At 39.6% G+C, this 72,089-nt stretch overlaps 2 protein-coding genes across 2 annotated transcripts in view; one reads left to right on the top strand and one right to left on the bottom strand.

Annotated features, from left to right (window-relative positions):
• The window catches only part of LOC117294579 (drebrin-like protein A), a 12,413-nt gene extending 5,627 nt beyond the window's left edge, over positions 1–6,786 (top strand). The window contains exons 7-11 of the mRNA XM_033777049.1: positions 901–955; positions 1,318–1,392; positions 1,824–2,202; positions 4,064–4,189; positions 4,837–6,786. Coding sequence (XP_033632940.1) covers positions 901–955; positions 1,318–1,392; positions 1,824–2,202; positions 4,064–4,189; positions 4,837–4,973 — 772 coding nt within the window. The 3' untranslated portion in view covers positions 4,974–6,786. The remainder of the gene's footprint in view (positions 1–900; positions 956–1,317; positions 1,393–1,823; positions 2,203–4,063; positions 4,190–4,836) is intronic.
• Positions 6,787–36,659: 29,873 nt separating this feature from the next.
• On the bottom strand, positions 36,660–58,644 carry LOC117294826 (homeobox protein EMX1-like). Its single transcript, XM_033777362.1, has 3 exons — positions 57,799–58,644; positions 49,513–49,694; positions 36,660–39,313 (listed from the first exon to the last, which is right to left on the bottom strand). The coding sequence occupies exons 1-3, from the start codon at positions 58,298–58,300 to the stop codon at positions 39,176–39,178; spliced, it is 822 nt and encodes a 273-aa protein (XP_033633253.1). The 5' UTR covers positions 58,301–58,644; the 3' UTR covers positions 36,660–39,175.
• Between the last annotated feature and the right edge of the window lie 13,445 nt (positions 58,645–72,089).

Genomic DNA, 72,089 nt, shown 5'->3' with positions numbered 1-72,089 from the left:
TCAAAACGCACATAGATTGACCAATGAACAATCTCGTTTTGACCTCAATGCGGGGGCGCCGTACTGAAATGACGTCATGTGCATAAGGTCTATTCTCCCTGCATTTAAACAAGTCTTTGATTTAGCCGGCAGTACGTCCGTAGTGCAGTACGTCCGTAGTGCAGTACGTCCGTAGTGCAGTACGTCCGTAGTGCATGCAGTGTGTCGTCTCTGTACATACAAGTGTACATGCCTGTACATGCATACAGTACTGTGTGTTTTGTGGGTGGGGCAAGCTTTTATGAATATGGATATATCGGCAGCCAATCACAACGTGCTGTCTATTTGGACTTTGGACTCTGTACATGTACATGTATATGCATGAGATATACATGTATAGATGCCTATGCATTGGAGGGGGCTGTGCACTGTGTATGCAGCCACACGTGATAGTTGATACTCATGTCGGCTTGAAGCCTTTGCACACTGTATCTGCGGTCACCGCTTTCAACATCAAGCCTCAATTTCTAGAGCCGGTTCGTCGCAGGATCGGCTCCACAGAGCCTTTTATAGTTGGGACTCGGTCTTTTAAAATCGGAACCGACAAAAGCGGGTACCCGGTTCCACAGAAGAGTGGAACCGCCGGTCCGGTTTTCAATTTGGAACCGGGTAGAACCGGGTAACCGAAGGAACCGCCCAAGCTTATTGGGGTGGGTTGTATGCTCCCCAGGGAGTTGAGAAAGTTAGAGGAATGGTTTTAATAGGGATGATAAATGTTGTGAAGCCTCTTTACTTCAGCTACTGCAATATATATCATGTATAAGAACCAATTGTGATTAACATTCTAAAGACTTGTGTGGTTAGAATAAGTGTACTCTTCATATAGATAAAGATTCTAATGATTTGAACTACATTATCCAGGCAACAAGAGAGAAAAACACTGGAGCAACAAAGACAAGATGAACAGTTAAGATGGGTGAGTCATCTCTAAATAGATTACACACAAGCCCCTCAGAAAAAAAGGACATTACAAACATGATTGTCAGTATCTTCTGTTTCGCTGTGTACAGGTGAAACGAAGTATAGCACAGTAGGCACACACTACACAATCAAATGTCCGGATGGATATATCACGTCAGCCGCTCAACTGCCAGCTAAAATTGAGGGTGCTCTGAAGTTGTTGTTGGCGCAACAAACTATCTGCTGTAGACCAATCAAGACAAATTTGCGTATTTACATGTGAAGTGGTTAAACCATTTAACCTCAGGTCTTGAAGTTGATTGGAATTTTGCAAGGTTTTTCTTTCCCCCAGTGATAATGTGTTTTCTTTGATTGCAGGAGAATAAGCAGAAGCAACAAGAAGCGGATCCTTCTTCCAGAACTCGTCCCGGAGGTGTTAGTAGTCGCACCAAGGTACACAATAGGGATTTGTTTTGTATGAGTTGGCAGTTTGTCATGGCAGAGTGGTCTAGTACACTGGACTGAAGCTCTGGTGTGTCTGGTCAGCAGAGTGTGGGTTCATGTCTCTGTTGTGACACTTGTGTCCTTAAGCAAGATACTTAACCACTGTTGCTTCATCCTTTTGCTGTAGGTCCTTTGTGTTGTGTAATGCATATTAAAGAACCCAGTTACGAGAAGTGATTTGCCCTGGTGTGTCTGGCAGTTGCTGCTGAATGCGCAGCGGCACATAAATTTTGTCTGATTATTCATAGTTTTTTTTTAAAACCTGTCTTAGATTTGGAATGTTTCTCTCTCTTCAAGCGCCTTGAGTACCCTATCGTTAGATAAAGGTACCTTGTCCATTTGTGCGCTATATAAGACTATATCATATTCATTTGTTGTAGGAGGCTGCGGAGATGGTGGCACAAAGAGGAGAGAATCCCCGTGCAACATTTGAGCAGAGAGGCTCTGAACCTCCACCCCCTGCTAGCCGTCCCAAACCACGAGCAATGCCCGCCGTACCTGCACCAGGCCCTGAGCCAGAACCTGAGACTCGGTACGAACCAGAACCAGAACCACAGTATGAGCCTGAGCCAGAACCAGAACCGGAACCGGCTTATCAGCCAGAACCTGAAGAACAGTATGAGCCTGAGCAAGAACCACAGTATGAGCCTGAGCCAGAACCACAGTATGAGCCTGAGCCAGAGCCAGAACCGGTACCGGGACCGGCTTATCAGCCAGAACCGGAACAACAATATGAGCCAGAACCAGAACCACAGCAAGGTGATTGTCAATGACTTCGTTTTTCATAACGATACACATCAGGCATGATATTCTTTCAACTTTAGTCTGATTTCCGATTTGTTTTACCCTTTGAAAAAATACAACAATTGTGATTGAATAGCCTTGTTATCAATCAGATGGTCCTTCTTTTTTCCATGAGCCAGTCATCATGCCTGAAAATTTTCAATTTTTAAGGGACTTGGATATTCTAATTATGTCTGTTTCAATACAAACATAACTGCTAATGAAATACAATGAAGTTCAACAGAATAGTGTACAGTTTATCTTTATAACCATTTCTTTTCAAGGCCTGATACTTCACATAGGCAACAAAGGCAGTTGACTCCATGCCTTCTGGTCGTTGCCTTAGTGCCCTTGAAATGCTCCAGTAGAAATTCTCATTTTCAACATATAGGTACCCTTTACCAGAAAATGCCACGGTGCTCTTACTCATACAGGCCTGTGTTTCTGTATCAATTGGAGTAATCAGCATCTACAGAATACTTCTTGGGTACTTCCCTGCTGAGATTTAATTCATTTCTAAATGTGTGATCTAGGTTCGATCTTAACGTTCGATCCTAGTCAAAATGAGAAACATTTCTTTTTGTGTGAAAACTGTTTGTTGAGAACATTGTATTTGAATCCATCCATTGTGTTAATATTATTGCTGTTATTGTTGAAAGAAATATGCATTTATTTTGTATGAAATCATAATTGAACCTTTTTTATGCTTTGTTTCCCATGTGATAACCTACCTTGTTTGACTCCACATTGTTGTAACAAGTTGCCTCATACTATTTCATTGTTTGATGTTATGTATTGCATATATAGAGGCTCATGCATTACCTGCTATATAAATGTCTTATTATTATGCTTGAATATCTCGTATTATTATTATTGTGATTGCTATTTCATTTTATCACAGCATGCAAAAAGAAAGATCATATTTTCCGGTAACTCCTCAGCCTTAGATCTTGGTGTTTCTTAGGATCCTCACTGTTCCCAAGAGCACTGCCTTCTGTAACAGATCTACCCTCACATTTGGCCCTATTTGTTGTTTTATTATTGTTATAACCTTTTCCAATGAAAGATTATTGTCTGTTTCTTTAGAAGTTTAATTAAATAGAGTAGGCCTACATTTATAACCAAAAGATGTACCGTACTTTGAAATGGGGACTGTCATGATGATCATGGCAAGCCCATGGGTTGCACACAGAGTTTCAAACCCTAACCCAGTTACTGTAAGCGGACGCACTGGTCGCCTAAACACAATGTAATAAATACTACATAAATGGGAGACTTTGGAACTCTAGGTGGCAGCAGATTTACCAGATAAATTTACAGTGTTGACAAATAAATTCTGAGCATGCTCACAGTAACAAGAACAATGGATTTCAACTGGTTAGTCTGCTGCTGCCTAGCATCCAAAAAGTCCCCATAAGCCATTTCGAGGTATGGTGGACACAATAGGAGACTTTCCAACGCTAGGTGGCAGCAGACATACCGGGTGAATTTCCATTGGTTACGTAGTTCTGAACATGCGCATAATTCTGAGAACAATGGATTTACCCGGTAAGTCTGCTGCCCTCTATCGTCCCAGAAAGTATCCCATTCTATGACACCATTTTGTTTGGTAATGTTCTCTGTATACAAACTGTGCACTTCCACCATACCTCAAAAAGGCTAATACTGTGATGTGTTGACCAGTGTGCACGCGTGCAGTAACTGGGTTAGAGTTCCTAATTCCATATACAGCCACATGCCGGCCTGCTATGATCCTAACGACAGTATTCCCTTTAACTTGATCTCAGTATTAACATTTTGCTCTTATTTACTCACCCATGACTTGGCTACTATGCAGAAGTTCCACCTACAGACAGCTGGGGTGGTGAGGAAGCAGCCGTTGATGAAGGAGGCGCTTATGACGATGGTCCTCCACCAGCTGGAGATGAACAGAGAGCAAGGGCTGTCTATGACTACCAAGCAGGTAAGTCCCTTTCCATTTCGTACCTCCTGTGAGCTCATTGTTTTCTGAGCTCACTTTCTGTGAGGTCATTGTTTTCTGAGCTCACTGACATTGAACTGAGCTCACCTTCTGTGAGCTCATTGTTTGCTGAGCTCATTGTTTGCTGAGCTCATTGTTTTCTGAGCACATTGTTTGCTGAGCTCACCTTCTGTGAGGTCATTGTTTTCTGAGCTCACTGTCATTGAGCTGACCTTCCATGAGGTTATTTTTTTGTTGAGCTCATCGTATTGAGCTCATTGTTTTCTGAGCTCAACATATGTGAGGTCATTCATTGTTTTCTGAGCTCACTCTCATTCAGCTCATCGTTTTTTTCTGATTTTCTGAACTCGCCTTCTGTGATGTCATTGGTTTTTGAGCTAACTATCATTGAGCTCATCATTTTGCTGGGTTCAATGTCATTGAGCTCATTGTTTTCTGACTTTGAGGTCATCGTTTTCTGAACTCATCCCCCACTCATTGAGCTCAACACCTTCTGAGAGGTAAAGGTATTTGTTTTTTGAGCTCACATTCATTTGAGCGATTTGTTCTCTGAGCTAATGGGAGCAGACTCAAGAACTTTAAAGACAAGACAAATTCAAAATGTGTCTTTATGGTTTTCTCATTTACAGCTGATGACACAGAGATAACCTTTGACCCCGATGACATAATCACCGACATCGAACAGCTGGATCCTGGTTGGTGGAGGGGGACAGCACCAGATGGTACGAACGGGATGTTCCCGGCTAACTATGTAGAACTCATATAAAGAAGAAGGGTACCATACATCTGCATGTGCCTTGCTGCTTAAGTGAGATACACTCAATCAACCTTTAAGAAATCAAACTAAATGTAAAATCAAGAAAGATGAAAAAATGATATTGAGATATATGCAAATGTTTAATCATGAGATACTTACATAAATTGGTTAGACCTAAATTATGCCAAAGCCTGTAATTGTATTATCCTTGCTCTGAAAGCATGACAAAAAACGGGGCAGTTCTAAAATTGTCCAATTTTGTTAGGATGGCCAAAAAAGGCTTTGTTGTTTTATACAAACTCGTAGAAAATCATTCCAAATTTGCCTAAAAAGCGTCATTTTTGTTCTAAGTATTAATCAAGTTAACTCACTATAGACAAGAGGTAATTTTATCTTAAAGAGAGAGGGCATTATTAAATTTTGGGAGGGGCTTTGGTGTGCAGAAAACAATGGGTTTTACAATATTGTTTTTATAAAATAACCTTGCAAGAAACTTTGATATAGTTTATTCGGTAATGATTTAGTCCAAGATGTGACAATAAAAATTATGAATGATGAACTTCCTATAGCTATTTTCTACAAATGACGCCAACATTGGTAGTGTATTACACATTTGTACTTTCTCTGTCCTGTGGCACACATAAATTACATGAGGCAGAAATTAAAATGGCAAAAACATGTTTACTTTTTTGTGTGGGGTCTCCACATATTGACGGTAATCTCATACTAACATAAGATTCTGTCGTTAGAATTTACTTTGAAAAGGTAATCTATGCCCAGCCTCTCTACGAGGTGCAGCGCGGCAAATCGAGTCATTGAGCAAGGCATTCCGAGAGATAATGGCGTGCAAGATTGTATGCCACTGTGAACGTGGTTGACGTATGCCGTCTTTGCAGTCTGAAGTAGCGAACTTTGTGCAGGCTGCAAATGCGCGTGCGTGTGACCCATGCCATGACTTGCCCCCATTGCCCCGGGTCACATTGCCTCCGTGCCCTGTGAAATGTTCCAGTACAATTCACTCTTCAAGGTGCCCTTTACAAAAGAAAAATACACCTTGTTTTTTTTATGAACATAGGTTTCGCAAATTACTCACTTTCTATGTTGATTATTTACAAACTTGTCTATTAGCGGTTTATTGAATAAAATTGTGTAAGTTTACTCTAATCCTCAGCCTAGAATATCTCTTTTATTTTATTTTATTTTATTTTATATTATTTTATATTATGTTTCCATATACTTCTAGGTATGTAGGTACTCTTCCTCTGCCCTCGTATGGTATTTGCTAAGAAGGTACAGCCTACAAAGCTACATAATAGACTTTTAAATTATTGATATACTCTTTGTCAAAATACCTTTTTTTATTTTATATTCATTATAGGTCATTATTCCCTATTCCGTACTTGTTGCTAACATAGAGATAGAGACCCACGGTGAGTCATTTATGTTCCCACAAAGAATTATAATTATTTTATGGTTCACGTTAAAAACATAGAAACTTGACATCCACTGGCCAAATTATAAGTATACACAGACAATATAAAAACTATTAAGTTGCAAAGGGTGAAATAATCGAGAACCTGTCCCAGTATTGTGATTGAGGGCGCTGTTTGACTGACCAGTAGTGTTTTTTCTTCTTCTGCAGCGTTTAAAACTGCCCGGTGATCTTTGTAAATTCACATTTCCTTTTATACTTGATTTTCTCCGACATCTAATGGGATTATTGTCGTGAACCTTTTTGTAGTGGAGTCTGAGATCTTTTTGTAAAAGCAAAATAACGTTTTGTTAAGCAATAAATAAATGCGCATGATAAGTTTCATGGATACTTCCTTTGTGCTATCTATTTTGCCTTTAAAGACGTAAAGACTTCGCCACATCAATTATGTTTTCGATTCTCTCTTGCAATTTATGGCGTTATTACAATGATTGTAATATTATAAACGTTACAAATTCTGATGCAAATGCAAGGGCAGTAAGCAATTTCTGCTACCCCGCCCCGCCCCCCCCCATTTTTATTCAAGAATCAATGCAGATATTTCTAATTGTTTGAGCTCGAGTGACTTCATTTTGTACATACTATATTTAGTAAACCCCTAGGTACAACTATGTGTAGACTCTTTTGAAACGAGTGTATGCTCTGAGCAGAGCCGGTGTTGTCTTGACGTTTCGAGCAGTATACCCTGCTCGTCTTCATCAGAAGAGTATTCAGGCGAAGATTATTTCGGTTACCCGTTGATACCAGCCCTGTCTCTATTTCCTAAAAGCTGTCGCTTCACACTCGTCTGAGGAACTGTTTTGTCATGTCATGTCATGATTAATCTGTGTTTCAGATTATATGCATCATGTCATACAGTTTACCTAATCGAGGCACTTTAGTTTGTTTAAGGTGTCATTAAGGGCGCCACAAGTTGACTGCGGGTTCCTGGGTCTTGGATCTCGGTCTCCATCGACGGTGTCACGGGCTGTATTAAAGTGACGGGGGAAACTCACCGAAAGTACGGGCGGGTTTTAATGTAAACTGAACCCAGGTTTGCACTCTTGGAGTGTTTATTGGACTCTGCTGACATTTTCAGCTTGTGTGGTTTGGGAAGTAATTGTTATACGCTTATCATAACATACAAATAATTGTGCACATAATGATGTGATGGGTCGTACTTTGGTAGCCGCTGATGTTCATCCTATTTAGGTTCTTGTTGATTTAACCCCATCCTTTTATACGAGTATTAGGAGACGTCAAACATAAGTCACAAGTCGATCAGATCAAAGTTTTTTTTTCTTCCCCAGAATGATTGTTCCCTGCTGTTGAGAATCTGTAGGCGATATTCATAAAGATATGCACAAAACGTTGCCGCAAAATGGCGCGCACGAGCAAAAAGATTTTGCTTTGATTTAAAATGTGTAACTAAAATATGACCACCGCAGCCAATAGCCGAAATGCGGCTAGAATACATAAAAAGTTGCGTTCCAACATTTTGTATAACAAAAGCCTTAACATTTTAACAAACAAACAAAACTAATTAAAAACCAATAACTCAATAAGTTGTAAGCATTTCATTAGGGGGTTATAATGATGAGTTGGAATACTCTTTTCATGGTTTTTGTTTTCACATCACGGGGTCGGAATTATTAGATTGTTTGTTTGTTCAGTTGAAATGCATGTTCAGACCCCTGCCTCTTCTTGTGTTGTTTTGTCGTAAGCCCCCCAAAATGTTGCCTACCAAACTAGGGTTACAAACAAATAAAACTCCGCCATGTCACACATACAAGTTGTGACTGGTTTCCTACTCACTTTGTTGCTCACCTTTGCTTAGCCGAAAACTGCTGGACAATGTTTTCTGCTTAAGGAGCTCAATGAAAAAGGCCTTAATGTAGTCACCATCTTTTTGCATCGAACCAATCAAGTCAGATTAAGCGAAGACTTAAAGAAGATGCAAGAATACCCACCGCCCCAAACATGTTGACGACGCGTATGAGCTTACTGCTTTAAGTGTCTATCTTATTGAATTCCATTTTCAAATAATTCGGCTGTGGATAAAAAGTCTCTCTTTTTACCGCTCTTTTTGTATAATTTCCTGCTCTGAAAGGGTGAACCCGCACACGAATTGTGTGACTGATTATGTCATCAAGGGTAAAAGACGGGAAGATGGCGCGGAAATTACTGAGGCGGGCACCGGCGATCGCCCCTAGCGGCCGGGGGGCCCGGGTAGCGAGGGGACTGAAGAGGATTTTAATCTCGACACGGTGAGGGTGGAAATTGATCGCTCAAAGTCGTGTTGATAACAAATCAATTAAAAGGTCCTTGGAAAGGTTCAACCACAATAATGAGAGAGTGGTGGTATCTCTTTGAGAAGTCAATTCACAAATCACCAAATAATATGATGCAAATATAGAAACAATTTAGTTTATTTACATAAGAGCATTCTCATTAGCTCTAATATTGTTTTGCAATGGGAGATCCAAGAGCACTTAGGTTTTTTTTTCATTTAGAGACAGGGTCTTATTTGATAATGACACTGAAAAGGTTCTGTAATTGTTTTATCCGAAAGCCTATACCCGTTCTATAAAGAAGTTAGTAGTGTAAGCAGTCCGCGAAACTCTTTCGTGTGAAGTACCCAGTTGTAACCCTTTGGTCAGAAATCAACAATGAAAATACGAAACAAATTTTAAACCTCAAATGACATTCGATTACCATGAGAGCTTTTTGTTGTTTTTTTACTCAGCAAGTGAACACTGTATTCAACTGGAACTTTCACTTTTAGTTGTATCTTTATTGATGATTGGGCGTATAAGCCAGCAATACGTTGAAACAAACCAATCTGTGACCTTGTTTTAAGTATATGTCGAGACTTAACTTTTATGAATTTGTTTTTCTTATGTAGTAGTAAGATTACGCGGCAACTTTGTAATTAACGTAACTGTCAAGAGAAAAGTAATAACCATTGAAACTTTCCTGGTAACGAGCACTGGAGAGGTATTGATATTATGAATTGTTAGAAACGTCACCTTTAGAAATGTATTTTAGTTTTAGAGAAAGGGGTTGCTTAAGAAATACAAAAATGAACCTGCGAAAGGCTTCAGGCATGAAGCTTTTCTCAGGTATATACCAAAAGTATTCTGCCCTTTATATGATGCAGTGCTTTGTTCACTCAAATACAACGTATTCTAATAGCACATTGGTTTTCTTCTAGTACAGTGGGATACTTTATATTGTTCACTCACATCAAATGTTGGCATCATGAAATAAGAGTCTCTATAAAAAAACAAATATGATGAAACATTATTCAGCTTCATTTGATCAAATTTAAGCCAAACGATTTGAGTTATTGCCCAAGACAAATTAAAAAGACATAGCATCAATCATTATGCAATGAGTGTGGTTTATTCAAAAGTACTCTTAACCCTTTTTGGTATTTAGTCAAAAATTAAAACACTTTATTCTTGACCTTCACCAAATTATGTGCAATCTAAAATGAATTACCCTTTTTATTCTCTCATCGAGATGAAAACCCTGATGATTTCGTTGGGTAATCTGAATTCCTATGTGATCATCAATCAAGGTGGTAACAAACACAAAGCGCTTTGGGAATTAGCCACCGGAGTGACGCAATCTAGCGAGCATGGCCGGCACATCTAGAAAGGATGCTCATTAAAGATCAATTTAGAACCCCGCACATGCGTGGTTGCTGTCTCTCCCCCCCCCCCCCCCCCACTCGATTGGAAGATCAGCTGAACTTGTCCCGATGAGTTTCTACTTTAGCGGTTGACACATCCGATACTTGACTCGATCCATCTCACTTTCTCATCGCTTAGAGCCCCCCTCTTGCTGGGCCGTGTGCGTGCGTCTAGCAGCGGGATCATCTAGCCGCGGTGGGTGGGGCGGCCGAGGAGGAATCGAAGGGGGAATCCAGCTCTGGGGATGCGCTGATCGTTCCCAGATAGCTTGTTTATGAGTTGCAATTAACCAAACGGAAGACAGCTTCAATGATAAGCGGCTCTCAGATGGAAATAGAGAGAAGGGGGACGGGCGGCGGCAGAGGTTGCGAAATGAAGAGAGCGTTTAAGAGTCTTATAAATTGGCGGGTCGATTTGCTCTTCACACCGGGGCTTGAACACTTCGACCATGACGTTGGAGAGGGGATGGCAGAGACACTATAGCCCTCCGTCCCTCCGGGCTATCCGGGAGTCTTTGAAGCTTTTTTTCATTTTCATTCAGTAACAAATGAGTGATTGATTGGTTATATAGTTCGTAAAAGGCTCTTTGGGTACCGGTCGCCAGGCGTATTTTTGAAGTGGGGCAAGAGCTTCTTATTGCTTTGCCCGAAAGCTCCTCTAAAATCAGACTATTGGATTCAGCAGACAGGGCTTATTACAAGCAGTAAGACCAGGGATATAAACCTACATCAGTTATGTGCAGACTCTCTCGAGCTAAAGAAGGAGTTGCAATGAGGGGACGATAATGGTTTTTAGTTTGAAGAAGAGATGGCGTAATTATGTGTTCTCTAAAATACTCCAATCAAATTATGTTTATGATGGTAGAGCTGGCAATGAACATATAGGCATGAAAACCTCCTCAGGCATTTGAATCACACGATTCTATGCGACAACTTTTTTTTCTTTATTTATTTGCGATTTCGATGACGAATATTGATCCAAATTTTTCTCATGTTTGGTTACACACAGTGATGATATACTGGTCTTTGCCAATTACCCAAAGTATACCCTGCCTTTAAGAAGCAAACCTTCAAGTTGTAGAAAAAAGTCACTGATAACTTCCATTGAACTATCTGTTCATCAACTCATTTTCAGTCAGTAGCAACAAAATATAAAATTGTCAAGAAGTGGACAGAAAGATTCAACGAGTAACCGCTAGCATTTCAGAGGGGGGGATTCGAACTTGAGTACCGGGGGAGTTGAGTGACGGACTACGGGAACGTGCAATTCGTGATAAAACCCGATTCTGAGCGTCAGTCCGGCGTCGAGTCGCTTCCGCCTGCTTATTTGTGTAGCCATGCTTAGATACAACGCAGATCATCAATCGCGAATTTATTATGGTAAAACACGCGACTGTATCGTTTACCGCCCCATTATTGCGCGAGCATTAAAACGAATGACCGATTAAAAACAGTTTAGAAGAAGAGCGGCCGATGTTGGGGAGTAATAATAATAGTTCATGAAAAAAAAAGCTCTTGAAAGTTCAGTGATAGGAGTCAGGAGAACCGGTTTCCCACAATGTCGTTGGAATTGCGCTATTATTTCTAACAAAATTGTTTGGTAGGCTTGATGAAAAAACTGCCAAGACATTGCTGGGAGATGCCGTTTAAGATTATTTACTCAACCATTATTGACGACCGAACAGAAGAGGTAGCCCCCCCCCCCCAAAAAAAAAAAAAAAAAAAAAAAAGAGGAAAAAAAAGAGAAAGTTTTATCGGGTATTGATTAAGTCAAGGGAGAATAGTAGACAACACCCCCATCCTATTATGCAATGTAACTAAATACCGTCCTCTAAAAAGTCACAGAGTTTCTATGTATCTTGGTTCATTATTTACCCCCGCTGAACATGACTACAGTGGCACGATGACAACTTGACATACATGGGTTGCGTCGGTGTTAGAGGTCGGCTACTCTCCCGGCGCCAAGGGCGTCCAGGCTACCCCCCGAGACACAACCGCGAGGGGGTGAAGTCAAAAATAAAAGCTCATACAACCCGTCAGTCTCGGTCGCTCCACGGCTCATTTAAGCGGGGTTCGCCTGGTAAATGCCCAGGAGGTTTGCGGTGCACCCTCAAGCAAAAACAAGTACTTATAACAAAAAAACAAGTACTAAGTCAGTTGTTTTTAGCAAAGAGGTTGGTAAATAAACTTGTGAGGGTTTTTTTGATGGAAGAGAAAAAAGATTGATGTCCATTGAAAATGTGTTAACGTGTATACATAGTGAAGACACTGTGCTTTAAATAATGACACTTAAACAAATAATCAACCATTAATGATACATGCTGTCTGGGAAAATCACAATCCTCTGGGTTTCGAAATTGTATTTTCAAAATATGGATTTTAGAAATCGTGGCCCTGACTCAAATTAATTTAGACATTGTGCCAATGTGCAACGACCAGGCAGGTATTATACTCTGACCTGAAACAAAATGTTCAAAACATTTCGAAAATTAGCCGGCTACCAACCAATAATACCACGTGCGTTGCTGGATGAAATGCTGTTACATCTGGCTTAAAGGCACTGGACACTATTGGTAGTAACTCAAAATAGTTGTTGGCATTAAAACGTATTCGTTAGCGAGCAATGGAGAGCTGTTGATAGTATAAGACATTGTGAGGAACGGCTCCCTGTGAGATAACAGGTATATTGTTTTAGACAGATACATGTTTCACTCAAATATTGAAAGACTTCAGGCCTGAAGCCTTTTTTCGGCATCCGAAAGCACGCACATTTTGTGAAACAAGGGTATATTTTCTTTCATTATTTTTCTTGCAACTTTGATGCAAATTGAGTCAAACTTTCCAAAGATTTGTTACTTAATGCATGAGTTACACCAAGTGAGGATACTGGTCTTTGACATTAAACAAAGGTGACCAGTGCCTTTAAACGATTTCAGACCCGAAGCCCATGTTCTGCATCTGAAAGCACACGCTTAATTGTGCAAAAAGAGTATTTATTTTCTTTCATTATTTTCTTGCAACTTTGATGACCAATTGCGTCAAACTGTTTACAGATTTGTTAATATTATGCCATGTTGGGATACACCGAATGAGGCTGGTCTGTGACATTTACCAAAGGTGTTCAGTGCCTTTAATCAGAGTACAAATGGTGTGATCAAAGCAAACAGCCAAACCAATCGTACAGGATTGATTAGGAATTCCAGAAATAAAAAACTTTCCAAAAACGATTGTCAGTTTGTTGATTACTGTTTGGTTCATCTGGGTGACAAACGACGACTCTTTTATGGTCAATTTAAATACCTATTAAAACAACTTGGACCTTAAAAACATCACCCAAGATAGTCCTTTGTAAAACGAAGAGGATTGTGTTTGTTTTTGTTTAGATTTCTTTCGCCTACACTTCCAGTTTTGTAAAAACATGCCTGGACAGTCTTGACCTTTTCTACTAATGGTTAATTTCCTCATTCATTTTAAAGTAAGTTAATTAATACGCTCATGAGGGCATAAATTCCGCGGGATGGATTCCACCATGATATCATATTGGCGCCAAAAGACATGATGGATTGACAGACAATATTAATATATATTTTAGCGCCTTTTAAACGAATAAATCAAGTATACTTTTGTAGGAAGCGGTTTTGGGGTCGAGTGTTGACTTGGACTTTTATAAACACAATTTATTTATTATCACCTCCCCCACAGTATCCTTCGGTCCAGTTTTAACTGCCCTTATGCGTGTGAGAAGGCATTGCACGCAATGTCGGAAGCCTTTCTCAGGCATCTGAAAGCACACAACTCCATGTAAATAAGGGTTTGTTTCCTTTCAATATTTTCTTGCAATTTCCATGACCAATTGAGCCCAAATTTTTGATAAGTTTGTTATTTTACGCATTGTAGGTTACACCAAGTGAAGGTACTGGTCTGTGACAACTACTGAAAGTTTTGAACAGCTACCTGAGCATATTCGATTAACGGGAATGCTTTTTAAACTTGTTTATGATGTGTATCGTTTAATTTGATATGTGTACTCTTCGATGTTTTCGTATTGATCAAAACCAATTGGGCTTCAACCTAAAAAACAACAACCTGGAATTACGTTGACGGCGTGCGACAAGAAGACTTTTTGACGTCATCGTAGTGAAATCGTATGCTGATCTTTTTGAAAAACATCGGAGAAAGGGTTTTCAATTATAGACTTTAATAATATTTTTGAATACAGAATCCTCTTGAGGGCGGTGTGTAGGATTTTCTATGGAAGTTTTTCGAGCTGCTTATCTATCGCGACATTCCTCGCTCTAGATCTTCCTTCGTGCAGTACGCATGCCCTTAAAATCACTACAGTAGGCATGCGTGAAATAAGCTAGCTCACACTGATTATTTAAGTTTCTACAAGTCGTGCAAAGTAGGCCTCTTTAAAGAAGATGTTCTGGAACTTAGATCAAGACGCTTACAACATTACTACGCCTAAGAAGAAGGTTTCAAACCTCCGACTTGGACAGTAACTTAGTATAATGCTTAAACAATGTGTTAAGTAAAACGATAAGTGTACACCATTTGTGTTGTACCCGTTAGTCTTGTATCCTGACTCTCTCTAATAAGTTTACATCACGAAGCTGTGATGCTGGTTATCTTTAAAATTAGGAGAAGTATGTCACTTCATACGAGTCTCTTTATGTGAAACTCTAGATACTTAAACGATGATGTAACTAACTACTAACTGATATTTCATGGTGTATATAACACTTGGTAATGCAAACAAATGCTGCTACGTCATTTGGTACTCGCTTTGAACAAAGATAAGGTACACTGCCGAAATTGCGGCGTTAAAATTTGGGACTTGCCCTAACTTGGGACTTGCCTTTGGGTTTTAATAACTCCTAGTCCGTCTTCAGTTACGACTATCTTTGTGAAATCGACCCAGGTTTAACAAACTCTTGACACCGACCCCGACAAGAATAAGACTCTAAGACAACTTGTGCCTCGCTCTTCATGAAATTTAGGCTATTATCATATTATGCCATAGGTAGCAGGCCAATCAAGTTTACTGAACCCCATAGGAATATCTGGCCATCTAACCTACATCTGACATATAAATCACTACCACCACAAAGACATAATACTTACCGATTGTATCATCATCTCCTCAAAGGAAGATGTCAATAATTTTTAAATCATTATTTTCCTTGACAAGCTGGTGAGGAGTTCATGTCATATTCATGTTACTGAACTCCCCAAAAAGAAAAAAATATCGCGTCGCCGCACAACGCTGCACCCGCTATTTTATGTCAACATTTATATTAGGCGTGTAATTTGACAGAACATTTGGGTCGATTTGTATATGGCTTGATTATTTTTAGTGGGGATCGCCCAAACAATAAATCCAAACGTCAACTGTCCGGGGTACTACCGTCGGGTAATATGGACAAGGCTTGTGAGAGAGGGACATATTTTGTGTGTACTTCTTGTTGAGGTGTGTAATCAAAGGCTGTTGGACGTGATTAATGTAGTAAAGTAGAGCCTCTGTACGAGAGAGCCATTAATAAGAAATGGCCGGTACCACCTACCACACAAGGAGCATCTCACTTTATACACAACAACACCGTTGAGGTTCCCGACCACACAAAGAGCTCACTTCGCACTCTAGTCGGGATTTCAACGCTGTGAGTTGGTCTTTTCTTACCCCAGTGGTTTGGTGGTAAACAAGACGAAACAAATATACTGGGCTCTTGTACTTTATCAATAGTCTTTCTTAACTAAGTCTTTCTTAACTGTAGATATTGATGCAAGTTTTATAGAGAAAAGTTAAGACCTCCCCAATTTTAATTTGTGAGTAGAAAGGCAATATTTTTGTTTTTAACTCAAAGAACATTTTAGTCTCGCGATTGTGAATGAAGAATACATTCTTGTCAAATAGTTCGCCTTTAAACTTTAGATAAATCTATTCTGATCTAAAATCCAGAGACGATTTGAGTCAGTTGAGATCGTCTAAAGTTGTTGTCGTTTTTATTTTGTGCGTGCTTTTTTTTTGCTCCCCTCTAGCACCTCGGGCAGAATAACCCGCTCACCTTTACCCAAACTGCTAAACTTTCAGATTAGATAAAAAACAAAGCCACTGAAAAACAAATCTGTCCAGTTGTAAACGGGTAATTATACGAAGGTGTATCCCATACCTTTAATGAAATATGCATGAGACCAGCTAAGTGCAGTGGCATTGGCGATGTGTTTATGCTGTCAAGCTCTGGGCCTGAGAGGAGAAGAAAGAAGAGAGGATAAGACATGAGAGCAGATGCTTATACGTGAAGGTGTTTACTGTTCCAAGTGTCGTCACCTCAGTATATTAAAGTATTGTTTGACACTGTTAGGTATTCTGAGACACCATTTACCGCCATTGACCCAACTGCCGGTGAGTGGTCCCCTCTCGGTTGGCCCAGATTGCTTGTTGTTTTAGGACTGTAAACTCTACGTGCACACATTGTACATTTTTTATGAAGCCATGTGTCAATGGATGATTTGAAAAATAAAGGGACAAGACAAGTTTGGGTATAAAAGCTGGCTGAGGTTAATTTCCTTAACAGAGTGGTGAGGGTCAGGTTTATACGCTGAAAACCTGTATTCTTCAAAAACAAAAATGCGCTCATTTAAAAAGAAAACGCTGCTCATTCTTAAAATTGCGCTTATTCTGAGAGAGGAGGCCGGTGAAGGCACGGAAAGGATGCCGTCCTTTCCACCACAAACCCCCGGGCAACATGGCTGTAACTTGCAGGACCATTTTTGTGTGGTACTGTGTGAACATATAAAAGGCAGGCAACGAAGGCGATTGCCCCATGCCCTTGGTCATTGTCTCGGTGCCCTTGAAACAGTAGAAATTTGAAATTTCCTTTACAAGGGGAAAATGCCTTGGTGCCATTGCCCTTTCAAAAACGGAGCATACAGGCCTGACAGGTGTATATTCACTTATTATGATCTCTTTTGTAAACAAAATATGTACGAAACAAATGCCCCCTTTCGTTTGGATTTGACTCGAGATGACGAATACATCTTGCAGTTCAAGTGAACTTTAAATAGCATTAATTTGTCAACACGCCGACCCTACACGTAAATAAAGTGCATAGATAAAATAGTTGCAAGTCGCCAGTGAAATCCAGCCTGGGTCGGGTTGTATTTCGAATCAATCATTTCCATTTGTCCAGCAGCATGGATTAAAACAAAAAAAAATATGGTTTTTATTTCCGAAGGAAGTCTTTTGGATATACACAAAATTAAATTTGATCTATAGTGTAAGTTGTCCACCGATGATAATATCCCAAAATACTAACAATACGTCATAGCTATGAAACTGATCGAAGTCTACCTGATTTCTTTTTTACGTATAAATTTTTGATTTGAAAACATCTTTTTTTACTGAGACCTGTAGGGATAGTTGGAGCACCCGAAAATTTTCCATTTTTATTCCACGGAGAAGGGATCTGTTTCGAGTCAAAGAGTCTTAAAGGTTGAAAGAGGGTTGTGTGTTAATTATGTGAAATCGGAGGGGCCTAGGACGCCCTCTTTCGGCCGTCTTAAAGGAGATTTGAAAAATCTGAATTTGCAAAGCTCCCTCGAGTAATTGTATTCAAGAATAATTATGCAGATTAATTGTTTGTTGTTTGATTAATTAGATGATCTTTCCCACAAGGGTACACTCGGCAAGACTCCTATCATAAACACCAACGTTGGCAACAGCCAATCTCTCTCATCATAAACATTGGTGTAATGTGTATGGTTATGAATTGCATAAACCAAGAATTGGTGAATCAATAACTACAAACTACAGTGAAATCAGTGTTTATCTAGGTAGGATTCGAACCCCCAACCTTGTAATAGCAAGATTGATCGCATCCACCAACGTACCTTTGTACCTTCCGGAAAGGTACTATTCAGTTGCCCTGAAATGTTTTTTGCGATTTGTTTATTTTATTTTTATTTATTCGCCATTCGCACTTGACAAAATACAATGCAGAGCAAGGCAATAATCAAAATCAACATACAATAGAGTCAGCATCAAATGTCAGGAAAAAAAGTTAATCTTATACCTATTAACTTCGTTTCCTATTCTACTGGCTTATACAAAAACAGTGAGAGTAATTAAAAATATACTATTTTATATACAAGAGATAAATGCGGAATAAGTACAGACCTAAATGTTAAATCCAGATCCTGAAATAAAACCGACGGCTGTTCAACCGTGAGTGGATTCCATGAGTCGTACTGTCAAATCACTAACAAAGACTCGTTCTGACAATTTAAAGAAACTCAGAGTTTCTGGTCAGTTTTACGCATCAGATTAAATTGAGACTAATTTTCTGACACCACACACACAAAAACGGTGAAAATGCAAATCACCCGGTCGAATAAACTGTTTCCCCACCCACGCCATTCAAGTATAGACATTGGACATTGTGACCTCGCCTAATTGCAGTATTCGTCAAAAACGCCGGCAGTGTGATAGGCTCCGTTAAACAATTATCGATAAGCCAGGGAGAACTCCTTCAAAAAAGAGAGTGTTCCTGTGGATTCTGACTAATTTGCCGCAATCATTAAGAAACGGGAGTGAACAAGTGAGAGGGGTAGCTCCACTCCACTGCATCTTAAGTCTTCCGCTGTTCAGCGCTTCGTTTAGTTTGCTGAACAAATTGATTAGAAATCACATCTACTACTCCACACACTCAAACACGAATCCGGCGGATGTTTCATGTCACTAATTTATTGTTTAATCACATGCAGCGAACATGAAAGATGTGCCGTTTTCGGAACATTATAGGGGTGCAGTTTGTGTCAATGATGATTATACTTACTGTTATAGTGAATGTTATTTTGGATATTATTTAAGTTGTCATGACTTATATAAGCCCTATATAAATGTAATTGAAAGCGTCCATTTGATTGCTGTGAGTTGCTTATCAGTAATCAACAGTGACATAGTTTCTCAGTTCTTGTCTCGGGAGAAGCTTAGCTTGAGGGGCTATCGGAGCGGGTAGTAATGCCGTACACGTACGGGCTGACGCTGCTGCCCCCAAGCAACAATATCCTTCACCTTGGCCGCCACTTCCAATTAATATATTTAAATTGATGTTATTATGAAATTAGTGAGCCACCTTCACTTATTGCCCCGCCAAACATAATTACCAGCGAATTAGCTGACTTGGGTCCTCAGCTACCCCTGTGAGACCGAGGAGGCAGTGTTGTTAATGAAAGCAAAGGATCGGGCGGTTCGTTCCCCCTGCAACCCGGCGGGCGATATCGTTGCCCACTGCCCGTTCACCCATCCACCGTGTAATAACACGTTTGCTCAATTACATTCTGTAATTCAGTTCCACGTTGACATTTGTGATTTTCTTCTTCTTCTTCTTCCTTCACCCTCTTCTTCATTTCCTCCCCCTCTTCGTCATTACAACTGGACTCCAAGCAAGCGGGGATAACTTCATTGGGCATGCAGCGGCTTTTCAACGGCCCCAATCTAGGCTCTCAAGCATGGTCCCGGGCAGCCACTGTGGCAGAAATGCTGAAAATCATCCCGTCCCAATATGCTCATGTCCTCCCTCGTTCCTTTATGTGATTCTCATTCGCAAGTCAATCAGCGGAGTCAATCAATAACGAGCGGAGAGCCCCGTGTCATCATCAGGTTTCTCAAATCAAAGCCGATACAAACTATAAAAAGCAAAGTTCCTTGATGCCAACCCTATATATATACGTGCCACAAATAAAGCTATATTTTTTTCTCGGAAGGTTTTTGTGAAGTGTTTCCCGCCCATTTCTTGACTTAAAGCGATTGTAAAACAAACGCATTGGCTTTTACGTCAGTCTTAGAATCCATAAGCTTTGTGTGTTCAGTGTGCGAGCAGCGTAAACGAAGCGTTGAGCTGCATCGAGAGAACCATGCAGCCTTGCAACCAGCCGGGGCAAACACTCCCCAAGCCCCCCGTGGAAAACCACTCCAAGATTTCCCTGGGTAAACATTTGTACAGAGCGCGGAGTCTGTGACACCGCATCACATCCCGCCAAAATCATTGCTCAAGAACAAAAATGTGAGTGTATAAAGACAGAAGTGAAGTATGTGCACTTTCCCCCTGAGGATCTCCCTTCGGTGTAGATGCTTATACTCTTCTTCACTTCTCTTCTATCACTGGCTCACTTTCATCTCCCTCAGTCTAGTTTTTCTCTCTCTCATCCAACGAGAGACTCGGGCACTCGGGGTTGCCGGCGGGTAGAACAGCTATCAGTGAACGGGTCGGCTCCAAGAGCGCGGCGCTAATCGCTCGTTTACCCGGCCTAGGCGATGCTAATTGAGCTGCCATTGTACCTTGCTCCCACCTGGGCCAGGTGACGGCCCTATCGAACACCTATTAATACATTAGAACTGTCATCGTATGCGGGTGCAGGGTCGCGCCAATTGGAAATCAAGAGACTCTCCTGACGAAATTGTAGACATGAGCTTGGCAAAATGACGACAAGCCGCGGGTTGGTTTGTCGAAGAAGGCGCCCATAGCCCCCTGGGGATTTAAACTTGCACGGAGAGAGTAGAAATAGAGGAGACACAAGTAGGAATTATAGAGCAGTTAAATATCAACAATGAATGCTTACTCACAGTTGGTGAATTTATTCAAATCTCGGTTTCAATAATGGGTCTTATCAATCTGTCATCGCCTTGCTTATGTTTATATGAATAATGATTGTTACTGAGTACCATTAATTTGGTCACAAAGTGGGGTTAGAGATATATCGCCTTCTAGCCTCGCTCTGGTTACAATAGAATGGTCTCTTAGTAGGAGGGTTGACTGTCGACTGTGCGAATGCAATCGCCACATGACGCATGCTAGCATTTTTTTTTAACCATTCAAATATTCATGGCAATACTTACTTTGGGTTGGAGTTCTACATCAGCTTTTGATATTATAAAGTATTTTGAGAAACTTTTCACTTCGAAGTGTTGTGTTTATGGAAAAAATATCACTTTTTATCCCTCAAAATTTGAGTGAGTCCAAAGTGTAACCGTCAGTAACTTGTCTCATAAAGTGTACTCCCATGGGATTATTCTTCCTAATATTCGCGCAGGATTTTCGGCGATGTCCAAAAAAACGCAACCTCCTTCTGAAATCATGTTATTTATTTATTTATTTATTGTTTATCCTGGGAAATCCGTTCAGTAAGAAAAACTCAGATCCCAGCCAATAACAATCTACAGAAGTGCACTTAAGATAAAAGATTAAAAATTTACACAGAAAAACATTGCACATTCATTAGTTTTGTTACAGCCTCAAAGTTCGTTATCAATTAACATGAGATTGACATTCACTGTTGGAAAGTAAAAGTACAAATAAAAGTAAAAGTATAAGTTGAAATTTTGATAAAAAGATTGAAACTTTTCTTACTATGGATCAAGGCCCAAAGTGCACGGAAGTAGGTCCACTAAACCACAGCCTTGTTCCCTTAACCCTTAATCATAATAAGAGATCAATCGAGAGCGATTTATTCTGTTTCGCCGCAATCTTGTACTAGACCAACCTCTTCACTCATTATGACACTGTAATAATTCCATTTCCCCAACACTTTGTGGCGCCCTGCTCCCAGCCTTTTATCCGAAAAGTTTAATTAGAAAGTCAGATAAACAAGAGTTGAACTTCAGTATCAGAATCTGACTTGATTCTCGTTCTGGGTCTAGCTATAGTTGACCCCAAAATGGGTTAGATAGTATTCGTCTGAAAACGTGGATTTAAAACCCCATACAAATATTCAGCCGGAAAAAAGAGGGTACGATTTAAAATGAATGTGATGTGGTTGAGATGTTGTGGTTGAAATTATTGTTCAAGGTATCTTGCCATTTGTGATATTCTAATGTTTTCATAGTAGTGGGCATATAATTTTAAAGTCTACAATCTCAAGATAGGGCCTAATTTCTAAGTAAATAAGCATACAAAAATTACGCTTACCAAAATAAGGTTACCAGCCGAACTACCACTACCACGTCCAAGTACAAGTTGTGACTGGTATCCTGCTCATTTCTAATGAGCACCAAATTCTAAGCAATTTTCTGCTTGAGTAAAGTAGCTCAATAAAATCTGGCCGTGTTCAGTTACATTAGCAGTATTAGTCTTTAACTTTGCACCAAGACTGTTTAATAACCACGTCAGCCTTTCCTATCGATATCGCGAAAGTTCCAATAACTTAATTTTCCATTGGGGGAATACAAAATGATTACAGGGGTGAACCTACCACAAAGTATTACGATTTTTTAAAATTATTTCTAAGCCCGGTCTTACTTCTTTTGGTCTTTCTTTCTTTATTTTGTTTACCAATAATCTAACACCCAATTGGTGAGTGGATTTAGCAGTGGCCAAGCTAGCAGGCTGTATGTAGCCTGGAGGCACTATCCTAGACTAATGGACAGCCAGGCAAGCCAATCTCGAGGAGAGAGGAGCAGAAAATGTATCCTGAACCAGGAGTCTAGATTCAGTAGCGAGTCCAGTCGACTAGACGAAGCAGCCGTAGCGGCCTTGTATTACACGCCAAGCGTCGTGCCGTATAAGTATCGCTGTGACTATCGTTATCGACAAGCCGTCCACGGCGAGCGCTGCACCTTGTTTCTACTGTAACTGAAGCCGGCAGGAGGAGACCGGCATATCGGATTTTTCGAGGGCAATTTCCATTCCCCACAACTTTTGACGGACGTGAGTCGATATGGAAAGCTGTGTCTGTGGTTTTGTCTTTTCGCTGATTTTTTCCCTCTCTCCTCTCCCCCACTTCTCCAAGAGTCTTTCTGGCGCACGAGTTGTGGTAATTATTTATCGGTGGTTTTGACCGGAGTCCCGTGGTATATGACAGACACCTGGGTTTTTTATCTTCCTACTTTACAAATTTAATCAGTCGGCAATTAATCCTTTCCTCCATCCAACCCCCCTCGTATCTATTTGCAGATTCAGTGGAAGAGCCCACACATATTAAACGCCTGCAAATCAATTAGAACTGCCCCCGTAACCCTCTCATACTTTCTTGAAAAATGCTCAGATTTAATGACAAGAACCAGTTAAACCCGTGAGCACGGAAGCAAATGAAGAACGTTTAGTTGTTATACTGGAAACCAAAAATCTAAACAAAATTTAAGAGAGTAACGAGTAAATTGATTGGTATGCATTTCACCTTCTCTATCATATTGACCATTTTGTCACCCCTTCGCTGCCACGCTCCTCATAGATCCTATATTGAAACTGTTGGCATTTTCGAAACCTCGACTTTGACTCCGGCTCTGGCTTGGGCTCCGTTATCATTTTGGAGCAGTGTACTTTTTGCACGGTGTTTTTAACATCAACCGAAGCCCGTACGTTCAAGGCGCAACTCAAAATCAAAGTTTCATTCGAAAATGAGAGCTAACTCTCTTATGACCAAACGAAAAATAAAAAAGAGATGTCAAAACAAAATCGAGCTTGCAGCACCATGCTGTAGATCTACTGCTAAAGTCGCCATTTTGAACAGCATTTGAACTAGGCCCAATCAACTTATAACTAAGGACGCTGAAATCACATTGACGTTTGACTTGTTATCAAGATTTTCTTTTGGTACAAAATTCATTTTCAATGGAAGATTGATACCATTATCAACTAACCCAATAAATAGTTTCATTAAAATTTTGACAAAATTTCCCCTAAACCCTTATCATAAAAAAAACTTGTTACCACAATGTTTCAAAAATTCAAAAGCTCTTGGTTTGAACCGGGGGAAAATGTCGGGCACCTTGATTGAAAACCGTTCAGTTTCAAAAGAAAAACATCGACTTAATCTTTTGTGAAAAAAAAATACCACCGAAATGGCTGGCGTTTTTCTAAGGCAATGTATGCGTAATGTGACGCTGAGTGTAAATGAATGATCACTAAACCCGGTCCACCCTTCCATTGAGCTTGCAAAACCGCTGAGCCTGTTATTTTCTCTCCGAGTCTCTTTCAACCCATAGCTCCCAGCGCCAAATCAATCTTTTAATTGCAGCAAAAGGGATCGCCCAACAGTCCATTTGACTTCAATAATAATTGAGGCATACTTTGATTAATATTGTAGTCGTGGGGGCCGGGGTTGGTCTTTATTGTACAGCTAAACGTGTAGATAAGCCTGGCGCTGCAGGGAGGTGACAACTTTTATTTGCGTGTCACGGACTGATATGGAGAGCCGCTGGCCGGATGGTTGCCGTCACCAAAGCCCACAAGCCCGCTATGGTGTGTTGGTTGTGCGGTGTGGTGCAGCAACGGAACTCATATGTTTCTTCTACGGCCAGCCTCACCACATTGTGCAATTGAAATATAATATCAAGCAATTCAATTTATCTTTCCGGCCTCTTTCTCTTTTGCCTTTTTTTAATTTCAAATCTATTCTTGCTTTTGAAAAAAAACGAACGCTTATAGTGTCGGCTTCCTTTTTCCTTTTCTTGATGAATATAATACTTGGCGATATTAGCATATCTAGTAGGGATGGACTAATAATGTTATTGTATACTAATTTTCATCCGTCCATTTACATAAATCAACGTTGTGAAGAACGGCCCTATAAGGCATTTGGGTATACGATAACAAATATCGTATGTGTTTGAAAGTGAGACTGGCAGGGGTGGTCTGGAGTCCTGTCCATGTATACTGAGTATAGCACCATAAACATTGGTTTGCGATGAGGGATGCTGATCATTATGGTATGTAAGCATTGTTTTGTTTTGATTGTACCACAAGCCATCCCAATCAAGAGTCTATATCTTTTAGAAGAATCGGTTCTTTGTTGTTGTTGTTGTTGTTGTTGTTGTTGTTGTTGTTGTTGCTGCTGTTGTTGCTGCTGCTGTTGTTGTTGTTGCTGTCGATGATGGTACTGTTACTACTGTTGCTGTTGTTGTTATTGCTGCGGTTGTTGGTTGTCATTTGTTGAGCTGTATGTCTCTTGTTGTTTAACACTTCAGCTTTCCTTAATCTACTGGTCAAACTAAAAGACAAATCAGAAAATTGTGTTGAGATTTCGACTACATAAAACAGCCGTCCAAATGAGTCATCTTTTTTACTTCACGGATGGGCAAATCACGAACTATCCAATGGTGCATTATCAGCAGCAGCAGACAGAGAGGGAGAGAAAGAGGGAAGGGAGAAAGGGGCAAGAAAAAACCCTCAGTGACGTGTCATAATTGGAGTTGTTTAGAAGGCAGTTTTATCATTGTGATGACAATAATTGCAGGTTTTGTGTCAACACGGGCCACTATGCAGAGGCAGGGTGCGTAACAGATTTGACTTGTACCAGAGGAATGGCTGACTGCAAACTCTATACATGTATACGTGATGGTCGGCCCAACCATGCAGATATTCATTTTAATTTAAGTTGATTGAATGATTATTAAAAAAAAGGGCCAGGTGCATTGCAATTTCACATTTTTTTCTGTGTGAAGTTGACGGTTTCTGATGAATTATTATAGAGGGAGGGTCTGTATCTGACCCCCTTACCCCCCTCCGGAATTATAATACAAATAATTCATGAGTTTAGGGGTGCCTATCTTACATATTGAAATGATTACCATAATCACTTTTACTGATGCCCCCAGCGTAGTTTAAGGACAGATCTGATACTTGTATAGTGCATGGTGATTTCTCAGCTGCTTACGGCAGAATGCGTTATGTGCTCGGCAAGTGAAATCGACCCCATCAGGTACATTTTGGTATAATTGTCTTTGTGATGATGAACGGAAATTGGGGCGAAAATACTATTGAACCCTTGCAATTTATTTTTTAAACAGTAATTTGTGTGAACTTTAAAAACTGTATTTTCAAATTTGTGTGTGAAACCATCCAAAACAGAAGAGATCAGACTTGATCTTTGTTTCATAAACCCTATTTCTCCAGATACAGTTTTCAATCAAACACGTGGGTGATGTCTATATCCCATCTCGTGTTGGCACCAACATGGAATCCAACACCTTTTACTAACTGGCACAAATAGCTATTAAGTGGACACCCACTTAAGAGAAATCTCAGCCGAATAATCAGTTTCTCTCATAAACCCGTTGTTCCCCAAACCGAAACTTATTTAGAAGATAATTTACAAATCATTGTGACATTGGTTGTAAACATGGCGGTTTAGAAGTGCGTATTCCATAACAATCACCAGGGACTTCTGTGTTATTGTCTCGCTAGCCATGAGTGCTCCCCACTCGTTTCTTCCACCATCGAGATGGGAGATATTGGTCAAATTTATCGCTCGTCAAGATGCATAAAGACGGCCATTTGTACTTCCTTTTGTCGACATGTTACACACAGATTACCTCGTAATTTTGTGGAGTAAATTGAAAGTGTCAGTGAAATGTTTCGGTTTGGAGAGGGGGTAGATGATTGTTAATGGATTGCAGGGTGAAACGTGCTCCCGATGGCCCGGGCAAACAGATATCAACATATCATGAATTGATATTTCTAGAATTAGTGACTTAATGGGTGTTTAATCCCTGGGGTGTGGACTCACGCAGAGACCCTTCAGTACGTTGGCTCTACTCGGGACGAACTCATAACTTATGTAATTTATAGGCAAAACATTTTCATTGGTGTTAAAAGAGAAACAAGTATAACTTCGAAGCAACATCCTTAGAGAACTTATTATTACTAAAGACACTGGACTCCTTTGGGAAGTTGTCAAAGACCTGTCTTCTCACTTGGTGTATCTCAACATACGCATAAAATATCAAACCTGTGAAAATTTGACTCAATTTGTCGTCGAAGATGCGAGAGAATAATGGAAGAAAAACACCCTTGTCGCACAAGTTGTGTGATTGGTTTCGTGACCTCAGCTGAGGTCTCTTTTTTAGTTAAAATATTATTTATTGAGAAATTACTTCTTTCGCAAAAACTACGATATTTCAGAAGGAGCCGTTTGTCACAAAAAAACACTATAAAAAAGAGCTCTCCATTGCTCGTTACCAAGTAAGTTTTTATGCTTATTAACACTTATATTGAATAATATCCAATAGTGTCCAGTGGGCGCTTTAATTTTTTTTTCTCTTTCACCTACTCCTTCATATACATTCGAAATTCCCTTTTACGAAAATGAACCCACCAAATGACAAGGAAAAATTGATAAGAGCAGATTGCGGTCAGTTTCCCTTGTGGTTTATTATTTTGGTATCTAAAATAAAGTTGGTCACAAACTTGATTAAGCTTGAACGTGAAACAATGACGATTGTGCAACAAGGTTAACATAAAAACATTATTGTCAACCATCTAGTTGAAGACACCTTTTTGAACTCCTTCAAAGAACAACATAAATTGACAGTCTTATAGTTTAAAAACTGTTACCCTCGGACTGCCTCGGACTTTGAATCATTCAGGCTGAAGTAAAAGATGACCCACTTAAAACTTCTAGACCATTTGAGATTTTGAAAACGTAACTCACTCCTAAATCCCACCATTGCTACTAGTCCGTTTTATTTTATAAAAATGTTCTACTACTCTCTCCTTGCCTTCTAAACATTTTCCTTTTACATTAACCCGTTTGACAATCTGTATCCATCTAGTTTACGTGACAGATTAAAAGATAACAGCTAATCCCAAAACGTCGCCTGATTTTTTTGACAACTTAATGCAAAGAGAAATGAGACATTGATGAATGGATTCATTATTAGACATCAAAAAAACATAGCTGCTACAAAGCATATCACCATCCATAACCACTCTACCCATGCTTCTTATATGCAAACTTTTGTTGCCTATACACACACAACCTTATGCCAAGGCAATTACAGTTACTGCAGATTAGAGGCTTCAACTGTAACAATGTTTCCTTTCAGCCTTCGCCGTGAAAGTCGAACTCTTTTTAGGTGTATAAACCCCAACTTTCCAGCGTTTTGAACCCATGGTGAATAGATTGGGTAAAGGTTACTAAATCTATTAGGAAAACAGCCCGGGGTGTGCCTTGTTGTGAGGGAGTGTAGAAATCTTTTGATCAAACTAATAGGTTACAAACTCGTGTTAAATGCTGCAGGAACAAGCTTTTTGTATGTAAATATTTAATTTGAATACTAAAACCTTGCATTGATACAAACAGATGAAAGTAGAATTAAAGAATTTTATTTTTGCAATTTTCAAGACTGTGACTCAGATTGACATCTTGTGTTAAAGGATAAGATTGGAAAGTAGTAGGATTTTGCTAATTTTAAGTCCATTAAATCTGTGTTTATCCACAAAAGCTTTCATCGAAGAATTGAAGATAATTTTCAGAGTGCTGAACTCGTAATAAAAAGTAATGTTTTCCGAAATGTCAGTCCTGTTTACTCTTGTCAGTAGAATTGATTAAAAAAACGATTGCCAAGTGCCCAAAATAAAGCACTGCATAATCGCTAGACCTTTACGCCTTTTGTCATCATAAATTGTCGAGTTTTAAATGCGATTACGACAACAATTGAAGACACAGTTTAAATTACAAAACTATATATGGTCAATTTCAAATCAAGTGCCGAGGAAAAGTTCTTACCGCACTAATCTTGCCTTGAGCCTAGCCGTTGACTGCGCGATGTAATTCGATTTGTGGTATAGTCATTGTGTCCTGACCATTGTCTGATTTTCTATACGCGTGCGCACGATTAGACTGCGAAAACCAAAAACGCATTACTGGGACCCAAAAATGCAACAATTTTGTCCTGAAATGGAGCTTATTAAGCCACAAGTATGCCCATTGTTTGATGCAACCCGCTAATACCGACCCAATTTATAGCCCATGCTTTCGTCTGGCTGTTGATGCTAGCTAGAAATACTAGGTCGGCTAATGTTTTATCTCGCCATTTGCTGGAGACAGGAATATTATTGCTATTATTTTATCTTGCTGCAGTTTTATAACTTGTCATATACATTCTAACTGAAAGGTTATTATGTCTCTATCTACATCTACATCTATTCAGCTACTTGTCAAAGCCTGCTCAGCATCTAGACAAGGGCAAGGCCTTTTCAGCATAATACGACCCGTGTGTACACCAATCAACGAGTCTTGTTGACAACACAAAGTATTCAGTTTCGAAGATTTTAATTTTTGATGGCGTCTTCATCTTGTCCCCCTGGTTTTGATTGGCTGCATATTGCTCAACAGCACCTTGTAGACCATTGCTTGGTGCTATGTAAACGAATTGGTCCCATACTTCAAAACATAGCTCCACAACAACTTGTAGGCAAGTATACTTGAAGTTGAAGCGCTTTGAGTGCCACCGAGTGACGGATAAGAGCGCTCTATAAGAAGCCATTATTGATTGTAATACTGCTTGTTTAAACAATTTGTATCTTTAAGGTTTTAAAGTAAGATTGGGTCTTAGAGAGTTATATATATTGACAGTTTGGAGTTGATAATTCGCTCGGGTGAAATAAACGCTGTCATCTCTTAAAGGCACGTTTGGTAATTGGCACCATTCTCACTTGGTGTATCACAACATGCATAGAATAGAAAACCTGTGAAATTTGGACTTATTGGTTATCGAAGTTGCAAGAGAATTAATGAAAGAAAAACACCATTGTTGCGTAAATTTATGCGCTTTCAGATGCCGAAAAAAGGCTTCAGGTCCTATGTCTTTTAATATTTGAGTGAGAAATTAAAGAAGATGTTTGTTTTTTTGAACGTAGATCATTAGCCGGTTGATATTGCTGAATTAGATCATGTATTTGACATATAGAAGGTGTGTTGTTGTTTGTCATTCCTTTTGTTTTGGTTCAGATGATGGTTTAGAATTAAACCATGCTGGAAAAAAAAAACTGTACAAAATAATCTGACGGTATTTTGGCGCGTATTGTTATCACATCATGATGGATGAAGTTCTCCACCATCACCGTGCATTTACACGCGCAATCGCCATGTTGAGCAAAGTCGACGGGCATTCGGTATTTCCTATCTAAATATAATCAAGTATAATTTACATTCTGAGGCAGGGACCTCTGCCACACTAGTCTACCCTCTCAACCAGGTTTGTCATTTAAATCAACGGTTTGTTATGGGTACTTTGCAGGGCGGGTTAGGACCTTTGGATTCGCACTTAAATCATCCATCGGTGTTGTTTATTTCTGCGGGTTCTCTCGAAGAGCACCGTCCCTTTAGCCCAGATCTTACAACCAGGGACAGGGCCACATTGGTGGTGATATATTACCGATTATTCGGAGACTTTTTTAATGATAAAAGTTCAGAATACTCCAAATGTGAACAACCGCTATTTAACTCGTTGTCTCGCGTTGCTCGACCCTTGTTGAGACGCTGCGGCTATAGTGCTGAATGTTTTATTAGGTAGGAAAGCCAGTTAGAAAAGTTGCTGGAAAAACTTCTAAAATTGAAATAACAAACAAATACCGCTGTGTGTTTATTCTGAGGAGGGGTATATTAGCTCGACTGGATGAGATTTAGTGCTGAGGTGCTTTGACGAGGAACTAACTGGTGAATTATGTAAATTTGATTTATTTTAGTGCTTCGGGAACTTCAGGAGAAAGCGGGTTAAAGTAATGAAAGATGGATCCGTGTAGGTATGCAGCAATGCGACTCTCGTGCAAAAAGACAAACCATTTAGAGGAGCAAATCTGATTTGAAAAAAAGACCCAACCGTTTCTTCTCAGACCAATTATTTAGCACAAAAACATTTGCTAAGCGCAAAACAATAATGCAGCATTGGAGAAATCAGCCGAATTCCTAAACACTACTCCGCGGTAGTAGAATATAATAATAGCAAGACAAGTTACCATAAACATTGATACCTCACCATGCAATGCCTTAAATCCCATAAAACAATCGAGCTGAACGGTTTTACAGCCAAAATACCGAACCATGCGCATTGTTTATGAGGTGTCTCCAACTTGTTTTCCCCATACACGACAGAAATTTGCAAAACACCTTAGCTGTGAAACTTAGCCCCGATGTAACACCGTTTAAACACAACGCACACGTGTATTTGTTGTTTTAAATTTGCAGCCAAGCCAAAATAAACTGAGACTCAGGATTCAGGGTTTTCTTACATTCCTCTCCGTTGCAGAGAGAAAACATCTTCTTAAGCGCTATTCACACGACAGCAATTCACAATGGTCCCATGCTTAACTTTAGCATGTTTTTAAAACGAAGCAATTTTTTGACAAGATTTAACAAGGGACCTTGGACAGTACAAAAATTATCACACGGTGTACATGCTAAAATATCGCAAGGGACCCCTGTTTAATGGCTCTCATGTGAAGGGACTAAAGACAACTAAACTATCATTTCACTTCTTGTGCCAACGCGTATGTCTGTAAGACACAACAATTGAATTTGATGCAGGTTGTATTTTCAACCATTGAGTTGCATGGCACACGATACTGCCACCATGTGGAATTTCTCCCCTCCATGCTGCGACCAACACCCCAAGAGAAAAAAAACAACACACACATAAAAACCACACGCTACATTCGAAGCCATTTCCAGTCCATGATGTGTTTCTTTCCCTTCAATTCTCCTTCCCGTCTCACAGATTGCGGCTCTAATAAATTGATTGCAGAGTTTGTGATTGCTAAAAAAGAGATAGATAGAAACGAGAAAAAGGACTTAAGATGTGCTCTCATCGGCCTACACTCTGGCGAATCTCAGCGACAATAAACAAAGCTGCAGATATAACATCAAACAGAAAAGAGCTCGTGGGCCCACGAAGCGTGGCTTGAGTTCGTGTCTATACATGCACATTAGCTTAACCTACAGGGACTGGCAGTGCAGAGTGGATAATGGGTGTGAGTAACACGGGTCTAAATGACCGTGATTGCCCGAGAGTACTGGCCGGTGATGAGCCATAATAGCCGAATTCATCGCTGTTTATTACAAACCAATTCATCCAAATTTATGAAAAGTGGTGACGGATGAATGGCTGAGACATCAGGGCCGCTGGTGGCGAAGAAGGGTGGCGCTTCAAATGACAGAAAGAAAGGAAGAAAAAAATGTTTTTTATTTCCATTATAGAAGCTAGAAAGGAGATGGATAGAAAAAGAGCATTACGGTAGCTTCATAAATTCTCATCATTGAAGACGAGGCTGCCGGCGTAGATAGCAAGATTCTAAGAGGTCGGTCTCGGATGGCTCTTTATCTCCAATACCCCCAAGACGTTTGGTCTTTGATACATGGTCGGAAATTAATTGTCGAGAAAGAGTGTGGCGCACCATCTTTGATAACTCCCTTCAAAGTTGGTTATGTCTTTCCAAAAACCATTTACCCTATCGGTTGCTTTTGACGGATCAGTGAAGAAGAGTGAAGATGCAAAACATCGCGGTCCCGATGATGCAGTCTCCAATATCAGTCAATTTGCCAATATTTAGCACATCGCGAAAGGCTTTCAGGTCGTAGGTGATGATGTATGGGTAATACTTGCCCACCCATGTAGCCATCCATACAAGCAAGAATGTCGCACCACCACCACACTCTCACTGAGTGTGTGCCATCATCCATGGTCCCATCATGTTACACACACATGCAGCATGTGAACGGGGCAAAACGTTCCTCCCTAAATCGGCAACTTGACTTCTTTTTTTTGTGTCTGAAGAAGAAGAAAACTGGAGCAAGATGAGTGAGAAGTTGTCAACAATATTTGTCATCTTTAAATTGTTTGAATTGGTCTTGATGGGGAGGGTGGTTCATTCCTTTAGAATAACTAGATTAGAATGTGTGTTCTGTAGTAGGCCTGCCCAGGTTTTCATCGTGTAAGACAACGCGAATTAAAAGGACAACTTTCAAGATTCTACTATAATAAGAAGTAACTATAAATAGAAACATTTACTGCTACAACCATTGTGTTTTGGGAGGAGTGTTGGCTGTGAGAAGAGCCGGTTTGGTCTCGACGTTTCGAACAGTATAGTCTGCTTGTTTGTATCGTTTATCAAGAACTCGTTTAACTTTGTGTTAGTTTGATTTTGACAGCTAAAGGCTGGTCAAGGACGAAGGCTGCGAGATATTGAGGACAATACCGAAATATCATGCATTCATTTAGATCCAGGCCTATATCCATGATTTATTGTAAAGAACCCCAATAAATATCTGATAATGTAGTCTGAGCTAACACGTTGTTGTCAAAAAGAAAATACTAAGTTGACAAAAAGCTGTACTTTCGCTCGCTCTGAGGCAGTTATAGTGTTTTAGATAGGCCCTGTTTCTCTGTACATTACACTTAAACATATTACGACTATGGGCGTGAACTGCAACCATAATGTTTTCGAATAAAACTTTATCGCGGTGCGGCCGCAGCTACTACCGAACCATTCGAACGACACAGACAGGGGCTCATCAAACCTCGTTCCCAGGGGCTAGGTGTAGTCGATCTCGCCGCGCCATTTTCACCCAGCATGCATTGTAAGTGATGAGATGTATTAATACGCTGCCCCTGGTAGCGAGGCTTGGGGTTACGGTGGTCAAGCGTGCGTTTTGTTGGTCGTTACCTATGCCTGTCTCAGTCAAAGGTCAGTTATTAACCAACGGTTAATTTAACTGAAACAGTCATTAGTTACAACCGCCAAAACGCACCCAAGATAGTCTGTGACACGTCTAGGACCCCGTAGTACCAACGTGAAATGGGTACTGACTTTCACACACAGACAACAGGTAAACAGACCATTTTGTCTGTTCCAGTGGCGTCACGGTCACCCATGCCCCATCTCCGCTGCTACGGTTGACCCATATCAAAATGAGTATGGTTAAATGTGACGTAATATGAAGCGCCACCCCGTGGTTTGTTTGCGTTTGATGGAACAAACAGTAGTTTGCAATCAGACACAAGTAGTTATCCCAACTTCTTAAACACAAAATAAAGCTACATTTTGTAGCGATATTTTTGCTATTTCGAAAAGACCTAATTTAAACATGTTCGGCGTTCACTGGCATGCATGCAAGCCGGTGCACTATTTTCCTGCGGGGCCATTTTCACCAATAGACCCAGGCCATTATGGTGTAGTTCATCTTTACAAAACTCTCATTCAAACCAATGTGTACTAAATTGAAGGCTAGCAGGGGAAATAGTCTGGTACCTGATTTGCATTTAAAAAAAAACATTCATTATACTCACCAAAGCATACAGGGAGCACGGCCAAAAATAGCCAATTCTTAAGATTCTTCGATAAATATCTTCATTTATAAGTCAAACTGTGTTAATTGAAAATACTTTTGAGACACTTATTTTCGTCACAATGCTATTTCAGACATGGTTTCCCTCCAATATGAATTCTGCGGACTGATACATCGAAAATGCATGAATCCGAAACTGCCCCATTATATCAAAATCAACTTTAAAAAGGCAACAATTGTTCCGTTAACACAGTAGGGCAGACTGCCTTCAAATTGAAGTGCTAGTTACTGGTGCAAAACGAACCAACTTTTATAATAAGTAATTTTTGTATTTTCTACTGGTACTGTGCATTCTCTGTGCCCCCCCCCCCCCTGCGATATGACTGAGCCTATCAAGCTTCAACATTTCAAAATGAGCAATCGCTGGCAGAAAAAAAGTGCAGCTTAATTGTGTGTTTCTTTCGTGGGGGCGATAGTCAATCAGTTTATAGAAGTGACGTGCATTCTTCATTAGTGCCATAATCATGGGCAATTTAATCGCAGAGATCTTATCACCAGCCTCCCAAAAGCAGCCATTAATTGCTGACCTCGGAATTGTACACGGACGGCGTGCGGCCTTACCCGTAGTACTGATCGCGATAAAGTTGATGCGAACTGAAAGTTGGTTTCGGTTGTGACAAGACGGACTTGGAAGTTGGTTTTTCGTTTTTTTGTGTCACACGGTGATAAGGAGTGAGCAGTTTAACCTTGTAAAGTACCGGAGTTCAAAACAGAGGCCTGCAGTAAATAACTTGGTACAATAGCAATTTTTTGTTCGTTGCTACTCAAAAGTGGGTGGGGGCAAAACAGAATGTTGGCTTAAACGATGAGTATTTTGCTTAACGGATACAGTCTACCAGCTGAAACGTCATGCGTTGTAGATTGGTTTTGCGGCTGGTACCCTTAATTGCTGCTTAGCATAATGGTTGATTGCTGCTTACCATAATGACCTGCTGAATAGATTCTCCTTCGAAACTGAGCTCATGTATTTTTTAAATTATTTATTTATACGCTACTTCATCGTACAGAGGCAGAAACCAGACTCTGAAGAATGTCAAGTCAGTTTGTTGCATAGCAAAGTCCGATGAATACTCAGTCAGTAAATTGAATAGCCAATTCGACGAATATTTAGTAAGGGAATTGCATAACCAAATTCGATGAATATTCAGTAAGGGAATTGCATAACCCAATTCGATGAATATCTAGTCTACACATTGAGAAATCAAATTTGATGAATATTTAGTCAGTAAACTGAAAAAACCAAATTCGATCATTCAGTCAGTAAATATTCAATCAGGGGAATGAATACCTGATACATATCCAATGCGGGGGGGGGGAGAACACACTAACAATAATCAACAAACTTAGTCTATATCAATACTTCTTATATATAAAACTGTAACGTTCTTTAATCAACACAAGTACTGCATCATGGTTTCATTTCATTTACAAATAATCTACTTAGTATTTATTTAACGTTTATATAAATGTGACTTTCATTTCTATGTTTTGTAATACAGGGCTTTTAGAACATCTTATCGTTTTCTTTGGACCATTAAGCAAACAATTTACTTAGTACAAATATTACAGCCACACGATATAAAAGTATAGTGTTCGTAAAATTCACAGTTAAACTGCAATTACACTGTTTTTTCGGTTAGCTGCCTCTTGAAATGTTCAAATTCAAGTTTACATTCCCCTTTGTAAGGCTGTTTTTTTATCAAGAAGATTCCGTTTAACCCTTACACGAGAGCCGTATCGGAACCCAAATTCACAGAGCCGCTTAGAAACAACATGTAGCTAAGCACAACATAATTATTCTTACAATAATAAGGTTACCAACCAAACGTTCATGTCATGTACAAATTGTGACAGGTATCCTGCTCATAACAGATAATTGTTGAGCAATATTTTCTGCCACTCTTAGTGAAACTGGGTCCAGGACTGCGCAAGCTAAAAATATTTCAAGAAGTCTAAGAGAATTTTCCGAACCGCATTTCTGAACCCGAAGGAGGGGTACTTTTTTTCAATTACAACGACTTTAAGAAAAGTACTATGACTCCCGTCAATGGACGCACTGATATGATCTAGGTCATTGTTTACCAAAAGCCCCTTTCGCACGAGTGCAATTTAGCAAGGCTCCCTTGCTAAATTGTTCAAATGTACAATGTGTACCTCAAATAAAAAGATGTTGTTGTGTGTGTCCAAGGTCCCTTGTAAAATCTTGTCCACATTGCTAGTTTATGTCGGAGATCCTGACCTAAGTCTCGACCAAGGATGAGTGCGAAACTTCCGTGTGAAGGGAACCCAAGAGCTCACCTAACACGCCTGCCGCCGATTTCACAAAACTCTTCCTAACTTAAGATTAATCTTAGGACTTAGGACGAGTCCCAACCCTGCACTGTAGCATGCAGACCTTAAGATTAATCCTAAGTTAGGAAGAGTTACTCGTCCTAACTCGAGATAAGACGAGTCCTAACTCTTTGTGAAATCGGCTGCTGGAATTACACGGTCTGGAATTGCCACTGTATCTGTTGACTTGGCCATGGTGCCCTTCAGATTCTCGTACAGATTCTCATTATTTAGACTTTTCCCAATGGAAGCGTGCCCGTTACAAAATGAAAAAGACCTTGCCCTCTCAAAGATGAAATTAAACAGATTTGCATTCAACAGATCAAAGCACTCAAATATGGTTAGTACAGAAGAGTAGTTTCGCCGAGTATACAAACTATATATGTTTAAACGTCTCCATGACATTGTACCCAGATGTCAGCAGGAACATATGTAAAATCATGAATCAAATTAAATGGCTTCAACCTTCAGTACTGTGTTACATTAACATAGCTAGCATATCGTTAACTGTTATTCATATTCTATTTTAATACGTTGGACCGATGCGCCTCTTTGGCTAAAATGCTACATTTTACAAATCTATAACAGTCAAAGCTAATATGTGTAAAGTAAGAAGGCTTTCAACTATTTCGGGGGGGGGGGGGGGTGAGTCATTTCAACTTAGCCCCGCTTCAACTTAGGGCCAGTTGTAAAGAGCTCAAAAAAATATTTGCCGATACATCGCGAGGAATTCGAGATTACCAGAAACAATCTCATCACAGAGGGTGAGATACAGAAAGGTTTAAAGTTGTTGCATTGTGCGTGGAAAACAAAACAAATTTGTAAAAAGCAAATTGTTTGATCGTAAGCTCTCTTAACTTGGACCCGTGTGCTTGCTGACAAATGAGTTTGAAGATGCAGTTTTAAACAAAATAAAGGATACAGCATGAAAGTAGTGTCACTTCCTTAATATTTATCTTATTTTTTAGCAGTGGCTTATATGGTAATTTTTTTTCAGTTTCCTGACAGAAAATCCTGACAGAAAAAGGGTCACATGACGAAATGTCAGGTGCTTATTTTACACTGTTTTGTACTCTTGTGTATTTGGTTTTCCCTTATCAATGTTTGAACCCCTTACCCTCCCAAAACATTGTGGACAAGTTGACGACAAATGTTTGTGCACCACTCAAACTTAAAAAACTTAACTCATATTCTCTTAAACTGGCAGCATGAACGTATTAGTGGAGCAGCTGCTCGCAACCCCAATTGTTTATGTTTAATATTAAGTAAAATGTTTAGATGCGAATTGATGTGGGCCAATATTCCGAGTGATGCATTTAAGTAAACGAAACTTATAAAGAATGGTGTCCGATGAAGTACATACATGAACAATAAAATGTTTACCAGTGTTTTATACAGACCCTCTTGACATCACAGTGTTTCGGATAAAAAACATTACCCTTATATATAACCTTGTAAACAACTACTTTCCAATTAAGACAATTTTAAATCGGCAAGCGACATTTAACTATAGGTCCCATATTTGTTCCATAGAAAATATTGACACATGACATTTAAAAATATATAATCACATTGTTTCACTAAATAGTTGTGCACAAAATGACAAATATTATTATCACCCCACACTTCATATTATTTTACTTTTCACGGATTAAGGTTTCAGGAAACTGGCCGGCCCATTTCCGAAGTCAAACACAAATAAATAAATAAATATACTTTTGGTTTGCGCTTATAACAAGAACAGTACGATGTGAATATCTGGTAGAAAATGTCAAAGGGTCAGTGAATCTTTTATCCTATCCTTCCGAGAACTTAAACGTTTAATTCAAAAGTCTTTTCTCGTACCAATTTATTTATTTATAAATTTGTTTACGGTTTAATAATAGTCTTTATACATTAACATTATACACGTATATTTCCCAAAATCGAAGGAGATTTTAGAGTTCATATATAAATATATATCACAAATTTCTTAACTCGGCAATTTTTCCCCTCCAAAATGTTTGAATCATCAAACAAAAACCAATGCTGGTGGACTTAAAGGTCCATAGGCACACGGCGATCATCGCCTGCACGGGAGCATCGTTTATTAGCGGTCCATTGCACTTCAGCCTGCCCGTGTAAAGAGACTAACAGCCCCGTTCCCACTGGCTGCTATTTACGGCACAACTGCTAAATGAATGAGTCATTTACTGTTAAGGGTAGGGGGGCTTCGAAATTATAATAAACAAGAGCCCAGGTTAAAGTTAAAATTCTCCATGATTTCCCCCATCAGAAAGCTTGACAATAAGCTCAATGAATAGCCTCTTTGCAATCGACGATGGTACCAATACGAACTTCGGGCCATGCCGTAGGAGTTTCTGTTGTTGTCTTTCTTCCACATTTCTCAACCTCTGACAAAAACTGTCCCCGAAATCGTTGCAAACTCGGTCTCGTGATGCGAGTCGCTTTAGTTTCTGATCATGTATGCCTGGTGGTTGCTTGATGGTGGTAGAGTTCAACTGCTAGAGTTCAGTCAGGTTCCACTTTCCATTGGCTCACAAAATCCTCCCGCCAAAAATGTGTCACAATCGGAGTTTTAGTGTCAGACTATCATAACGAGTTTTGCTGTGTCTCCATCCGCCACCTACTCACGTGATGAGACCCTTTCTTCTTGGAGTCTTGTTCCCCTTCTTCTTCCGTCTTGATTCGCTTGTATTTCGTTCTCCGATTTTGGAACCAGACTTTGACCTATTGAAAGAAAAAATAATATCAAAGAAATTGAATTAAGTTTAATTATCAATCAAACTGGATTCTACGGTCTGGGGCCAACAAAAGAAAAAGAATTATTTCTTTCAAATTTTCCATTACTTTTGACACAATATGGGGGTGTTCGTATGATGGTCTTATTTTCTGCACAAATCATTTCAAAGTCGGCATAGATTAATCAAAGTCCTTAGAGTATTTTGACACAATGTCGTGGAAATAACTTTTTTGTGCAAACACATAAAAAAAGGGAAAGGTTTTGTAATGGAACAGTGTTACCATTGCCTCAGTGCCGTAAGTGGGGTGAGTAATTACCGCAGAATCGTGCCTGATTTTCTATACTCTCGACAAGTACCTTTATAGTAGTGCCATTTAACTCAGACTTCCCTTTTAAAAAGCATTGCAATTAAAGTCATTTTAAAACGACAATAGATTTGGATTTTATAGGCGAGTAGCAGGGACAGAATTAGTGGTGGATTGCGCGAGGGGAGTTTTCAGTCTAATCGCCCTCGGGCCATCCTGTCTTCCCCAGCGCTGTGGCACGCGGGGGAACCGTGCTGGAATCACGGCGTAGGGAACGGCTAAATTGCGCTGGCCGACCATCCATCACGGGGGCCTGTTGGCGGTATATACCGGGCTCTACAGGTATACAGGCTTCTCGATCTCTCAATCCCAGGCAACGTTATGAGACATGCTTTTCTTCTGTACCGCTCTACTGACAACGGAAGTCACAGCTTCCTCCTAAATTTAAAAGCACTTCACTTCATCGTCGCTTGATTACCATTGAGCTTGCTCCAAAGTCTTCTTTCTTAACCCATAGTCCGGAACGTCTGCGTGTGAGACGGGACTGTAATAATACTACTACTACAGGACTCTTGCCAGGCGTGTGGCGCGAAAACTAAAATAATGACATTGACTGTGGGGACTGTCTGACTCTCTTGCTCATTTCCTTATATGGACCCGAGAATATTATCCACATTTCTGAGGTGATAAAGAGAGTGCACCGACACTTTCAAAACTATCTTCTTTTTAAAAGGAATGCTGAACTGTAGAATTTATGAATGAAACACATAAGCAAGTCCAAGTTAACATTATCGACAACATTATCACAACCCACTCAAAACACATTCGGTTGCTGTCCACGTATACGATACAAATCAATAATATGGTGTCATATTTTTTTGTTTTACTGTTTTTATACGCGACTGCATTGCACACATTTTGTATTTAACTGTTTTTCGTATGACTGGGAATAAATTCGATCTTGTACCTTGAAGTGACCGTCCGGCCTTTGGCCAAATCTCATTGAATAAAAAGAAGGTAAATCAATTGAAACAAAATTATGGACAATCGTGATTTGAATTTGATTGCTTCTTGTAGTTGGCACAATAAACATTTATTTTGTGTAACTTTCCCCAAAAGATAATTGGTGCGGGTTCAGTTTTTTGCCGATAAGGGATTAAAGGTTGCCGCACAGCTCGTTCCCATTATGATTTCTCCACGTCGAGGAATTGTTGAAGAAGAAACAACCCAGTTAAAGCGAGGCCAGCCTTACAACTTATCATCGTACCTGTTAAGTCAAGAAAAATCATCGTCTGACTCAGGGCCAATGAATCGATAAACTCAGATTGAATGTAATGTGCCGTAAAGAAGAGGGGAAAACACAAATCATTGGGAGCGGCGCTCCTGAAAAGCCACGCCGACAATAATCGCGGCAGCCCCCATGACATTCTAGGAGTCTGTGGGAAAACATTTCTCAACGAGGTAATAGCCATTCAATTGAGTAGTATCGCACCCTACCACAAGGCCCTTGAACACATTGTCAAAAATAATATCAGATACAATGCCAAATTGACACGTTGGTTCCAACCATGTAATTCTGCTTATCTTCATCGCAGAGTTGTGTAAATAGTATTTCTTTGGCGATGAATCACACCTAGGGACGAATCTCTTTATTTTCTTAGGTCTTCCCAAGTTGTAATGAGTGTCACTACCCAAAGTTAAAAACAACATTACGGCACAACTGTATTATGTCAATAGCTAGCTCCATGTTATTCACCCATTCAATGTTAGTGAAGTTGAGTGTGAGAAAATAGGCCTGAGAAGATACATGAAACCAACTATTCCCCGTTTTTTTCTTCAGAAAAGCCTGACACAATTGGGTGTCGTGCGTTTCTGAATTTCACGCGTGGTTTGTGCCTGGACCAACTTTCCACCCAAGCAGCTTTGTTGGTTTGATGATCATTTTTTGAAATCATATTGTTCTGATCAAAAGAGTGACTGTCCCTTTTAACACCTTCATGTTCAGATAGTTTTTTTTTAAACTGCATCAGTACACGTAGATGATTGACAAGGAACCGCCCACGATTTCACCGAATGAACTTTTACAAAATGGATACTGTTTTTCCAATTTCTTGAATGAGAACCAGAGGGTGTTTCCCAGAAGTGTTTTCGAGCAGTATCATCCCTCGACACTCCCCTGTCACCGGGTCCTAGTCTTTGTTCACCATTTGTTTCCCTCGTGTGAGCCTGCCACACCGAGTGGGTTCACATCCCCACAAGGTCACCAGACTAGGACTCCCCACCCCTGTTGTATTATTTTTGTGAAAATATGTTTCATACCAGATAACGCTTATTGAAAACAAACATTTTTTATAATAATACAAACATGTTTATGATTCAGACTTTCTTTGGTGGGTGTGGGGTTCTGATGAGTAACAGTTATTAAAAAAACAACAAAAATATTATTGTTTGTTGTTGTTTCTAAACAGTTGTTTGAAACCTCGTTTTCCCTACAACAAAATGTGATGCACAAAACCTTTGTCGCGAGGCTCACACCTCCATCGGGTAGCGCCATTGGTTTGTGGCGGGAATACTTATCGCTATAGTTTAGTAAGCAGTATCTATTTTTATTTTCTACTAGTTTGTATTTTTGTAAAGGTTCTGGCAACTTTTTTGTTTCTTTAACAAAAGGCAGTTTAAGATAAAAACCATCATTTTACAATTTTAGTCAGAAAATCTTACTGATTATACTAGAACCAATACATCTTGTTTCTGTGAAATATTTCCCACTGAAATGATTTCGAGAAAACTGTATTTGAAAACCTTTTTAAAAAGGCAACGCGTGACTTTGGTTGTTGCAACCAAAATTTAGGACAAATTGTGTTATATGGATATTCGAAAATTGTGCATGTTTTTTCACTTTCTATCGAATTAAACAATGGATAAGGCCCACATGTTTACAGGAATGTTATTTCATGTATGATCACATAAAAGAATTTATTTCCTGTTGATCACATAAAACATGATCAACGTCTGCGACTATTTTTGTCAGCTCTACATTCATAATAATAATAATAAATCTTATAAAGCGCTGGTATCTAGAAAAACTATTCACTGCGCTAAAATATGACCAAGGGAAAAATTAATGGTAGGCTTGACTGAAGAGGTAAGTTTTGAGATTGGATTTGAATGAAGAAATGTCAGTTTGTGATCTAAGGGTGACAGGCAAGTCGTTCCACACAAGGCGGGGAACTGTTCACAGCGTCAAGCTCCAAAACCCCACCCCAACTCTGAACACCTGGAGACCGGGCTTGTCGTTAGCTTATCAAACGCCATATCGTATCACCCAATGGTACCCATCAAATCATAGCTCTTTGATACAAAAAGAAAAACAAAAACCAGTAATGGAAACTCATAAAATGTTGAGACTTGCTGACTATCGACAAATACCCTGATTAATATAACGTAACTGACTCCAGTCTTATCATTGCTATTATCAAGTAACGATTAAATGACGAAGACCTGAATTCTATCTCTATATGATATGGCTAACGAGAATGTAAAATGTGTATTACGTAAATAAACTTTTTTACAAAAAGAATTAACTTACAACAATTATTTGTTTCGTTTTACCCCGTTGAAATGTTTTCAAACAAATGAGACGTTTCATTTTAAAGTTGTCTCGAACTGGTGAGTTAATAAAAAATAATTCCGACGTGTAGCCTTTCTTGTTGATGTTCTTTTCATGCACCCAAACAGAAACTTGCGCATGGCCGCCTTGTGACAAATTTGCAACAAAAACAAGTATTTAATATCTCCCCATCTGACTGGAAAACGATAGTTTTTAACACTAAGAAATAAGACAAACTTTATCCAACAAACGTAAGTTGTGGTTTCGTTCGAAGTGACGTCATGTGACATTTTGCACTTTGTCTGAGTGGATGTGATTATGCAATGCCGCAAATGCATGAAGCAAGATCAGGTTTATAACCTTACAGTGAGAACGATGTTCTGTATAATAGCAAACGAATTTAGTCTTGTTTAAATTCGGAACTCATTTTGTCATTGCCATCAAACGCAGCTCGGACCATGCTCGGACCAATCAGAAACAAACGCTGTTAAATTCTGAAATATAGCGCCCTCTTCGGAGAGACTGAGTTGTACTCACATTGTGGGTCACATTGTGCGTAAATCAATGCCAATGAAATGTTTATAGGACCTTTCGATCCCAGCATTTTGACATCCTGACTTCAAACCATACGCACCCCATTGGGTCACTCGGCACTATTTTCTTTCGAAGGGAGGGAGAGAGAAGGGGGGGGGGGCATATCTGATGTTCACCAGAATGTGTAAATATGGTTTAGCAATTGCCTTGTTAAAGATACACGTTGCCTGGGATCGGTCGAGTTGGTCTTTGAAAAGCGTTTGTAACCGTTTTTTATAAAATGCACATGGGTAGAAAGATGTTGTAAAAGTAGAATACAATGATCCACACAAACATGTCTCGAAATTGCACGGTTTTCCTTTTACATCGTCGACTAACACGGTCGGCCATTTATGGGAGTAAAATTTTTGACTCCCATAAATGGCCGACCGTGTTAGTTCGCACAGTAAAAGGAAAACCACGCAATTTCGAGGCAAACTTGTGTGGATTATTGTATTCTACTTTTAAATCATCTTTCCAACCATATGCATTTTATAAAAAAGGGTTTCAAACGCTTTTTATAGACCAACTCGTCCGATCCAAGGCAACGTGTTCCTTTAAGATAAAATAAAATAAAATCATACCCAACCGCGTTCTTTCACGAGAACGCCCGTTGCGAAGATATATTCTCGAGTTTTCTCGTCATTTTTTTAACCCAAACACGCAGGATAATCAAATTCAATCACCCCCGCCATCTACCTGTAACACACTAAAAATTATGCTGCACATCAAAAGCGAACTTTGTGTACACTAAAAAAGCTACACACTTTAGTATTTATAATACAACCAATCCTCAACGATACGAAACTGTGATTGATGTTTCACATTGTGATCGATTAAGAAAAATGGTCCACACAAAAAACAGCAAACCACTTCAAATCGAAAGGACAAGTTACTCATTAGCTTTTCTATCTCTGCCAAAATCAAATTGTTGCTTTCACTTTTCTGTTATTTCAACGCGGGCCGCGATTTCGAAAGTTGACACATCTGTTTCTTTGAGCTTGAAGCATCCATTAGGACTGCGTTTGGTTAATAGTCGGTTAAATAGTTTACGGGAATAGTACTTTGTTTATTATTTCCATTGTTGTGAACCTTTTATTTTGTATTAAAAGGAAAGTAAAACATTAGCTTGATTTGGTTTTCTTTTCACCGTATACTGCGCTGAAGATCCGTGTTATATCGAAACAAGTTGATCATAAAATCAAAACATTTGAATGTTTCGAAACTTGACGCGGTTTTAATTTGAACCTTTGACCAGTATTCTCCATACACTGCAAAACCCTGGGTTTTATAAATTGCCACTAATACAGAAGAGAGAAAGGAGTATTATTTTGATTTGATTTTGGTAAATACATGTAACAAATCATACCCTTTTCCACACCCAGGTTTCTGCAGGGTTCCTTACTAATGCAGGGTTCCTTACTAATATTAATTCCAAGCTTCAGCTCCCCTTAATTATTTTCATCAATAAATGTTTTCTTTTTGTATAGCCCTTAATAGCAAGAGTAGCTGTAAGACTTGTTTGTGGCAACCTGCACATCCTATAAACGTATCCATTCAATTTGATCTCAAAATAGTGCAATGGCCATGAACTGGTTTTCATTGCCCGTAATGTTCACCGTTTTGTCATGTCGCACTGTCGTGTGTGTGCATTTATTAATAGGACTGCATCCATTTTAGTGAAAATAAATGGCACAACAATAATTATGCTTGTGTGTTTGCACACTCCACCATGAAGCGTTTAGGCATTGAATTACAGCGTTGTTTAATTTGTGTAGCCCCCCATATCTTCAATAATCCATCGCAAATGCCACATTAAAAGCCTTTGAAGTCGATAACAAAGCGACAATTTGTCTTTACAGCCAATGACTTATTAGTATTCCTAATTGTATTTATTTAAATTATGCAGAAACCAGCATACGCACATAGACCTATAAGAATAAATCATCTCAGCATGATCGCCATAATTAGTATTTTTGTGTGAAAAGTTTGTTTATCAACCACCAGCCTGATCGGTCGAGCCCCAGCCTCCCCTGCTTGTTCAGAAACACATGATGAATGATCATAGGTACATATCAAAAAACAGTTTATACTTTTGTTGTCCAACAAAACAACACATTGCTCTGATCGCTTCTCAAAACCCAGAAAACACTCGCACTTTCTGCTCACGGGATGTTCCGTGAAAAGATTTCATATACGACCGATTCGTTGCACACAATAAAATGTCCGAACCGCCATAAACGCATCTGAATGAAGGTGAAAAGTAAATGGAGAATTTTACAACAGGAAATGAATTGTTTGGCGTACAAATTTGCTTTTATAGTTAACCCGTGGTGCGATATATCGTTTTCCACTTGAGGGACGCGCTGGGAAAACATGGGGCTGAAATGAAAGTGCTGTTTTTTTCCTAAAAGCATTTCATGATTTCTGTTGGACTCTTCCGGAAGGGCAGGATATGAGCGTGCTGACACTGCAAAGTGGCCGTGTATTGTGCTATTTAGACCCACTAAGAGTGTTAATTCTTTCACGGTGAGTTACAAGGAAGCACCGGGCATTATATCTAGCACAGATGACGCGCTGAAAAGTCAAGAAAAACAGAGCAGCAGAGCACATGAAATAAAAGATTCAACAATCCAGATGAACTTGTTCAATGATGAGAGCAGAGCAAAGTTTATGCAACAACAAAAAACACGAAAAAGAACAGAACATGTGTGAACTTTAGAAGGAAACCTAATCTAGATATGCAAGTTCTAAACGACGATTTTGTCCAATGGTGAAAAAACTGGGAACACTTTTCAACAAAGCTATTATCAGTTGACATAGGGAATTGTTCATGATTTATTTATAATGTAGCACCCTTAATTACCAGAGGGTAAGCCAAATCAGTAAACAGATGTGCCACTCGCTAAATTGAAACAGTATCCAGAATTCTCCTTACCCAATGAAGATACTGGGCGAAATATCTTTGAAGGACTTTGACTTCGAATTCAAAAACATGATTGTCTGATTTGTTTATGATAAAGTAAGATCAAAGAGAGATTTCCTTTAGACTTCATTATATAGGTCTCTGCCCTTTTGAGGAGAAGAGGGGGGGGGTAATAAATTCCAAAGAACTGTCTTACGGGGATGCATACTCCTCAGGAGGTTTCAGAATACCTCTGGCTAATGAACGGGGTTTAGTAATGGTGTAAAGGCGCCTTGCTACTTATAGCTATAAAACAAAAAATGTAAGCCATTAAATTTGGTTACAAACATGTATAATAAAGGCCATATCCAGGTGTATACGAAACCAATGTATAACAACAAAATAGAGTTGCTCAATGTCACCGTGGGAAAATGTTTGCAATGTTCCGTTTTAGAAAGAGATCGGATGCCAAACTAAATACCATCGTTTTCCGTTTGAAAGCATTCACATGTTTCCTTTGTGACAATCAGCAAATCATTAACCGCAACCCACTACAACAAGAATCAGGTAAATGTCATTTAGTTTGTACAAGTACAAAAACTAAGAGGGAACATGGACAATGTAGTGTTGGGTATCTATCTTTAAATTCAGAAGTGTGCATTATACCCAGCAGATGCTGAGAGTCACGACATTTTGTTCAGTATTTATCATGAAAATAATCATGTGTTCTTGTTAAGGGGTTTGAGCTAGCATTGATCAGGCATAGCACTTGCATGATAACATAGTCGGGACGATTTTTAAGATCTATTCTTTGTCGATCATATTTAAATTTATGCAAATTTTATGCATCGATTTGATCCATGATTGGCTGATGTGTGACGAGAATATGATTTGTCCGATACATCGTCGTCGAAAAAGAACAAAATAGCTTTTTACACGTACCACAGACCGTTGTATAGGAGTAAACTACCAGCAAAAATGTTCTTTCTAAAGTGATTTAGTTTAGTCAAATTTGTGCAAATGTTATGCAAAATTTGTCCAACGATTGGCTGAGTGAAAGAGAACGAAGAAGCTATTCCCACCTGAAAACATATCGCTCTGAGAAACCGCTGAGATTGTTTTCTTCAAATGATGTTCTTACTGCTTTGTTTTATATATAACCCATAAATGCGCTGACTCACTTAGATTCAAACACGCTACCGTTTCCTTTTGCTAACAATGTTTTCTCTTGCTGTGTTAGGCTATTTAATTCAGCGTGTGTGCGCTGCCTTCACACATAAAGAAAAAAAACCAAATCTTAAGAAAAAGCCATCGGAATCTTCTCTTAATGCTCAAATCAAAACCACATTACACAAGACGTATCGCTTTAAATAAAGCTTAATGTACCCCGGCGGGTTCTGGGCTGGCTGACGGTTCTGCGGCCCAGCTCTAATAGAATAATCGAGAGCAAATCTGGGCCCCAAATTAAGTTTTGTCGGCACGAAGCGAGGATCTGACGGGAGTTGTTGTTATTACACGTTGCACTCAATACTGGAAATGGTGCGAGATGGGGCTACATGACAAACAAAATGCATAGCGAATGTACACAATGCCCGAAGCGATAAGGTGTTCTATGTGGGGAAATTACAATGCAACTGTATATTTTCAGTGTGTAGATTGTCTAGTTTTACTTGGCATGGGGAGGGCCCGTGCCAGGGCTCTCAATCAAGGATGATATCTAACTTGTGTATTGACGATGCCAGGCCGTTGTTTCAGTTGTCATAATATTTTCATCCCGCGATCCAATTCAGCACACCTCCTGAACATTTGTTTTTTGCCAAAACTCGGCAATTGAAAGTGTGCATTACCCAAACCAATGCATAATTGCTTTACTATACAAACAGAGACCTATAGAGTCAGATGTGACGGGGAAAATACAACAAATGCTAACAGAGATACAAATTTGTTTGATACAAAACATTACTGAAATTGCTATTAGTTCCCGTCACGCAAACATCACCGTGAAAATATTGAATTCATTTCAAAGCCTTTTCCCATCCAAACCATGAAACCATACACTCGTCTCAAGGTCAACGCTAAATTGGAATCACGTTCAACGTGGGTTCCCCTCTAAACAATGTTAGTTAATAAATAAATAAACAAAGAAACAAACAAGGGGCCTTGTTCAAACCAGAGAAATTCGGTTCTACGGAGAACTACTTTTCCCCCACGGCCGTTTTGGTACAAAGCGAAGTTTTTTACTCAGGCCCCAAAGATGTGTGTTCAACGTGCATGCTCTCATTTCATTAGCGAAGCCATTTTTAACATTGATCGCCATTTTACACACTATCGTAAATACTCGGTGCGCATGCGTTAACCTTGGAATGAGGTGCATGCTGGTCTAGTAGGCGACCAAACTTTGTTGCTAACTAAGGCCCAGAATGCACTTCGTTCTGCGGCAAACGCTCGCGTTCACAGTAGTTAGGAAATGTGGTGTTAAAATGTCGAGCCTTTTATATCGCGTAATAGCAAGCCCGTGGCTTCACGCGTTGCTACGACTAAAATCATTATAAGAACAAAAGAAAAGAAAGGCAAAACCGGCCTGTAAAGTTTCTTTGAGCAATGATTAAAGTGGGCGTGTTTTGCATTATGTCCATCATACCACCACAATAAGAATCTATATATTTTTGGTTTGCGGTAACACCATGTGTGTATCTACTTGCCAAGTAGATTTTGTTCTTTATAGGGAACTGTCTTGCATAACATTGTACCTTTCCTTTAAGAAAGTGTTGTTCTTTAAGAAAAGTGACTGACCTGAGTTTCAGTGAGGTTAAGATTGGCAGCTAGTTGTTTTCTCTCGGCTCCTACGACGTAATGGTTCTTCTCGAAGGCTTGCTCAAGACGCAGAAGCTGGGTCGGCGAGAAGGCCGTTCGGATTCTCTTCGGTTTGCGGAAAGGATGTTGGAGGAAAAAACCGCCGTTCGCGAGATCTCCACCTGTGATAATAAAAAAAGAAAAATGAAATGTAATGCTTGAAATTACATCAGAAAAGGGTGGGCCTCGGCAACCTCGATCTCAAACCTCTATCCCCCATCCACAATCTCACTTTCAATGACCAACATAAAAGGAAAAGGACACAAATTTTGCCTCGTGTGGAATACCCTTCAGGTCGTTTTTGAAGTGATCCTAAAACATTTTGCTATTGTGGCATCCTCTGACTATCTCTTGAGTTTAGTCCGCTCGTCAGCTCGATCGACCAGCCATGAGATATGATACGGTGGTCATTGCATATCAACCATTGAATAAAAGCCCGGGAAATCGTTGCTGTAAAGGGCCACTTAACGGCCAATTTGACGGTCGATGGACGCCCCCGGGTCCTACACGGTTAATCTATAAAAAACGCGCATTTTTGTAGGGATCATTTTGTCGTCTGCACACTGGGTAAGAATAGCCGTGCATTCACGGATAAAGCCAGCTGCCGCGCCGTATGAAATATGATTTTGGCCCGGGAAATTCGACCAGATTCTTGGCAGATAATGGTCGAAGAGTTTCAGGGATGAATAGAGATGTCTAAAATTTAAGAGGAGTTTCTTTACAAAGACACGGATGGAACTCATTGGCCTCTTGGTTTGCGTGTAGAGATAATATAATTACATACTTGAGAAAACAAATTTGTCTTAAAGGTTTGAAGTGATAATTATAGATAAATTTCCAACACTGGAAATGCAGTGAACCGAGTTTAAGGAACTAAATTATAACACGTCATTGACGAAGGTAATCAGTCATTTTGAGATAATGGCTAGTACTAGGATTGCACTTTTGTGTATTAAGACAAAATTACCCAAACCTTTAGAGCAGTGTCATAATTATGAAAACCATATCTCAGAATGTCTACTTGAGGTGTAGAACTGTCCAAAACATGAAACCTCGCAACCTCATCACTCGTGTATACAGTATGTGACACTGCGCTATGTTCTTCTGCAATGACTTGAAGTGAACACATTAATTTGAACACGTTACTACAGTTTCAATTCTCGCAAATTCCAATGCCTCCACGATTCCAAACATTACCCGTGGGCATATTTAAATAAATGGCATACCGAAATCACAACTTCGCCCCCAGCCCGCAATCGCGAAACGGTTCATCTTGAGAGCCGAACGAAAGAGACAACTTGGATATTATGATTATAACAGCCTGCCTGGTTTGTGTTATTTTGTTTTAGTCCGGCCAGGCTATGGTGGTATTAACACTATATCTATACGAGGTTTACATATTGTAATAAGAGATCTTTGACTAACTGTCTTACCGCTGTCTGTTTGGGGGGAGTTTAGGCCTTCAAAGAAGGCCGCGGGTAGCCCCCAGCCAGCCCACACCGGCGATGTATAAAGCCATGCAATCATCGCTTAACAAGGACAAACAGATCGGTTTTGTTTTTAATTGCTTTGCCATTCTTATCAGGGTAAGTGATGTTAGATAGGGAGCGGTTCCTCTCTAGTCTTTTATCGAAAGGGAAGATGTGCGACAAGTGTAATGCGACCAAGAGTCAATTTGTTATAAGATCGGATCTGGAATTATTAATTAATAAACACCTCAAATAAACACTGTTATAGAGACCCCAGCCTGTGTTTTTAAACCCACCGAAGATGTTTTGCAGTGTTGTTAACATCTCTAGACACAAAATAGTTAGCAGTTGTTGACGTGCTCGAGTTTTAAAAGGCGCTTGGCACGTTTGATAATTGTCAAACCAAAGACATGTTTTCCCAGTTTATATGAATAAAACAACTGTGACAATTTGGGCTCAATTGGTCATCGAATTTACAAGAGAATAATGAAAGAAAGAACACCCTTGTTGCATTACTTTGTGTGCTTTCAGATGTCTAATAGAAGGCTTCAGCTGAAGTCTTTTAATTTTTCTCAAAAACTACGTTCTTCCGAGGTAGCCGTTTCTCACAATATTTATACTATCAGCAGCTCCAGCTCTCAAATGCTCGTTACCAAGTAATTGTTTGTATGCAAACAATTATTTTGAGTAATTACCAATAGTGTACAGTACCTGTAATGTAAATCTTTGTACGGATGACAAAGCTCTTGGGCGTAGGCCTACTGCAAATAATTGTCCCTCATTTAAAGTCACCTGGAAGTGGTATTTTTTCAAAATAAAGCTTTTGTCACTAATATATGTGTTTTGATGAGTGGAATGTGAATAAACAGTTAACTAAGGTTTTAAAAAATCAGTTCTTATGTTATTTAAAAATTTAAGAGTAGACCCCGACCCGAGAGGGCGCTGTTCGTGACGTCAATCGAGGCAGACTTTGCCTGTAATGCGTAGAGTACACACAATTGCAAAGTACATGTACGGACCAAGTCGTGAGTTTGTACGTTTCAAAAAACAAAAACAAAAATTCCCGGCACTGCCGACCAGGTGTTATTGCTGCTGAATGCAGAAAAACACTTTTTTCTTTTTTAAATGTACCAACTCACGACTTGGACGCACATGTACTTTGCACGTGTGTTTACTATACGCATTGCAGGCAAAGTCTGCCTCGATTGACGTCACAAAAGGGGTAGGCAGAGTCAGCCCCCCAAACAACTTTATATATTTTTTAAACATATAAGTCGTGACAAACAATTACTAAAAAAATTGTTTTATTGTTCGTAAGCATATACTCTTATGTTTGAAAGAAAACAAATTCTATTTCCAGGTGACTTTAAGAACAACTTTTAACTTTTAAAACCCTTTTCTCACCCTCAAGATCAGTGACTCATTGTCAAAGTTTACATCTGATTTGAACCTCAATGGCTCAGACGATGCCATAACCACGCCCTCTAAATTCCGTATTATGGAATAACAGCTCTACTCAGGTTTCACTTTAATTTGCTAACATTAAAGTAGTATCTTTTGCTTTATCATGAAGCATTCCTTAGGCAGAACCCGATGAGAGGAAAATACCCCCCCCCAAAAAAAAAAAAAAAACAAAAAAAAAAACACACAAAAACACACACAAAAAACGTACAGATAACATGTAGGTTCTTATAACCATTAGCAAAACGTCTATGAACTTTTTGGTATGTAATAAAAGATAAGTTCACAACATCATTAACCAGAAATGTATCCGGGTTTCAAAAAGCCAATATAGATAAAGCTTGGAAGTGTATTTGAGAAACTTTAGTAATAATATTTTTTTTTATGAATCTCAGTTACAAGTATTTAGATAAAATATTACATACTTTGCGAGTTTGTTTTTGATCAAATGGAACTAAGACACATATACGAAGGTATCGTGCCGTAAAATAAGGTGACTTTTGCAGATTTTTGTATGAATGGTGGAGCAATACTTTGTCCGTGGTCGAAGCTGAACATATTTAATCTTCCTTGTGACATTTGGGTAATCCTTTACCTTGACAGATCATGAAAACGAATAATTTTTACCCAGGGTTTTGCGGGGCAACTTTGGCAGCTAAGTCCAGCCCTATATCTTTTTAATATTTTACTGAAAAACAAAAGGCTCAATAACTATTTTATTTCTATACATTGATGCCAAAAACACTGTAAAAAAAGTAAGCCAACATCGTTCAAAATGATTTGTTAACACAGAAATTAAAAAAACACAAATATTTTCACGCAATGTTTGTGCTTAAAAATCCACACATCATCATTAGGCTAAGAATATAGCAAAAAAAAATCAAGATTAACTTTAAATGTAAAGATTGATGGTTAATTGTTTTTCCAAACAGAATACCATGAAGTTTCATGTTACGATCTTATAACACTGGTTAAGAAAACACAATGAAACCCTTCCACATATCTATGGTGCCAAAGTTATCCCATTTTTTACTCGCGTATAGGGGTGAATCATATGCCCTTTTCGAACCCACGGTTTCGGCTGTAAATTGGGCTTCAGGCTCCGTCCTCTCGTCTGAAGCCCTCAGAGTGCGTACACAAAGCACGCGCAATTGTCAAAACAACCGCGGAACCAAGCTAGCCTGTGCCGAATCTAGAGCCGAAACCGTCTTAGTATACTGGAACCGGTTGTTACTTTAAGGGGTGAGAAACTCCATTATAACAAAATGGCCTTTCAGTTGACTGCAGTTCGATTGGAACGTCGGCAAAGTTGTCTCCACCAACTTTTCCGAACTTGGGTTGTGTTCACGTGTATTGATTCTCCGACAAAAACACAGTGATTATTGCACTATTATAACTGAATATAAGTTATAACTAATATTACATATGTATATCTCTGCCTGGATATGAATGCTGAACTAGTGGATTATTGATTGCACTTAGCAACATAAACTTTAAAATACAGAGATCTATACTCTAAAGAGCCCGCCAGATAGCAATCGAATGAGCAACACTGTGGCTCTTTTCGAATCCACGGTTTTGGCTTTGGATTCGGCTTCAGGTTCCATCCTCTCTCGTCTAGAGCCCCGAGCGCGTACACGCAAACACGCGCAATTGTAAAAACAACCGCGGGGCGAAGCTTTAGCCTGAGCCGAATCTGTAGCCGAAGCCGTGGTTTCGAAAAGGGCCTAAATTACCGGGAGTTGACTGAAGTCTAGTTACCGACTCGTTGTGACAACTAACAACGGCCTCGGCATTATGATTCCAAATGGCTAATTAATTCATGTACAGGTCCAGTATACGAAACAAACGTTTGTACGAGTAATTACGGTAAAGCGTATACCGTTTACAAAGCTATAAAAACTAATCACGTACTTTGTAATAATTGGATTGCCAATTGCCAGGAAAAACTTGAAGCAAAGGGTCGTTTGGATTAATTGGCAATCCATTGCCATATTATTGGGTTTTGGCCTGTTAGGATAATTGGTTGGCATTATACTTGTTGCTTTGAAATTGATTATTATTTGTACATAGTATTAATTTAGATTAGGTGGAAACTGACGTTTGTTTTATCATCTGTGATTCCTGTTGAGCAGATCGATTTGGGTGGTTTTTGATGATGATTGTAACAATACAATGGTTTCCTAGAATGACTTTATTTGGAAAACAATATATATATAACGAGTAGGACCTTCGTTAGATGCATACAAATATTTATCTGTATTAGCGACCTGACTTTTTTACCAAACCTTTGACAATAAGGGGCGACATTAGTGACAATACTTGAAGATCCTCAGTCTAAAAAAATGATTTTTAATTGAAAACAAAAGTTATCTAAAAACAGTTTTAGTTGTGTTGCATGAGCCAAATAAGGACAAATCTCAGACAAGAAGGCTTGACACCAGACATGGAAAGCCCCAGCCTCTGTAACTGTGTTACCTGTACCCTCTAAGCTTGCATATAACCCCTTAGCTTATAGACTTAGAGAAATGCGAGAGAACTACTGTTTAGGATTCAGGTTTGCGATAAATTTTGTCTGAAGGTTAGAAACAATTATGCTTTAAATTGAAATCTTTTGGATTTCAACCATTGAGGAGTTTAAAATCCTACAGTGGAATTATTAACATTATATTCGTTCATAAGTTTATTGCGGGGAAGACGGTAAGTGTTGCACACAATATTTAGACTAAAGCCAATGTCTTTGAATTATGATAACATCAATAACACCACTTCTCAAAACTGTTTCACTTTTAGTCAAACACGAAATCAATGAAAACGGTTTTCATATAATCATTTGTTATGAGATAATTTGTAATTAGAATAACATGACAGTTCGATCGATGTTCTATGGATAACTACTATATGACTAGTTTTGCCCGATAATTGAGAGGGAAAACGTTCCTTTCACTTTAGAGTAATTTCATATAACGGTATATACGTTTAATTTAAAGGGATTAAAAACGGCAATTTGCCACTGGGTGTGTGTAGGGGATATTTCTACCCGCAGTGGCTGAACGATACGATCGATGGTGTATAAAAAAAACCATGTCAATACCGCACTGAGCAGTCGGCTAAACCCCTTATTATTTTTGTGAATGGAGTAAAGTCAAGCCGTTAACATGTGCAAACTCTATTGTGCTTTGTAATGCTTAGTGTTTAGAGGCCTCCGTCCCCTATGGGGCTATCGGGAGGATTTGGCCCCCGTAATAACACTGCTTACTTCCACTGCATAAATCAACGCCATGGTCTCGGAGTCTTAAGACCGGCCATGAACGGCCCTCGCGTGGCGCGCAATTCGTAAAGCGATCGTCACAACTGACGGTACCGTACACAATGCCCGGCTGAAAAGCAACTTAAACTTGAGCATTCAGTGGATCGATTTTGAGCAAAAGCTATTCTTGGAAATCGAACTCATGCTCTTCTTGAGTTGTTTATAAAAAAAAATGCAACTTATTATTCGGTACTATTAAAGAAGTGTATTGCAATTTTGTGAACTCAATGCTCTTAACTCTTCTTGAATTGTTTATGAAACAAAATGGCAACTTATTATATACGGTCCTATTCGAAAAAGTAAAAAAACAAAAAAACAAGTAACGTTGAAAAGGTGTTTTGCACATTTGTGTGGAAACAACAACCTTGCAAAAGTATTTCACAGGGTTCTGCAACTAATCTTTACACAAATATTGATGTGTTGTTTTGTGTGCTTGTTACAGAAAGAAAGTAAATTGTGAACTTAAGGTTGGCTTATTACTGACGTCAAAACACAGAGTGAACCAAGTCATCTGAACTAAGTCATCTGATGAAAATTTAAAGGCACTGGACACTATTGGTAATTGCTCAAATTACTTTTTAGCATAAAACCTTACTTGGAAACGAGCAATCGAGAGCTGTTAGTAGTATAACAACATTGTGAGAAGCGACTCCCTCTGAAGTTATCGTAGTTTTTGAGAAAGGTAATTTTTCACTCAATTATAAAAAGGCATCTGAAAGCGCACAAGTTTATGCAACATGGGTGTTTTTTCTTTCATTATTGTCTTGCAAATTCGATGACCAATTGAGCCAACACTTTAACATGTTTGTTTATTTGTTTGTTTGTTTGTTTGTTTGTTTGTTTGTTTGTTTGTTTGTTTGTTTGTTTGTTTGTTTGTTTTGTCATGTTGGGATTCACAAAGTTGGAGTACAATTGCCATAGGTGTCCAGTGGCTTTTTCAGTGATGCCGAAACAAGGCTCACCTAGGGAAACTTGATTAATTATCTGTTTTTATTTATAAACATAGAGCTTATTTCGCATTGTAGACGGTGATGATGTCTGAAATCAAGTTTAGTTTTGTAGAATAACAATACAGAGTGGATAATTCAATGGACAACAGTTTATAGTAGTACTACGGGGCTGATCTCAAGAGCTAAAGGGTGTAAAACATCATCATTACAAAGCAAAGTGTGATGGCACAATACAAATCAATACGGCGCTATTTACAACTCATCTTAATAAGGTGATGAATCTTAATGATTTTTAAATTCGAGCCCAGCATACACTTAAAGTACAACTTGAACTGAGGGACCAGTCTTTGGAGAATGATAGATCTGTAATCAATGTTAAGTTGTGTGTAACCTAAACTTCCTTTGAGGCAGAAATGCAAGAATAACAAACTCTCTTCCTCTAAGAGGTTGATTATTTCAATCAAATCCAATCAATCAGGTGATCGTGTGAAGTTGCAAATAGTTGAAAATGAACTTTCATTCTGCCTGGTTAAAGTTTTTCAAGGACTTCTTCACCATCAGACGAAGGGTGATCAAGTTTTTTGGACAAACAACTTTATGACGTTATCTTGTTTACATGATCTGACATTGTAATTTACACCACAAACACGCTGTATTTTTTGCTTGATTTTAAAGAGCTTGGTACACAAACGTGTGATCAAAGGAATATGGTTGCCCTGAACTATTTCATGGATGTTATATTGAACAACTGTTTTGAATTGACACGAAGAGATAGCTGTAAAAAAAAAAGAACAAAAAGCAAAGCTGTCTGAAACAATCCTATTTATGGAGTACTTTCGTGCTTTTTAAATTAAAATTGTGGTGAGTTTCCGTCATTGCTTGCTAGTTGTTACTTTGACGAGACCCTGTAAGGGGCTCTTTACTATTTTTTTAAACACAAATGTTGACACTTTGCTTGTTCGTACTACAGACTCCCAGTTACTGGGTCTATTGTTGGATACAGGTCGTGATGGGTCTGTATAAAGATAAAACTTACCTGGAAAACCTCTGTGTCCGAATAACCTATTCCGTGCCAGAAACCAAGGGTACAGTCCGAACGGCTCTCGCCGTGGCGGTGAGCCGAATACCCCGGCCAGGGCTGACGGGTGATGCGGTGATGGGAAGCCGTGTGGCGGCGGCATACCGAACGGCTGCGGTACGGGAAAGCCAGGGTGGGCTGCCGGGGCGCTTTCTGACGGGTAGCCCAGCTCAGACGGGTACAGTCCTTTAATCGAATGCGGGAAAGAGCTGATGAAGGGTGACTCTGATGCCGATGTCGGGCTTGGCTTGTGAAGTCTGCTGATGACGATAGGGGTAAAGGGCGTCGGTGAGCCCACCGACTCGGGCGACGATGTGGTGGGGGCAGGGGGAGGATTTGGGGGACTTGACGGCTTCGAGACCAGGGACTCGATGCTGAAGCAACTGGGCTTTGAAGGCGGGGGTGGTTGATAGAGATCTACAGCAGACATGGTGTCAACAGTCAGTGAGTTAATTGTCATGAGAACTCAGTTCAATTTCACGATTTGATCACGATCCTTTCAGTGCACTATTTTCGTGAATACACACGAAGTAACTGCTTCACGAACTGTTCTGTTTTGAAGTGAACACAAAATATCACTCTGTAGAAAACAATTACAGCGCGAAATATCAAACCTCATGGATGGTTTCTGACATCATTTTCCGTTAAATACACCCATTGTCAAGAAGTAGTGTCAAGAAAAGATTGCTGTATGGAAATTCCAAAAGAGTGATCAGCTGGACTTTCTGGCCCAAATTGGCTTCAGGCATAGAAGAGTGTTTTCCTGTCCAATGTCCAATGATGACTGCAAAGTACTGTAGCAAGTAGACGGTCCCACCAATGTGTGGGTGTGCGTAAAAGTAGATTGATAGAATCGCATCTAAACGTGAAGATGGCTCTAGTTGGCCTAAAGTGAGAGGCAAAATCAGCTGGAGTAGCCCACGGGATTCACTGCACCGTTAAGTGGCGGCGTGACTCTCTGGACTCAGACTCTGTTCCTCGCTGGTTTGTTACCTGTCAACGCCGTGCCATTTGTATCACACTGATGAAACTCCCCCACTTTAGTCAGCTCTCTGCGCAAGATAGCTAGCTACCATACCACGCTACACACAAAACCTATCCAGCGAGCGGCAGTCTAGCCCTAAAATCTGCTAATCGTTCCATTTGCATAGTTACTACTAATTGGGCCATGACAGAGTACGCGGTCTGACACGGCTTGAGAGAGCGTGAAAATGATTGGCTGGCCAGTCACCGTGAGTGGATGACGTAGTTATTAGGCAGTCCATACACAACACATGCACTGGACCACTTCCAGCGTAGTTTTTCTGCGTGTGTGGAATTGGTCCTCTCAGTGATTAGAGTATACGCGTACTGAGGAGTGAATAAATTCCACGGGGCCCAGCGCTGACTTGGACCCCTACCATTGGCACAGCGCCACCGGTGGGATTTCCTGACATCATTGATTGTAGAGAGAGGATACAACCCGGTGTTTCGGTGTAGTGTTGTCACAAACACAAAGCAGCAAGATACTCTTTATTGTCAAACCATGGAGCTAAACCAAGGGCACAACACATAGGGAGAATAATAGTTTTGAACAATGTTATTATTGACGCGTTATTCCTCAAATGTAAATAATGTTTTCGTTTGTTGGCTTTTGTATCCTTTTTACTGGTGGTTGATTATGTTTTCATTTTGCGGAAGGGGGGAAAATATCCGGTGAGCGAGAGGGTAGAAGACAAACGGTGTTAAATCGGTTGTAGTATAGCTTTAGGTCTAGTACCAACCATTTTTTTCTCACAGAATTATTTATCAAAATAATTAATAATAAACAGTTGCAATCTGCTTTGCGAACCAAAAACTACATAATATGTATCAATGCAAATAATCTGCTAGGGTTAAGGAAGTGACGCCATTTTAAATTGTAAATTTAAAAAAACGAAAAACACTTGAATAAGAAACTTTGATCCAACGAGCATATCAAAAGAAAAAAGAAAGAAAAAAAAAAAGAAAAAAAAAACTAAAACACAAACAAACATTTGTGGTATTCTAAACAAAACTGCGTCATAAAAACCATACTTGTCTTTCTTTGTTTTCTCGTGAATTATCCCCAAAGCGATAAAAGTGGTTTGACTTGAGTTATTATTGCACAATAGAGATACTTTGATTATTTCGTCCTTACCAATGTTTTGACTTGTCACTAAAGCACGCCGGCCAACATTGGTAATTGTCGAAGAAACGAATCACTCAACATTGTTCATGAAATTAAACAAACTTGTAAAGGGCAATCAGTCATGAAGAGCGAAATAAGTGAAACGTTACTTTATTCTCATTCAAGCATCGAATGTTGAACTCGCCTTTTCAAAATTTATTGTTTTCCTCATTTTGGAAAAAAATATTAATAGCATTTCTGGGAAACTATCAGTCAGGTATGTTAGATTGTAATTTCTTGGAAGTATAATTAATGTTCACCTGGAAACTATATGATAAATTCTAGAGTGACAGTTATTAATGTGCTAGTGTATTTAAATTGCCCACACATCATCTATTGATCATGACCTTTGACCCACACGAATCTTCGCTGCTCACTCATCCCGATTCTCATTTAACCATTGGGTGTATACACTTCATAAATAAATCCATAGCTTATGCACCCCTCTCGGAATACAACATGAATAACCCTCTCGACCAAAATAATTAAATACAGCGACATGCAACTGTAAATATACACAGTGAATTTGTCTCTTCTGACGGCATGCCGAAGCGCGGACCCGAGCTCCCCTCTCGCAAAACTGTCAAGTCGGTACAAACACTCGCCGGTCTCAAAAAGACACAACAAATTACATCGCCATGGTAACACGTCCGTGTAAACGCTGAATACATGAGGGGAAATTAGCACTTTTGGTTAAACATCTCACTTCGGTTTTGTATACAAATGGGGACTTTAATTTTCCTGATTAAAATGCTGTGACAGTGTTTAATGGCAAGGTTTGTGTTACATGGGGAGTGTTGTGCCGGGGGATCGAGGAGCTGTGATTTCGGCACAGGCCATGTACGCCGGTTTGTGAATGATAACCATGGTGGCCTATTGATAGACATAATATGAGATTGTGAGTAAGGCCTGTCACACTGACAGGCTTAATTACATATAGGCCTAGCTTAGATTAGTATAGCCGTGCTCTGGGAAGTAATCCACAACACTTATTTGCTCTTCAAATTTTCCTTTCTTATTGTGGTTTCAATTACTATAGTGTGTAAGTCCTTGATATTCCTCACTGTGATTGTTTGTTTTGACTCTATGGTAATGATGCAGTCGCCACCTTTTCGCTAACAACACTGGGTCAGCCATTCGTTAAATTGGGATTTGGGGGCAAAACGGACGCGGTTTTGTTCCCCATCTAATCCCGTTTCCTCTTTTTTTATCGGGGTATTGAAAAGGAGGGTTGGCCTGTATCCGGTGGATGATATTGAGCTTAATAGTAACACGAACCATACGGAGCCCGAGAAGTGCCATCCACCTTGTTAAGATCATGCAGGATGATGATATTAGCTTCATCGACCGCCACATTTGAAATATGAACAAAGGCAAAGTGCACCCTTGTACGCGCAGCGCACAACTCTCAGCCGATGAAAGCCTTGCATGTGTGCACGTTTGATCAAAGATGGTGGTCAATGACTTCATGTGTGCGATCTGTCTATTGAGCTTACACGAACCCTACGGAGCCCTAGAACTGCCGTCCCCCTTGGTGTGACCCTGAGCTAACTTCAACGGTCGGATGTCGACGTCATGAACTAAATGTGCCGTCTTCAAGATGTATTTTATCTTGAGTTGTTAACATCATGAAAGTAGGATGTTGTCTTCCTTGAGGATGCGTTTCTCTCGGGCTCTCAACATGTTGGGGATGTTATCAGATCACTAAGAATTATCTCGGGAAATCGACATCCTAAACGTTCAGGATTGCGACATCCCAAGATGACTTATCTTGGGAAGTCGAGATCTTACTCTTATGGTGTACTCTATCTGGAAATCGACATCCTACGTCTAGGGTGTCGTCATCTCAAGTTATCTCGGGACGTCGTCATCTTTGGATGTCGACATCCTAAGATAAAGTGTATCTGAAAGTCGACATTCTACTTTCAGGATGTCGCCATCCCGAGTTCAGTGAAAAATCTTGAGGACGAAATACGTCAAGATGTCGTCACCCCGATATAATTTATATCAGGATGTCGACATCTTACCTTTATGTTTTTATCATCCCTCAGTGAGTAGCTCAAGATCTCAACAAGTAGGATGGCACTTCCCGAGCTCCGTACAGACCGGTTTGGTTAATGTTTGTCTGATTTGGCGGAAACCCAGATGGCTCTTTACCGTTTTGCATTATACGAAAAAGGCGATAGCGTAAATTAATGTATCATCACAGTCAGTATGCGAGGAGTCCTGTATAGTTACTTTTTGATTGAACAGTGCGGGTAGATTGCTAAAGACCCACACCTGAAGAGTGATTCACGAAGACAAACTGTTTGAAGTTTATCCCTGTATAGTTTCAGACGGTTAGATTGAAATTTAACAAGGCTTGTAAGGTCGGTGGAAATGAAGGAAGTCTAATAGTGACAGCACTTATTGCATAAACAGACATGGGCCGTATACAATAGCTGACAGTTAGTGGTCACTCGACAATTTTGTGGTCCGGCCAAGAGTACTTCTTTGACCGGGGGACGTTGCGCCATCAGTACGCTACGCTGCCTACCGGACACTGACAAGAGAGGACACCATAATTAACGCTAAAGAAACAGACGGGATAAAAGACGGGGGTTTATTTAATCCGGGAACAATTCGAGTAACTTACAATTAGCGAGCTAATCTACCCCCTTGTCAATGATCCTATGACACGGCATCCGACTGGCTTGATCTTCCCCTTGTTGCTATTCTATAAAAGGTCTGCTCGCAATCAATCGGGTACCGGGTAATCAATACTCCAGCAACCCTGGGTTTGGACGCGATCTCCCCGGGGAGATCTCTCCCTTAACTTCCCCTCCCCGCTCCTGCTTATTTTTCTCCTTTTGAGAGGATGGGGATGGAAGTCAATCTTAACAAACTTAATCCACTCTACCCCCGGTCAATAGACGGGTATCATGCGCTTCAGAAACACCGGGTCCATTTCTTGTCGGAAACCGTGAAAATGCGATGGACATGTCACCCGCACGTGTGTTGGTAAAAAAAAAGCAACCATCAGTCATCAGGACCAACGAAGCTAAAATCTATCGTTCCTGCAGCCATATCGGTTATTACAAAACATTCAAACTGAATCTGTATGCATTTAAATCAAGGCGCATTATTTCCTGTAGCTATCAGATTTGGTTGTTTAAAATGAACAATGGATTGTTCTGTTTTACATCTCTAAGATGTTGTCAATAACCATGGCTGGTAGAGAAGTTGTTTACAAAGTTAAGGGGAAAACCATAATGTGAAAAACAAGCAAGAGTTGCACTCTTTACATAATATAGCGAAAAGGTTTAGCTATGTCTAACTATTGATTGACCTGTCTGTCTTACTGGATTGCTGTACTATACTGTGGGTTTGAGAGCTATTTCTTTACTAGATACCTTATTCTGATCCTTTTAAACCAAAAAACTTTAAAAGCTTTCTGAATTATAACTTTGTTGCTCATCATTTATCCTTAATATGTATAATCCGTTAGTATCTGGATAATCTTAAAGCTGTAAGTCTGGATCAGACTAAGCAGGGATAGGATGGCGTCAGCAAGTTGACTGTCGGGATCTGCATAATGGTGAAAACCAAATTTCAGTTGGGAATATAAACTAGCAATCGGTTCAAGTACATTCAGATCTGAATCGAGAATTAGCGTTTTATTACGCAGTCACTCATCTTGTCAGAATAACTCGGTTTTACAAAGTTAAATCGGAGTTGAGTTTGTGGTTTGATGATGCGAAAATGAACGTTGGTTTTAGGCATACATATTTTTGGTCCCCTAAACAGACCGCTGTATTAAGTCAATTGTTTTTGGCTACGACTATAGGCTAAACTCATTTTCGTAAACTTCCCATACACGGGCAGTGTCCATTCGACGTAGTCACTTCGGACGCGGTCATAAAACGGCTGGGAATGAGCAAAAATAGTCGGACCCTTCTAGACATTCAGTCTTCACAAATTGTATCACAAAATGGAAACACAACCAATACGATGACAGGCGAGTTTGTTGTACCTTGCGAGTGTGGCGGGTCTGGGTTACCACCATCCATGACCACGCCCCATCACAACTATAAAAGAGGGGAGGGAGGAGGAGGCAGAAGTGAGAAAAAGAATGAGAAAAAGCATAGACAAAAAAACAACATGATAGGTCTGAACTCTAAAAGAAGATTGAACAAATTGACAGATGTGATTTGACTTAAGGGGAAACCTAAATATTAGGCAACTGTGGAAATGCGACGGGGGCAAAATGGTGATGTGTGAAGTGATCTTTTTACTTCTCTCCAACAGAAACCTATTTTTTTCTTCTTTGCGTAAAATAAAAGTGAAGGAGAGAAATCAAAGATATGTCGATTATTGCGATGGTTACAGGTAGAGCAAATTGAGCGCACATAATGGAATGATTTCAACCAAAGGGTTTTCCCTTTTCCATGGTTGAAAACTAAAATGATGGGCGAGGAGGTAGGAGGGGGGGGGGCGCAGCCTGTGAACGAAAAGAAAAAATTAGCACGTTAATTTGTTGGCTGTTTCATAAAGTGCATCGTAGCAAATTTCTGACGATAAAGGTTCAAGGTGTTTGAGACATGCACCCATTCAGGCGTTGTATTGTTCCACCCTAGGACAAACAATCAAGGGTTAGGTCGCAGGCATTTAATGTAATTGTTTCGTAATAGTAATGCAAATTCGAATTGATTTGCAGGAAGTATGGAACGCCTGTGGTCTCAACCCGCCCGAGGGGCATGGCCAAGGCGAGAGAAACAGTCCCGCAAATTTCGTTACATTGAAGTAACTTGTGGCCCGCCGCGGGAGTTAATTCCTTCGGCCTGGTTGGAGTTTTTTCCCCTCTCCCTTTTCCCGTCATTTTCCTCAGCGATCACGGTGTATGAATCGCTGGTCCCATGGAGTAATATGCACTGCATGGCTCTGCTGTGTTACGTGAAGCCATTCTAAACTGATTTGGAGGCACCTAGGAAAGAAGGAGGGGGGGGGGGACACACGACACACACTTGACGGGGAAAGAGCAAGGCTCGTTACCCAATATGATCAGTGCTCGAGCCTTTCTCAGCGAATCAGTTATACAGGTTGGAAGATTTCATTTGTGACAATCAGTGGTGCGTTCAGTGGCCTTTAAAAAACCTAATCGATTTTATCTGTTCACATTTTCGAGCTGTGAAGCATCCCATCCAGTTTATATACTACTCAAAGATATAGACTTGATTTCTCAGGGTCTCTCCTCTCCTCAGGTTTTTATTTTAATCTATTCTGGTATAAAGTAATCAATAGTTCAGAACTGGAGCGATAAATGCTATTACAGGAAGATGACAGAACACTGTAAATTTACCGCAAGCTGTGGTTTAAAAGTAAACTGCTTTTAAGTGATTTTGTTGTGGGGGTGTGTTTGTGTGTGTGTCGTGTATTTGGAAATTGCCAATCATTGAGTGGTCTGATGTTGTCTTGAAGATACAATCTCACTCAACCTAAGTGGTCTGATGTTGTCTTGAAGATACAATCTCACTCAACCTAAACTTTTGGTATTGATGTTGTCTTAACCCCTTTTTAAAATTTTAATGTTGGATTTTTTTTTTACTATTAGTAAATATGACGTATGCAGATTTCCCATCTGTATCTGGTTATAGAGTGCACATAAATTAATTAATTGAATTGAATTAAGCTTTTAAACCAAATGATAATCAAGCTTAGTTTGCAAACAATTAAACGCACAAGAGTCAGTTTACAAACGGCGAATCGGTTATACACATTTTACTTTATAAACCTTGTAGTTTTAATTGATGTATATTTAGCCCAATTGACGTCAATAAGCACAGTTGACGTAATGTGACCTTATCAAATACTAATTGACAGTTTCTAATTATGTTTGTTTTGCCGGTTTTTCAAAAAAACTAAATTCTTTAGAAGCACAGTTTTAAAATGAAAAGAAAGAACCAGTCAGTTTATAAATAGTCTGAAACTCTTTAAAAGGGTATCGGTGCCTAAGATCAAAAGATTCGCCACAATCAAAAATGGTCCATGGCCACTGCCTGGCGACGACTTAAACATCGTCAATAAAAAGCCCAAAACCTCACCGTGGGACCGCAGACAACCTCCGAGCGAACAACGTTTGCCAAACGCAGTAATTGTATAGACAACATAATATGGAGACCTTATAACGTTAATAAGACAAGAAAAAACCCCAAAGACCAGAGTTTAAAGTCGCTATTTTTTGCTGTATGACATAATTATTTTAATTTTGCCTTGGACAATGTCGCATTTAGCCGTTGCCGTACAGACGCTGACAATGAAATTCAGTTGTAAGGACACCTTTAATGAAATTGTTTTGCGTCATACACAATTTTTTGTCTTGCTCTTGCGGCGTCTTTTTTCGGAATTGGCCCAAAATAACGATATCTAACAATAGGTGGGGAATTCTTTAAATTCACACCGGAGTCATTTTTTATCTAATTTGCAAAAATTACTGCTATTTTGTCAGCGCAAAATATTTTGCCCAAACACTGAAAAAAAACCAGCGAGAACAAAATAATAGAACACGGCAACTTTTGTTCAGTTTTGCCCACAGTTTCTGACCCCATTTCAAGTAAATCATAAAGCAGAAAACATTGCTAAGTAAAAAACTGGGTTTTTTTTATTGCTGCATAAATACCGGATAGGGGCCTACTTAAAAGAAAAACCAAATCTCCAGATCCCGGGAAAATTGACAATGTTAAGTTGATTGCCGTTTGATTAAATACTTCCACAAGGGCACTAAATAAATATGTAACATTTCTCACGCGTTATGATCTTAAAATCTCACACCATAAGCTTTTCCTGATGAATATGTTTACATAAAATCCATCGCAACGAGCGGATCTCACGTACACCTTTAAAAAAAGACACACTCATAGACGACGCCACTTCTCCTAATATGCTTGTGGTATAAACCAACATTACAAATAGTCCCGAACTATTGAAGCAAGGAGACAAATTATGATATGCCTTTCGCCCCAGTAAGCAACAATCTGTGTATTGTTTGAAGAGTAAATACACTAAACAGTGATTTTAAGCATCATGTCCGGTACATTAACGCACAATAATACCGCAGTAGACACAACTGAATGTAAACACTCCTTAGTCTCAATTCCAGTACGCCCTGGCCTTCGCCTGTAAATGAAGCTCTTACGTCTTTTCACATGGCTAGCCCTCTTTTGTCAGAAACCTGTCAATAGTGTTGAATCGTGTATGAGCTTTGTTTTTTGTTGTCGATTTCCCCTTACGTGGTTTACTTTTGTCCGTCCAAGTCTGGGTTTGATTTCGGTCGAGTAACCCGGCTCGGAGGGCTGATATAGTAACAATGTTGACAGGTGTATTCAGTTTGTCCCGTAGACCAGACGGAAAACATTGAATAATAAAATAACCCCCGCATTTGTGTTTATGGCAATACAATCGCTATTATACACTGATTTAACTAGTTAAACAACAACTCTCACTTTGACAGTATCAGATTTTAATGCAAAGAAGGTCAGGGAGTCTGCGCAGTACAAGGTCAAGGGTAATCGATTGACGTCCCGTCTCCCCAAAGATCTGTCATCAGTCCCAAAAGCTGGACAAACAAGCCGTATGGTGTGAATAGTAAGTGGTAGATAAATATGTAGAGAAGAAAGCAGCCATGCGCGACTCACGATGACTGTGAATAACTTGATTATTAAAAAAAAAACTCGCGCCAATATGACTTGATAAATCTATGCACATCTTCTGTATTGACTTTGCGTTGATTACTGCGTGAAGCTTGGACTTCGAGAACAGAAGCACATTAGCATAGGTTTTATTGGCGGTGCCGAAGAAGTCATTGAGGATGAATTCGTATTGGCCACTTGTACCAAACGGATTATGGCTTAATCCTCATATTTATCTGAAAATCCACTGGCAATTCACTGTCTCGAGATGATTATTCGTCTTGGACTACCCGTAAGGAACAAAATATGGCTCAATCCCCAGAATTTCAAGTACATGTTCTTAGAAGAGTTTATTTTATCCAATCTGCAAACAAAAATCACTGAAAATCTTCATAAAAAAACCAAAACAGTTTAAGGTAAAATAGTCAGCACATAAACTAAATTCAGAGAATTGCGGATAAATGCATTTCTGCTGGCTTATTTACATGTGTAAATCAGTGTATTAATTGGTTTTCAAACACTCCGTATGTGCAAAAACATTTACTTGCAAAAGAGACTAGCATATTAAAGTTCCCGGATGTTCCATCCATGTGACCTCGTTCATGTACATCAAGAACGAGATCATGGGTGATATATTATGTGTAGAATGACATGCATGGCGAAATATAACTCCATTATCAATTACATAATTCCTACAATTACTCAATGTGAAATATGATTTACTGGGCGTAACAATAATTTCACCCTTTTTAAATCACTCCTCAAGAAATCCCATTTGCAAACTGCATTTTCTTAAAAGGTTTCGTCAACTCCAAGGATGGTGTACCCACATCGCGGAATATGTGATTAAAAAATTAGCGGGGAAAAAACAGAAGGCTTCAATTTGTCCAGATCAAGTTATCCATACACCGTTGCTGCTGGGTATGCACTTAGTAACTATATGACTGCAGTACGTAGTGATGATCGGGCAAGCGGACCGTCAGAGGAATAGACTGGCAAATGTCACTTCAGAACCTTGTTAACTGCGGCCCGTACATCAAATTTAATTTGTTAATTTGTGCGCCGATAACGAATCCGTGAGTGTCTAAATCATAACACAGCCATCTGAGATCTCTCTCCCCCTTCTCGTTTCAAGGTCAAACCTCCCTCATGAATATTCAGGAGCATGCTGATTGAATTGCGCAGGAGTTAATTGAAAGTTACGGGACTGCTACTCTGGGGGCCAGCGGGTCGAACCGTTTTGGGATTGTTTGAAACGGTTACATGATTACAAGTCAATTGTGGGAAAAGTACAGAACAATTAAATGCAATAGACTGTCCTGATTAAGAAAGAAAAACATGACAACAGCGTCCTTGAACCTGATGCATGCTCAAGGTGCGAAAATAATGGCCAGTTGGTTGGTGCTCTGTACTGGGCCCGATGTCTTAGAACTGCTTTAGCAGAAAAAATAGCTAAGCACAACACAATTATGCTTACCAGAATGAGGATATACCAGCCAAACTACCAATTCACATGTACAATATATGGCTGAACTGGTCTGGTGTTCTGCTCATTTCTGCTTAGCAGCAGGGTTAAGCACTATTCTACTTAAGCAACTCTATAACAAAGAACTACCAATCCACATGTACAATATATGGCTGAACTGGTCTGGTGTTCTGCTCATTTCTGCTTAGCAGCAGGGTTAAGCACTATTCTACTTAAGCAACTCTATGAAGTTGGACCCTGGTCACACGCTTCGTGTTGGGGCTATGCACATGTACATAAAAGTATACATGCAATGCAGCCTCGAAGCAGAATACAGATCGAGCTGCCAAGATGGCCGTCAAGCAGAAGTTCAACATGTATATCTGAAACTATACCAGTCTTTATTGCAGTGCGTACTTCATTGCTTCAAAATCAGCGCACCATGATGGTTGAATCACCCAGAATCCTTTGCGCACCGATCATGCGTATTGAGACATGTGTATGTCTCATTTTTCATGTTTTTAACGAATTCAGAAAATGCATTTTTCATGTGCATCTTTTTGATTTGAGTTTTGTTCGTTTGCGTTTTGTACAAGTAGTTCGGTTTCAAGGTATTTTGGGAAGCGCTTGACATTGTAGGATAAAACTGGACTTCACAAAACCTTTAATGAACCGTCTCCTTTTCCGGTAGTTCACTTTGATGATTGTAAAAATAATTATTATTTACAAGGGCTGTAATGGCATGTTTTATGCAAAAATTAGTTAATCTAATATCCACTGTGTTGCTTTGTATGCAGTTCAAATGACGCTAATTCCCTTTCCATATATGAGATGTGTAGAAAGAAAAATACATAAATTTTACCTTGAATTTCAAAATCGACGCCTTTGCGGCTCGTGGATCAGTGATTTAATTGTATTAATAGTAAAGTCCAACGGGTAAAGCTAGTTGCATGGATCCCCTGCTGTTTATACAAGATTGGTTGTAAAATCATACAAATAGCGAAAATTAAAAATGGAAATTGATCAAACGCATAAATATTTAAAGGGATTCCTCGAGTCCCGTGGATGATGAATATTGACGAGTCGTCGCTGTTTGATTTCCCCCTTAAATATACAATTGACATTCATTTGGAATTTCGTATTAGTATTTCTAGTAAATATGAATCAGTATACACAACGCTATCACCATCAACCGCATGCAATAAAAAACGGGGGAACAATTTGTGTGCGCTGTATCTATACTCCAAACAATTACATTTGCCCCGTGCTTAAATCAACAACGAAATGAGTAGCGGAGGATCCTGCCGACGATCCTGGACCACGATCCCGCGCGGATCCCGGACAAATTGCTGAGCATGATTTGATTAGTTGGGTCCCCTGTTACCGAAGCAAATTAACGAATTTAGCAAGTCCTGATGATGCATTAATTGGTGGTTATACACCAGGGACTCGGGACCCGACCGAGTATCATAAACGCAGGGGGAAATGTTTGGAGCAACAAAATAATATATGGTTGTGATTAAAGATGAGGATCTCATGAACACAAAAAAAAAACAAAGTGAAAACTCGGTTGTTATTGGGTTGGAACACGTATTCAATATCGGCAATCTCAGTGGGCCAATCTATACGTTGTGGATTTCACTAAGTGGGACAATTTACTTAGCCCAAACTTAATATACTTTACTTAGTTCCTTTCATATAATGACTTTTAATTAACATGAAGTTCATAGTTAAAGACAGTTAACATATTTTGAACACGGTGGTCTAAAATTGTACAATTTCAAAAACAATTTGTCAAAGATGCATGAACTTTTACCGGTATGAATGTGCAGTTGATCGTAGTGGCTTAATAACAGAAAGCTTGATACAGTATTTCAGAGTGCATTCGGGCATTTTGCTATAGAGCGGGAAAAACCCGCACAACCGCAAAAACATAAAAACTATACCCACAATAAATTTTACTTTCATTTGATTATCATGAACAATGAAGAGTAAAACCGTTCTTGAATAAACTTGAAGAATTCTTCATAAAGCGTGTTGTTCATGTTACTTTGACAAGAGAAGAAGTTACGCCCCAATGAACGACGATTGCGGGGGGGGGGGGTAGGTTCTTCCATTTATCTTTCTCACAGATATCGCGGCCAGAGTATAATTTGAAGTTAATAGGAAAGTTTCCCACTTTAGAGTGACAACTTGTGGGCTGTACGTAACACCTTGTAAAGAGCGCCGTTTCATCGGCGCCTTCTCGGAGCTGAACTAATTTAATCAAATCCGCAAGTTTGTCACCTCGAAGCGCCCACTTATAAGGTTTGTATACGATTGGCTGGTGCAATTAATTGGGACAAGCCTAGCCAATCTTAACACCTTGCCAGTCAGTTTAAACCACACGCAATATAAACCGTAAAGGAATTCCCCTCAAACCACATTTCAAGCACGGGAAGCTCGCCATTGTCGAACATGCAAAAATTACGTATAAAGAGTTTTTTAATTTGAAAAGGCAATTTTTTCTTCTGAGGAGGAGGGCTAGGTTAGCCTTGCTGCTCGCCGAAGGCAAGTTCGCGGAATGGTTAGATGCTGTGCGCACGTGCGGGATCTAAACCCAGGCAGTATAGCTCGCCACACTACACAAATGGCGCATATGTCAGATGGCCCCGTCCCTCCGTGGATAATAAGCAGTATGATCACTGCGTGAAGTCCTCTGTCCAAATATTGCGCTATCGACATCTACATTAGGAAAATAGTCTTTAATTTGGAGTAATTGCAAAACACTCATCTCCAATATCAGTTTATTTGGAGCCGGTGGCAGATATTACACAGAACCATCATCCACACCTATTATTACGTTGGCGGCTCCGTACTCAGCTGTTCCTACAAGGTGAAGCAGATATTTCTCCCGTACGGGGGTCGTTAGTTTGGGTTCGCCATGCTTGTA

This window comes from Asterias rubens, chromosome 9 (genome assembly GCF_902459465.1).
Source record: "Asterias rubens chromosome 9, eAstRub1.3, whole genome shotgun sequence".
Lineage (NCBI taxonomy): Eukaryota > Metazoa > Echinodermata > Asteroidea > Forcipulatida > Asteriidae > Asterias > Asterias rubens.
This window is presented reverse-complemented; position numbering and strand designations above follow the sequence as displayed.

Bases quoted from the DNA above. Each gene is read 5' to 3' on its own strand.
- LOC117294826 (XM_033777362.1), bottom strand. From the start codon at position 58,300: ATGACAATTAACTCACTGACTGTTGACACCATGTCTGCTGTAGATCTC. The intron at 49,695-57,798 runs GTAAGTTTTATC...TTATTATCACAG, and splicing joins CGGACACAGAGGTTTTCCAG to GTGGAGATCTCGCGAACGGC. The intron at 39,314-49,512 runs GTCAGTCACTTT...TTCTTTCAATAG, and splicing joins TTAACCTCACTGAAACTCAG to GTCAAAGTCTGGTTCCAAAA.